At 45.8% G+C, this 72,089-nt stretch overlaps 1 pseudogene; it reads right to left on the bottom strand.

The window, feature by feature from the left end:
• Positions 1-30,448: 30,448 nt before the first annotated feature.
• LOC136456144 (cytochrome P450 87A3-like) lies at positions 30,449-70,272 on the bottom strand (annotated as a pseudogene).
• Positions 70,273-72,089: the final 1,817 nt, after the last annotated feature.

Here is a 72,089-nt window from a genome sequence, read left to right as displayed (position 1 = left end):
ATTCATCGAAAATTCATCATAAATGCACCAAAGTTCAACACCACAAGTTTATTATTACAAGTTCAACATCACAAAGTTCAACATCCATACTGCGGCGACGGAGACTGCAGGTGTGGCCCCCCGGACTGTGGTGAAGGACCGAACTGCGGTGAAGGGTTGACGCGATCAGCCGCCGGTGACACGGTAGCGGGATTGTTTGAACCCGCCGACGGAGGTTGCACAAAAGAGAAGAGATTGCATGTGTTAGACTCAAAATTGAAAATTTCGGCAGCACCTCCCCTGCACGGGGAGGTTTCCAACCTGCAAGAAACAACGGCATGAAGGCCGACAATCACAACGGCACGAAGGCCGAAAATCACAATGGCACGAAGGCCAACAATCCCAACGGCACGAACGCATTAAACTTTCATACTCACAGGAGTGAAGTGTCGAACCGGAGCTGGAGCTGGCAACTGCACTTGGACACCCGATGCTTGCCCGATGGTTTGCATGATCTGATACATGTCCGCCATCTGCTTGTTCGTGGCCTCTAGCTCTGCGGTCAGGTGCGCTTGCGTCTCCCTTGTCTCTGCCAACTCAGCCAGCAGTGTTTCAATCACATGTTTCAGTATTGCAAATCTGATCAATGTGTGTAACGTTCAATATACGACGAGTGAAACCAGAATTACCTGAAGTTCGTCGACCCGCGATAGTGTTGGAGTAGGCCGTGCACGTATGGGAAGGCTTCTGGCCGTGCTCTGTGCCCTCATGTCGGAGAGAGAGGGTGCAGAGCTCAAGGAGTCTGCGCCGTCTGCAATCCACAACCGCCCATGCTTCCTGCCTTGCCCCAGCCTCACGATCACCTCTGTCTCAAGGGGCTCAGTGCTCAGATTGTGATCTGAGCCACGGAGCGCCCTAATCGCCTCCGCGTAGTCTCTGACCTTAGCGTGGACGCTCGGGTCAGAGTAAGCCTGGGAAGTGGCATCCGGGTTGAAGACAACACCGGATTTCACTGGGCCCATGTGGGACACAGCCCATGCCCCAAACTCCGACACCAGCACGTCCGGGTGTGCCACCTCCTGTGAGAAAGACGGCAAGATGATTAGAAATCAGGCAAAATTGAGCGTTAGAATAGATAAATGACATCTCGTACAAGTGCCCGCTTGAATGCGGGGAGGTTGTGGCTCCCTTGGTGGTGAGTTGGACTGGTCCTCAGTGCCCGCTTCCGCTTGCCTTGCTCATGCTTTGCGATGTATGCCGGGTCAAGGTACCTGTCCACGATCCTCGACCATGCCGATCTATGCGACGTGCACCATGAGGCCGGCACCTACACATCAAGTGTTTGACATATAAGAAGATCAATTCTGGACCTACTAAATCTCAAAATGAATCAATATTATTCACCTACCTGAAGGTACTGCTCCTTGGTCAGCGCCACATTTCTTGCGCCGGTTTTGTTGAGGGGTTCTTTCTTGATGGACCTGTAGTAGTCGACGTGGGCCTGGAGTCGCGCCTCGTGAATCATGTCGCCGACATACTTCTTATAAGCTCTGTGTGCCGTCTAATCCGCCAGGGTCTCTTGATCTTCTTCGGCCTTGAAGTACCTCTGCATACAAACACGATGTATCCGTTCATTATTTCAATAAAAGACTTAACCAATGGAGGAGATGTATTGAGCTATGTTGTGAGACACTTACCCAAAAGTCCACCAAAACCCGCTCCTGCTTGTTGTCCTGCTTGTCATCCGAGCCGAGCTTGTACCTGTCCCACGACCAGGCCAGCTCCCACCTCCCCTCTTTCAAGTCCACAAGGCCGAGGAAGTGTTTCCTGCACAGACATCCCAGGACGGTAGTGGGGGTGCGGGGGGGGGGTCAAGAGCACCCGACAGAACTAGCCAGCCCCTGCATAAGTGATTAAGAAAAATTATCAGCTTCTCTTTTGATTTTCAATGTATCATATGAAGTACTAGTGATAACATCTATAGTCACTTACCTTCTTCCCACAGGACGAACCAGTGGGCGTCGGTCAGGAAGTGGAACCGAAGGAAGGCTTGTGGGACCTCGTAGGTAGGGAGCCGACTGAGTAGAACTGTGCTCCGTCTGCTGAGTCCCCTCGTCCCCCGACGGAGTGTCTATGGTCATGCCCGTGGCCGCCACATGGTCCTCCAGGGTAGGAGACGGGTCCTCCGGCTGGTCGAGAGCCGAGGGAGGAGGCGGGTCCCTCCTAGGGCGACCCTGACCCCTCCCCCTCCCCCTCCCCCTCCCCGTGCTGGGGCAAACCGGGCCTGCTCATGCCACTAGGGGCGAAGATGTTCCCTTGCCTCCATCAGGAGGGCGTAGCCTCTGATACACCGAGAGCACCTGCCTCGGTGAACGGTTGCCCACCATCTTTGTTCTGTCACTTGCAATGTACAAAGAATGAACAACAAGCGTTAGTACATACATGTCAAATAGTTCAAAATGAATAAACATAACAAAATTTAATAAAAAAACATAGTATTTCATGGTTTAGGAATAATCTTCATGATTGGGGTCATAGGTCTCATCATCACTGTCAAAATTGTCCAAATGGGCAACACTATCCGAAGGTTCTGTGTCTTCTTCATTGTCTCTGCCTAAATGGAATCGCTCAAGCATTTGAATGTCCTTCGGATTTAGCACTACATCTCCAGGGTCCTCGTCATCAACCATTTCATTGTCTACTTCCATGGCAGTCGTCACACTAGGTAAGACTATCTCAAAGCTCCCTTGTAGCCCATCTGCTTGATAGAACTCTCCATCATATGTGTTTGTGTCGAAGGTGTAATCTTCATCGTTTGGAACAGGTAGTTTACTGTGCGAAGATACCTGATGCACAATAGACCAACCCTTAAGATGGTCTTTGTCTTGGCACGCGTATGGCGTATGATACACCTGCACGGCCTGTTGAGCCACAATATAGATATCTTTTCCTTTATAGACAGAATCATGCCTAATCTCGACTAGCCCAAGATGAGGGGTCCGTCTTGTTCGTCCAGGATCAAACCAATGGCACTTGAATTTGACAGGAGTAAGAGGTACCCGACCCTCATATTCAAGTTCATAGATCTCCTCAATTATTCCATAGTATTCAACACCATTAGTGCCCGGCGTAAAAACTTGGTTATTGGTGGTTTTCCGACCGGGCCGAGTCTGCTCGTGTCTTGACGTGTGGAAGCGATATCCGTTCATGTCATAACCGGTATATGACTTCACCCTTAACTTGAAGCCGTTTGCAACCTGTCTCAACTCGTCACTCATGGATGCATTGGTTTGCGTCTGCAAGCTCAAGCATGATACATCGTTATACTATTGGAATGTACGAGCTACTAAGGAATATCGACGAACGTACGACCTTTTGTTTGAACCAAGAAATGAAATTAGGCCTCCCAGCTCCTGCACCTTGTGAAAGAAGGGTATCATGTTTGTGCGGGGTAGGATCCCTTGATTGATGCCACTCTTGACGAACAAATTCCCTGTACCAAAGAGAATCAATGGGGTTCGATACAGAATAGTGACATCGTATTGAAACAAGTTCGTTGAGAACTTACTTAATGAATGGCGCAACGTCGACAAGGTTGGTGAACACATATAGCATGATTATGCGCCACTCTTCTGTAACAGAACCGTCCAAATCATAAGAACGTAAGTACAAAAACAATCACCGAAGCGATCAAATTCCTGTACTTAAGCTCCCATAATCCCGGTAGTCCGGAAATCACGAAGGATTTTAACCAACTCTCGACATACAATCCAAGATAGTAGCGATTCAACACAACACATCATCTGTTACAACATTTCATAAGTAGCATTCGGATTACATCCATCAGAGTTCAAATAACATATTACAAACCAAGTTTGAGTGTGCGGAAGCAACATAGTTTAGTACAAAACATCATAGTTTTCAAATACATTGCCAAGTCTGAGTCAGGTCCCACAAGAGCATTATCAGGTACAAGAACTAGTAGAGACCGTGCCCAATGGTCTAGTCTTCATCCCCAGCTGGGAGAAGGTAGTACTTGTAGCAACCAAAGTAGAACTGGTCATCTGCAACAGGTGGGAGATAAACCCTGAGTACGAGAAGGTACTCAGCTAGACTTACCCGTCAAAACTAGAAATAAAAGACACCAAGGATCATGCAAGGCTTTTTAGGTGGGCTAGCTTGACACAGTTGCATAAAAGAGCTTATGATCATAGTAACCAATTTAAACTTAGCATCAAGCTTATCATCATTTACCTGTCCACTAGATTAGCACCTGTACTAGAGCACTCACTTATTAGGAGCAAACAATATTAACCATAGCAGGTATAATAAGGTTGTCATCATCATATCATCATTTCTGAACCATTATGTTATTTAGTGTATCTACATTGGAGATAAGCCCGTCAAGTTCTCACTAACCAGGAGAGACGGTGACTCGAATCGAATTACAACTCAGCTGAGGGGGTATTCCTAACTCTCACCCTGGCATACTTAGCAAGGGTAGCCGTGGGTTACCTTTGGTACAACTCAGGAACCAAATTCGCAGGTTCGATCAGCGCCAGCGCTCTCAGGGATTACCCTTCTGCCAGGACGATCAGGACTTTTAAATCACCAGCCCTTGGACTCACGCCTACGGCTCCCTTCTGAGGCGTACTTTATACTTATCGACTCCCGGCCTGAGGTGAGCTACTTGGCTTCGTGGTCGGTCTTCAGACACGACCAACTAAGAGAGAGGCATGCGTTCAACATGAACAGGAAAGGCTCCAAGAATCAGTCCTTAAGCGACACAGACGGAGTCGCTACAAACCGGCAAGCCTCCGTCCGGTCTTCATTTCAAATTAAGACTGGTTCTTTTCCATGATAGCAAATATAGCCAATTGTGCCACATGTATCTTCCTATATCTCGTAGGTGACAGGAAATCACCTGACTTCTACCGTGTTTAAGCAGGGCTAAGCACTACACGAGCCTGAGCTACATAGGATTCAGGGTAATAATATCTGGACAAGGAATGGGGTAACCAATGCAGCAAGTGTTTGCATCCAACACCTAAACTTAATGCAACAATATATGTAATAATAATACTGTAACTGCATCTCGGAAATTAGGAGGCTTAATATGCTCCGGGGCTTGCCTTTCATAAAGTTGCAAGGACGGTGATCCGGGCACTCAACGGCGACCTTGTCTGGCACTTCTCCTGAAGGCTGCTCCTCCTGAATCTCCGGTGTCGGCTGCTGCTGCTTGCTCGGTTCCTCGAATTCCAGTAGTGTTACTCCTTCCGGTACACCTATTGCATGCCGATGCACGAGATAAATATCATGGATGCATAAGGAATGACATGATGCTCATGATGAATGAATCACAGTATGTGTTTACGAAAGCATCACTGGACACTCGTTTACCGAGTAAATAGCTCTATTCAAATCACTTTAAGCATGTATCTAACTTAACTTAAAGAATAAGATCAACTTACCTAACTTGCATAACCTAAGATAAAGATGCTCATCTTCATTTAAAGGTCTAACACCTAGGAACATTACCACAAACTTAGAAATAGTAGAGGCATACATAAATTAATATTTAAAGTTTCATATGCACACAAGTAGTCCCTTAATTCAATCACAACTAAAGTTCTACAATTCCAAATGACTTGCATGAGGACATTCTGGAAAACTTGTGAAATTCTCTACAAATCAATTGTAAACATCAAAGCATGATTCTTACGTTAACCAAATCAAATTTCAGTAAACCTAGAATCTGTCCAGAAATGACAGGGTTACTAACTTAATTATTTAATGATGATGCAAAAGCCTAATTTGACCAAACCAAGTTTACTAACTTGTTGCACATACCAGAGGAACACTAGAAAGTATAATGCTAACTTCTAAATAACTTATTTAATGTCCTTTTCAAATTTATTTAGTTAATTAGGTGATTAAAGCAATATATATAGTAAAACTATTCAGAAAAATCTACAAAAATTACAGTAGCTACCTCATGCCTCACATAGACTACCATAAAAATTTCAAAGCCATTGAGCAAGCAAAACTTGCTGTATCCAAAATAACAGGTGGCATGCCTATTTTTAGCATAATTAGGAAACCCTAATGAAAAGTGTCAAGCAACAGATTTCACATTTTTCCTAGCATCATTCTAACATAAGAACCTTACTAACCAAATTTTACCTATACTGGATCTATAGAAAAATTATGAAAATTCACACAAGATCCATCCATTGATAAAAAGAAATTCTATAACTCAAAAACTATACATGCACTAGCTCTGAAATTTTAACCAGAGCTTCTACTAAGCAATAATATATTACCCACAAAATTTCATCATTTTTGGACCATAGAAACTCAAGATAAAATTGAAACAAGTTTGCATGTATCCAAAAACACATTTCAAAGTCCTATTTCATTCATCCAAAATTTCTAAAACATGTGCTCATATAATATTTTTATTAAATACTAGACATGACCAGGAACTTAACAAAATTGGAACCATAACATTTGGATCTACCAAACTTGAGTTACACATTTTTGAATCTATACACAAAACTGTGAAAAACAATTAAACAAAACAAAATGGAAAACCTACACAGCTACTGGGCCAGCCCAAGGAAATGGCAGCCCGCGAGCAATGCTGGTGCGGCCTAGACAACGGCGCGGCCCACGCTGGGCTCCCGCCTCAGCCGCGGCGACTGACGAGAGGGGCCCGCACGTCAGCGAGACAGACAGGGGAAAGGAGCGGACGGCGGCGTAGTTCGTCGCCGGTGGCTTCTCCGGTGATGGCAACGGCGCCAACTTGTTCGCCTCACCCGAGCGGACCTAGGGGAACCCTTTATTGCAGCTACTGACATAGCTAGAGGGGGTGGCGATGGCCACAGCGGCGCTCGGCGATGGCAGGGCCGGCTCCGGCGAAGCTACGGCGTCGTAGCCCGATAAGACGACCCTACGAGCTACGGCAACACTCCTAGAACCTAGCGCGAGACAGAGGAGGGATGGCAGGGGACTCGAGCAGCACGGCCGCATGCGAGCTCGGCCGGCGGTGATCATGGCGACCCGGTGGAGCCGCCTACGCGGTGAGCTCTACCTGGCGTGAAAAAACGATGACGGTGAGGTCGCGGACATGGAGGAACACACGGAGGTGCTGTGGCTGGGAGGAATCAGACCAAGGCGCTCGGTGGAGGTGGATTTTTGGCTCAGCGGCTTTGGTGTTCCAGCGGAGCTACGGCGAGCGGAGGAGGCGAAGGAATGGAGAAATGGAGCGGCGAGTGCGTCGGGCAGGCGCGGGGTGGCTTCAAGACGCGGCTGGCCGTGCCAGGGCATCCACGGTATGTGGCCTGCACGCTCAGGCGAGCGGCGACGGGTGGCACCACGCAGCATCGTCTCTCTGAACCGGTCGGCCACGTTCACTAAACGTTTTCTGAAAACACGATTCAAAGATCATCGATGGTGACTGACAGAGCAAGTTTGACGGTGATTTGCTCCTAAACCGTGATGATTTAGATCATGCCATAGTTAACAAAATTGATCATCTATATGTGAACTACAACTCTTATCATAGGAGCTCGAGCTGGTTTGGCTTTGTTAGGGAGATACAAGTCTCCAAACATTGGTACTTGAAACTGTACTTCACTTTAGGACTTGGAAAATTTGCTAAGTATGAAATCAGCATGGACATGTGACTTGTGGGCCATGTTTGAGCATGTTCCACACATTTTCATGAGTTGGTCATAAAACAACTTTTGTTCTTTGATAAATTAGCTACAATTTTGGTAAAGAGTGTAAAGCCATGCAAGGTTTCTAAGTTGGTCTTTTGAATCAGTCAAACAGTGACACTCCAAGGGTCAATTCAAGTCAAACCTTCACTTGAGGGCATTTTGGTCATTTAGATCTACATGAACAATGTCCCAACAAGTAACCTAAGTGTAGTTAAGGTGTAATAGACCATGATCAACCATTTTACAAAATTGTTATACCACTTCTAATGATCACATGTGATAAAGCAACTAAAACAAGCAATTCACTCATATGTTGCAATGCAATGTTTCACATGTTGCATGACTTTGTTGTTATTCTATACTTGTCACATTACTACCATGTTGCCATGTTTCAAGGTATAAGAAACTCAGGTTGCATTCACATGTTACACCATTACTATTCACAACACTCAAGTATGAAACATACACAATTGGAAAATGTTGCATATGCATGTTTCAGTAACAAAGGCATGATGATATAGATGATGCACATGTTTATGAAATGAAATGCAATTAGTAGAAGCCAAACACCTAGGGTGTTACAGCCCTCCCCCCTTAGAAAAATCTTGTCCCGAGATTTGGAAAGCGTACCATTTAATATAGAAAGCTGGATAGTTTTCCTTTAAATAATCTTCCCGCTCCCAGGTTGCATCCTGTTCACTATGATTACTCCAAACTATCTTGTATAACTTAACTACTCGTGTACGAGTCACTCTTTCTTGAGTATCTAGAACTTGCATGGGCTTCTCCTCATAAGAAAGATCAGATTTCAAGTTGACTTTCTTTGTTGCTATTCTCTCCTCGGGAATACAAAGACACTTCTTCAGCTGGGACACATGGAATACCGAGAATATAGCTCCCATCTCACGTGGTAGATCGAGCTTATATGCTACTCTTCCACTTTTCTCGATAATGCGGTAAGGTCCAACATATCGAGGCCAAGCTTCCTTTTAATTCCAAAACGCTTGACTCCTTTCATAGGGGATACCTTCAGATAAACATGATCACCTACTTCAAACTCAATAGGTTTTCTTCTCTTGTCAGCATAGCTCTTTTGTCGAGCCTGAGCGGCAGTCATATTCTTCTGTATAGTTCGGACTTGCTCTTCGGCTTCTTTTACAAAATCAATACCATAGAATCTTCTTTCTCCGGGTTCTACCCAGTTCAAAGGAGTTCTACACTTGCGGCCATAAAGAGCTTCAAAAGGAGCCATTTTGATACTCTCTTGATAACTGTTGTTATAAGAGAATTCAGCAAGAGGTAACCAGTCTTCCCAAGAGCCTTTGCAAGAGATAAGACAAGCTCTAAGCATGTCTTCAAGAATTTGATTAACACGCTCAGTCTATCCTGATGTTTGCGGATGATAGGTAGAACTATGGATTAAATGAGTGCCAAGATTCTGATGTAAGCACTCCCAAAAGCGAGCCGTGAATTGTGGTCCTCTATCAGAAACAGTGGATTTGGGTACACCATGGAGATGTACCACTTGTTAAAAATAAATCTCAGCATAATTGTGCGGGTGATAGGTAGACTTCACCGGAATAAAGTGAGCAGATTTAGTTAGACGATCTACGATAACCCAGATGGAATCACAACCCTTTTTGGTAGTGGGTAATCCAATAATGAAATCCATGCTAATTTCTTCCCACTTCTAGCCAGGAATAGAGAGTGGCTGCAATAATCTGAGCCTTATGTGAATAGCCTTGACTCTGCAACAGTTATCACACCTTGCCACGTAAGCTGCGATTTCTTTCTTCATCTTGGTCCACCAATAATACAGCTTGAGATCTTGATAAATTTTACTACTACCAGGATGGATGGACAATTTAGAAGAACGGGCTTCAGCCATAATTTGATTTCTAAGTTCTTTGTCTTTGGGTACCACAAGCCTATCATTAAACCAGAGAATTCCCTTGTCATCAACCCTAAAGTGCTTGGTTTCTTTCTCTTTCATCTTCCGCTTGATGTGAAACACACCCACATCAGTCTTCTGGAGTTTGATAATTCGACTTCTAAGAGAGCAATCCACAGTGATGTTGTGGAGCACTACAGGATGAAGGAGGTGTGCCAGATGAAAGTCTTCACTAACCAAGGAATTGCAATGGGCCTTTCTGCTTAAGGCATCAGCAACCATATTTGCCTTACCAGGATGGTAGTGCACTTGAAGGTTGTAATCTTTGATTAATTCTAACCATCATCATTGACGCATGTTCAACTCGGGTTGAGTAAAGATGTACTTGAGGCTTTTATGGTCAGTATAGATGTTGCACACATTACCCAGCAAGTAATGTCTCCAAATTTTTAGGGCATGAACAACTGCGGCTAGCTCTAAGTCATGGGTAGGATAGTTGACTTCATGCTTTCGAAGCTGGCACGAAGCATAATCAATTACCTGGCCCTCTTGCATAAGAACACACCCCAAACCGGTGCCACATGCGTCACAATAGACATCAAAAGGCTTCTCGATGTTAGGTTGTGCCAATACAGGAGCAGAGGTTAGTAAGGTCCACAAAGTGTGGAAAGCCTCTTCACACTTCGGAGTCCACACAAACTTCTCATCCTTTTGAAGTAGTCGAGTCATGGGCTTGGCGATTTTTGAGAAATCCGGGATAAAGCGATGATAGTAGCCAGCCAAACCCAAGAAACTTTGGACTTTAGTGACTGTAGTAGGTGCCTTCCACTCAAGGACTTCTTGCACCTTAGTAGGGTCAACCGAAATTCCATCACCAGATAACACATGACCTAGAAAAGGTATCTTGTTCAACCAGAATTCGCACTTGCTGAACTTAGCATAAAGCTAGTTGTCACACAACTGAGTTAAAACAATTCTCAAATGTTCAGCATGCTCTTCTTCATTCTGAGAATATACAAGGATATCATCAATGAACACGACGACAAACTTGTCCAATTCTAGCATGAATACAGAATTCATCAGGTACATAAAGTGTGCCGGAGCATTTGTCAACCCAAATGACATGACGAGGTATTTGAACAAGCCATAACGAGTAGAGAAAGCTGTCTTTGGTATATCTTCAGGATGGATTTTGATCTGATGGTAGCCAGACCTCAAATCGATCTTGGAGAATACCTTAGCTTTGGAGAGCTGATCAAACAGAATATCGATGCGAGGAAGAGGGTATTTGTTCTTGATAGTAACAACATTTAGGGGGCGATAATCCACGCACATGCGCAAAGATTCGTCCTTCTTCTTCACAAAGATGGCCGGACAACCCCAAGGAGAAGAACTAGGCCGAATCAAACCTTTCTTCAATAGCTCATTCAACTGACTCTTTAGCTTAGCCAACTCATTAGGCGGCATTCTATAGGGCCTTTGAGAAATAGGAGCTGTACCCGGAATGAGTTCTATCTTGAATTCTACATCATGGTCCGGAGGTAATCCAGGCAAGTCATCAGGGAAGACATCTGGAAACTCATAGACAACTGGTAGATCCTCAATGGCTTTGGCTAAGGTAGCATTGACTGTATTATGGATAGAGATATCACGAGGTAACTGTACTAGAAAACCCTTCTTATCCACAGGATCCCTCAACATTACCACACGGGTTGATGTATCGATCAACACTCCATTCCCTCTCATCCACTTCATTCCTAGAATTACATCGATTCCTACCCCTGGTAGAACTACAAGATCCATAAGGAACTCTCGATCCCCAATCTCAAGCTTTACATCTTTAACTACTTGGTTAGTCAGGATATTATTTCCAGCAGCACTAATACAATAACCACCCTTGACAATTGTAATCACATTCATATTATGCTCAGATGCAAAAGTAGAACTCACAAAGGAATGTGAAGCACCCGAATCAAAGAGCACAACTGTAGGGTAATCATTAACAAGGAACTTACCAGTGGTGACCACTTCACCAGTAGAAATTTCCTCCACTGTAGTGTAGTGAACACGCCCCTGACGGACGTTTCCTTGAGCATTCTTGGAAGGATAGGGACACTTATTAGCCCAGTGACCTGGCTGGTTACAGTTCTAGCATGGCCTATTTGCTGGCGGAACATTGGAGCTGCCCTGCCTAGAGGTATTCTTTGGCAAGGAAATTGTGTACCCCTTGCGGAAACCAGTTTTAGCTTGATTCTTCTTTTGAGGTGGGTGGTACCGGACATTAGCATTGGGTGGACGGTACTGGGTCTTGGATACCATTGGGGCCTTAGACTAAGAAGCACCAGCCTCAAAGTTTCTTTTACGGTTCTTAGAAGCAGCATATATCTTGTCATTGTTCTCCTAGGTTAGGGTGTCGCTGATAAACTCATTGAAGGTGACACACTTGCAGTTGCCCATAGACTTCATCAGTTTAGGGGAAAGTCCCCTCTTGAAGCTAGCTATTCTCTTGGCGTCAGTATCGATGAACTCGGGAGCATACCTCGCCAGGTTGTTGAATGCCTGGAGGTATTCATTAAGACTCTTGTTGCCTTGGGTTAGCTTCATAAACTCGGTATGCTTAATGGCCTTGAGACCAGGAGGGATAAAGTGTCCCTAGAAAGCTGTCTGGAACTAGTCCCAAACTATCTCAACGTTTGCAGGGAAAGTGGTCCTGTGATGGGTCCACCAGATGCCTACAGGGCCTTGGAGCTGGTGTCCTGCATACGAAGCCTTCATGCCTTCTGTCAAACGGAGCAATCTAAACCTTTGCTCTATCGTGCTCAACCATTCATCAGCTTGTAATGGTTCCTCTGCCTCATGAAAGATAGGAGGCTTTGTGTCCATGAAATCCTTAAAGCTGCTGTACTGGTTCAGCTCAGGTCCCTAGCGGACATGACGATCCTCATGGTTAGCCATCTGGCGCATAGCCTCAGCTAGCATGCGCTGACTTTCCACGACCATCTGCATTAGCTCAGCTAGTGTGGGCGGTGGAGGAGGTGGTTGTTCCTCATCTCCCATGCTACGACCACGACGAAGGTTATAAGCCATCTATAAAAGGTATAGCCAATGAGCACTGACGATGTGGAAACTTTTGTAGATGAATTGTATAATTATGCCAAACTGATTCCATTGGAGAGAATGCATTTATATTATCAACAGAGGCACAATCATTCATCACAATCACACAACTCATCAAGCGCATCAATCGACACATAAATGCGATGACTTAACCAACAACGAGATCCATAGACCACAAAGACGAAATTCATCAAAAGATCACATACGTGGAGCATAATATGTTCGATAGGTTACATCCCAGCCATAGTGGTTCCAACTTACATCAAGGGTAACATAGGGTTCGATATTACATCCCAACGATTAACTTGATACAAAGCTACTCGTTCATGCATGAGGATCAACAAAAGACTAGCTCTAGCACATTAGCTAAGTAGTAAGCTAAACTACGCATCATCCTCGGAGTCAGTGTTGAAGATCTCTCCTCCATCTTCATCACTAGTAGGCTCTAACTCCTCATCTTCCTCCTCATCAGGTGGAATGTCCTCAGGTCCATTGACCTCCATGTCATCATCACCTTCAGCCATGATGACACCAGAGCCCATCTCATCCTCATCATCAGGTGGCAGGAGAGGGTGAAGTTGATTGTGTAACAGGTGAATCTCCTCATGGAGATGGTCATTGTACTCTTCAGCAACTACCACTTGCTGCTCTAGTTCCACTTGTCACGCTCTCAACACATTCTCTTCGTGCCAGGCTTCATTCCATTGGTTCATCACGTGAATCAACATACGTTCATAGTTGCTGTGAGCAACTGTCAACCTCTGAACCTCAAGGGTCTCTTGGTCCCGTTCCTGTGTTACTTGCTCCAAACGGTGCTGAGCCGCATTCCTCTCAGCAGTCACCCGAGCCAGCTCTATCCTCAGCCTTTCCGCCTCAGTAGGCTCAGGACAGGGCTCACGAGGAGCTAACTGGTGACGAGGCGCCCTGCCTCCAGCAGACTTATGAGCAGTGAGTTTCGTACGCGCCATCTGTAGCAAAAAGTTACAACGTAAGGGGAGAATCATTTAAGGGATACGAAATTTAATTAGTCGGGACAATCATATTTTAAGGGAGGGAGTAATGCAAGAAATGCCATGTATGCTTGAACATGATGCATGCACGATCCGTACGTCCTCACAAACCTAGAAAAATTTAAAGGCTAGTGAAATATACGGTGGCATACATACGTTCTCTCATATACGGTAGCTAGTCGATCTACAACAATACGTTGTTAGTGTACCTGCAGAAAATTTTATTTCAGCCCAGTAATTTCCCAAAAAGCATAGAAAACAAGCAGTAAACTAAATACTTTCATACATGCATCCCCTGATGCATATACTCTAGTATCACAGCTACCCGTCAGAGATACCCACATTTAAGTACTCTCATAGATACATGATCGAACATGTAAGTATGCGAGCAACCACAACTACTCTCCCCTAGACCGATGATTGGACGGTCATGCTCTCACAACTCCCACTTACCAGAGCGTAGAGGTATTTTGATCCATACATTACCACCCAAGCGGATGGCATCCATACAATAGCACGCCGTATGGACGATGAAACAGAAACAAGCAGGAACCCCAAAGTTAGTACTTTAATAAGCCACCTAAGAGTCCTTATTTGGGCATAAGGGATATGACCACTGGCAATACTTAGTATTTAATTTAGGATTTTCATAAATACTTTTGTTTTAAATACACAAATGACATGTTTAGTGTCAAATCTTGCTCTGATGCTAGCTGTAACAGAACCGTCCAAATCATAAGAACGTAAGTACAAAAACAATCGCCGAAGTGATCAAATTCCTGTACTCCCATAATCCCGGTAGTCCGGAAATCATGAAAGATTTCAACCAACTCTCGACATACAAACCAAGATCGTAGTGATTCAACACAACACATCATCCATTACAACATTTCATAAGTAGCATTCGGATTACATCCATCAGAGTTCAAATAACATATTACAAACCAAGTTTGAGTGTGCGGAAGCAACATAGTTTAGTACAAAACATCATAGTTTTCAAATACATTGCCAAGTCTGAGTCATGTCCCACAAGAGCATTATCAGGTACGAGAACTAGTAGAGACTGTGCCCAACGGTCTAGTCTTCATCCCCAGCTGGGAGAAGGCAGTACTTGCAGCAACCAAAGTAGAACTGGTCATCTGTAACAGGTGGGAGATAAACCCTGAGTACGAGAAGGTACTCAGCTAGACTTACCCGTCAAAACTAGAAATAAAAGACACCAAGGATCATGCAAGGCTTTTCAGGTGGGCTAGCTTGACACAGTTGCATAAAAGAGCTTATGATTATAGTAACCAATTTAAACTTAGCATCAAGCTTATCATCATTTACCTGTCCACTAGATTAGCACCTGTACTAGAGCACTCACTTATTAGGAGCAAACAATATTAACCATAGCAGGTATAATAAGGATATCATCATCATATCATCATTTCTGAACCATTATGTTATTTAGTGTATCTACATTGGAGATAAGCCCATCAAGTTCTCACTAACCAGGAGAGACAGCAACTCGAATCAAATTACAACTCAGCTGAGGGGGTATTCCTAACTCTCACCCTGGCATACTTAGCAAGGGTAGCCGTGGGTTACCTTTGGTACAACTCAGGAACCAAATTCGTGGGTTCGATCAGCGCCAGCGCTCTCAGGGATTACCCTTCTGCCAGGACGATCAGGACTTTTAAATCACCTGCCCTTGGACTCACACCTACGGCTTTCTTCCGAGGCATACTTTATACTTATCGACTCTCGGCCTGAGGTGAGCTACTCGGCTTCGCGGTCGGTCTTCAGACACGGCCAACTAAGAGAGAGGCATGTGTTCAACATGAACAGGAAAGGCTCCAAGAATCAGTCCTTAAGCGACACAGACGGAGTCACTGCAAACCGGCAAGCCTCTGTCCAGTCTTCATTTCAAATTAAGACTGGTTCTTTTCCACGATAGCAAATATAGCCAACCGTGCCACATGTATCTTCCTATATCTCGTAGGTGACAGGAAATCACCTGACTTCTACCGTGTTTAAGCAGGGCTAAGCACTACACGAGCCTGAGCTACATAGGATTCAGGGTAATAATATCTGGACAAGGAATGGGGTAACCAATGCAGCAAGTGTTTGCATCCAACACCTAAACTTAATGCAACAATATATGTAATAATAATACTGTAACTGCATCTCGGAAATTAGGAGGCTTAATATGCTCCGGGGCTTGCCTTTCATAAAGTTGCAAGGATGGTGATCCGGGCACTCAACGGCGACCTCGTCTGGCACTTCTCCTGAAGGCTGCTCCTCCTGAATCTCCGGCGTTGGCTGCTGCTGCTTGCTCGGTTCCTCGAATTTCAGCAGTGTTACTCCCTCTGGTACACCTATTGCATGCCGATGCACGAGATAAATATCATGGATGCATAAGGAATGACATGATGCTCATGATGAATGAATCACAGTATGTGTTTACGAAAGCATCACTGGACACTCGTTTACCGAGTAAATAGCTCTATTCAAATCACTTTAAGCATGTATCTAACTTAACTTAAAGAACAAGATCAACTTACCTAACTTGCATAACCTAAGATAAAGATGCTCATCTTCATTTAAAGGCCTAACACCTAGGAACATTACCACAAACTTAGAAATAGTAGAGGCATACATAAATTAACATTTAAAGTTTCATATGCACACAAGTAGTCCCTTAATTCAATCACAACTAAAGTTCTACAATTCTAAATGACTTGCATGAGGACATTCTGGAAAGCTTGTGAAATTCTCTACAAATCAATTGTAAACATCAAAGCATGATTCTTACGTTAACCAAATCAAATTTCAGTAAACCTAGAATCTGTCCAGAAATGATAGGGTTACTAACTTAATTATTTAATGATGATGCAAAAGCCTAATTTGACCAAACCAAGTTTACTAACTTGTTGCACATACCAGAGGAACACTAGAAAGTATAATGCTAACTTCTAAATAACTTATTTAATGTCCTTTTCAAATTTATTTAGTTAATTAGGTGATTAAAGCAATATATATAGTAAAACTATTCAGAAAAATCTACAAAAATTACAGTAGCTACCTCATGCCTCACATAGACTACCATAAAAATTTCAAAGCCATTGAGCAAGCAAAACTTGCTGTATCCAAAATAACAGGTGGCATGCCTATTTTTAGCATAATTAGGAAACCCTAATGAAAAGTGTCAAGCAACAGATTTCACATTTTTCCTAGCATCATTCTAACATAAGAACCTTACTAACCAAATTTTACCTATACTGGATCTATAGAAAAATTATGAAAATTCACACAAGATCCATCCATTGATAAAAAGAAATTCTATAACTCAAAAACTATACATGCACTAGCTCTGAAATTTTAACCAGAGCTTCTACTAAGCAATAATATATTACCCACAAAATTTCATCATTTTTGGACCATAGAAACTCAAGATAAAATTGAAACAAGTTTGCATGTATCCAAAAACACATTTCAAAGTCCTATTTCATTCATCCAAAATTTCTAAAACATGTGCTCATATAATATTTTTATTAAATACTAGACATGACCAGGAACTTAACAAAATTGGAACCATAACATTTGGATCTACCAAACTTGAGTTACACATTTTTGAATCTATACACAAAACTGTGAAAAACAATTAAACAAAACAAAATGGAAAACCTACACAGCTACTGGGCCAGCCCAAGGAAATGGCAGCCCGCGAGCAATGCTGGTGCGGCCTAGACAACGGCGTGGCCCACGCTGGGCTCCCGCCTCAGCCGCGGCGACTGACGAGAGGGGCCCGCACGTCAGCGAGACAGACAGGGGAAAGGAGCGGACGGCGGCGTAGTTCGTCGCCGGTGGCTTCTCCGGCGATGGCAACGGCGCCAACTTGTTCGCCTCACCCGAGCGGACCTAGGGGAACCCTTTATTGCAGCTACTGACATAGCTAGAGGGGGTGGCGATGGCCACAGCGGCGCTCGGCGATGGCAGGGCCGGCTCCGGCGATGCTACGGCGTCGTAGCCCGATAAGACGACCCTACGAGCTACGGCAACACTCCTAGAACCTAGCGCGAGACAGAGGAGGGATGGCAGGGGACTCGAGCAGCACGGCCGCATGCGAGCTCGGCCGGCGGTGATCATGGCGACCCGGTGGAGCCGCCTACGCGGTGAGCTCTACCTGGCGTGAAAAAACGATGACGGTGAGGTCGCGGACATGGAGGAACACACGGAGGTGCTGTGGCTGGGAGGAATCAGACCAAGGCGCTCGGTGGAGGTGGATTTTTGGCTCAGCGGCTTTGGTGTTCCAGCGGAGCTACGGCGAGCGGAGGAGGCGAAGGAATGGAGAAATGGAGCGGCGAGTGCGTCGGGCAGGCGCGGGGTGGCTTCAAGACGCGGCTGGCCGTGCCAGGGCATCCACGGTATGTGGCCTGCACGCTCAGGCGAGCGGCGACGGGTGGCACCACGCAGCATCGTCTCTCTGAACCGGTCGGCCACGTTCACTGAACGTTTTCTGAAAACACGATTCAAAGATCATCGATGGTGACTGACAGAGCAAGTTTGACGGTGATTTGCTCCTAAACCGTGATGATTTAGATCATGCCATAGTTAACAAAATTGATCATCTATATGTGAACTACAACTCTTATCATAGGAGCTCGAGCTGGTTTGGCTTTGTTAGGGAGATACAAGTCTCCAAACATTGGTACTTGAAACTGTACTTCACTTTAGGACTTGGAAAATTTGCTAAGTATGAAATCAGCATGGACATGTGACTTGTGGGCCATGTTTGAGCATGTTCCACACATTTTCATGAGTTGGTCATAAAACAACTTTTGTTCTTTGATAAATTAGCTACAATTTTGGTAAAGAGTGTAAAGCCATGCAAGGTTTCTAAGTTGGTCTTTTGAATCAGTCAAACAGTGACACTCCAAGGGTCAATTCAAGTCAAACCTTCACTTGAGGGCATTTTGGTCATTTAGATCTACATGAACAATGTCCCAACAAGTAACCTAAGTGTAGTTAAGGTGTAATAGACCATGATCAACCATTTTACAAAATTGTTATACCACTTCTAATGATCACATGTGATAAAGCAACTAAAACAAGCAATTCACTCATATGTTGCAATGCAATGTTTCACATGTTGCATGACTTTGTTGTTATTCTATACTTGTCACATTACTACCATGTTGCCATGTTTCAAGGTATAAGAAACTCAGGTTGCATTCACATGTTACACCATTACTATTCACAACACTCAAGTATGAAACATACACAATTGGAAAATGTTGCATATGCATGTTTCAGTAACAAAGGCATGATGATATAGATGATGCACATGTTTATGAAATGAAATGCAATTAGTAGAAGCCAAACACCTAGGGTGTTACATCTTCTAGATCCAATCTCTTGGGGGTCGATCCACTTGCGCTGCTTAGTTGGTATTTGAAAAGGCTGAGGGTCGATTCAACTTCGCCAGTATTGTAACAAGGGGGTGGATTATGCTTGCTAGGAAGGTTCAGCTTGTAGTAGGATGTCGTGAAGTTTGCTACTTCCTCCCGAATGCTTGCCTCTGCAATGGAAGCCTCAATTCTGGCTTTATTTGTACATTTCTTGCGAAGAGTCTTTAGACATCGCTTGATTGGATAGCACCAATGGGCCTGCATGGCCCCCCCAACCGTGCCTCGGTCGGGAGGTGCACAATTAGATGCTGCATCAGCAAGAAAAAGCCAGGTGGAAAGATCTTCTCAAGCTCATAGACCAACTCAGGTGCCATAGTTTCCAATTCTGTAATGACGGTCGAAGATAGCTCCTTGGCACAAAGCTAGCGAAAGAAGTAGCTCAACTTTGCCAGCACTAGCCAGACATGCTCAGGGACATAGCCTCGAACCATCGATGGAAGTATCCACTCAATCCATATGTGGTAGTCATGACTCTTCATCCTGTTGACTCATAGAGTCTCTAAGTTCACTCCCCTGCTCAGATTCGCTGCATACCCATCAAGGTACATTAAATTCTTGATCCATCGAAGTACTTCCCTCCTTTGATCGATTTTCAAGACATAGGGGGCTCTAGGCCTTCTCCATTGCTTTCCTATTGCAGGAGGCCGCATCTCTAGGTTTGGCCTATCGCATAACGTCGCTAGGTCCACTCTAGCCTTAGGGTTGTCCTTAGACTTGTCAGTGTCCATGAGCGTTGCCCAAAGTGCCTCGACGATATTCTTTTTAGTGTGCATCACATCAATGTTATGGGGCAGTAGGAGGTCATCAAAATAGGGGAGCCTCATCAAGACAGACTTATGAGTCCACATATGTTGCTCACCATATCCCACGAAACCACCATCTTCGTTGGGCACGAGACCATCTATCTGAGCATGAACCTCCGCCCTAGTCCTCAAGCGTGGTCTAGGGTCCGTCACTTTGACACCTTTCATAAATCTCTTGACATCTTCTTTGAATTGATGGTCAAGAGGGAGGAATTGACGATGTTTGTCGAACGACAAATATTTGCCACCCTTCTTCAACCATATGAACCTCACAGCTTCCTTGCATATTGGGCATGGGAACTATCCCTGAACACACCAAGCACACATTAACCCATACGCCAGGAAGTCACGCAGGGAGTAGTGGTACCAGACGTGCATTTTGAAGCTAGTCTTCGTAGCTCGGTCGTATGTCCACACCCCTTTGACCCAAGCATCGATCAACTCATCTATCATAGGCTCCATGAAGACACCCATATTACTCCCTGGGTGTCTAGGGATTATCAATGATAGGAACATAGTATGCCGTTGAAAGGAGACACCGGGGGAGGGGGAGGAGATTCAGGGGGATGATGAACATGGGCCAACATGTGTATGGTGCAGCCATCATGCCATATGGATTGAACCCATCTATTGCTAGCACAACACGTACATTACGAGCCTCCTCTGCTTTGAGAGGATGTCGCGAATTGAAGTACTTCCATGCATCAGCATCGGATGGATGTACCATCTTCTCAGGATTGTACTATGTGCCGTTTTTGTGCCATGTCATCTGTTTCGCAGATTCCTTGGTCATGAATAGTCATTGGAGCCTCGGCAGGAACAGAAGGTGTCGTAGGACTCTCATGGGGATCTTAAGCTGCCTCTTCTGGCCATCGCCTGAGTCTACCTCCACGTACCTAGAGGATTTACACTTCGGGCAGTACTTTGCATCCGTGTGTTCTTTCCTAAATAGGACGCACCCCTTTGGACACACATGTATCTTGTCATACGGCATCTTAAGTGCAAGAAGGAGCTTCTCTGTCTCGTACAAGTTCTTCGGCATAATGTGTGTCTTCGGTAGCATATCGCTCCACACGGCCACCATCTTGTCGAAGCCTTCTCGACTTAGGTTTAACTCGGCCTTCAACCCCATTACGCGACCAATGGCATCCAGCTGAGAAATATTAGTATGATCATGAAGGGGTCTCTGTGTCGAGTCCAACATTAGGTAGAAGGCACCTGTGGCAGCCTCCATCTCCTCCTTGTCATGTCCTTTAGCGAACTGAGCTTGGTGCGTGTCATCTAGCATGTCTGCTACCCCGGCATCATCATCGAAAGCCTCGAGCCGTGGTCTCACCACATCCTCCTTGATACGATTGTCTTCACCATGGTGGATCCACCGGTGGTAGCCCAGAGTAAATCCAAACTTCACAATATGTTTACCCATGGTTAACCTATCTTTCCTTCTTCTGTTGTCACAACCGCTGCACGAACAAACCACTAGAGAATGGCCTCCAGCACTCTTGCCAAATGCATACTGTAAGAATTCTTCGACCTTGACTATAAATAGCAAGTCGTAATCGTGCTCGTCTCTCCGGAGCGTGTACATCCACTCACGGTCCTCCATCCTTTCACAGACGTATCATCACATATGAGTCACCATCAATTGCATCTACGCGGTGTCCCTACTCTCTAATAGGTGAGGAATATAGGTCCTAATCCCACCCGTGGATCCTTAGATGAGGTTAGTTTCCATGCTTCGCTCCTATTTGCGACGGAATTTCGGCAGCACCTCCCCGCTGTTCTCCCGATACACGTCCTGCAAGGGAGAGTGTGTATCCGGAGAACAACAGGGGGTGATGCCGAAACACCATCTTGGACCAGAGCGGACCATGGAAACTAACCCATCTACGCATCCGCGGGCTGTCCAAAAAATGTGGACAATCCGAAACAGAAACGCTCGCAGATATGCAAAGACCTACATAACTCTGACCGCATCTCTTTCAGACGGGAGACTCCTAACTAGGATCAGTGACCTAAGACCATGATACGGATAGAGGGGTTATACCTAGGGTGCCGGTGAGGTAAGGCTAGCGGGGCTATGGTGAGTCAGTGCAGTGGCGCCGCGATGCGGTGCAGGCAGACCCGCAACGCTAACGAAGACAATTGGGGTCACCGAGGTCCCTCCGCGCGGGGCCTCCTCCTGCATAAAAAGGCAATACATTAGTGACAATTGAAAATTTTGGTAGAACCTCCCCTGCATGGGGAGGTTTTAGAAACCTACAAAAAAGATCGGCATGAAGGCCAACATCCACAAACAACGACTCGATGGCCGAAAACCACATACAACAACTATTACTACTAACAAGGGCTCGATGGCCGACATCCATTGCACGATTTGAATAGAAAGGGAAGGGCGAACCTAGTGTGCTCATCGACGGTGGGCGGAGTCGGGAGCGGGGCGCCGAGGGCACGACACCGCTGCTAACAAGGCATGGACAGCGGCCGGGCCTCCTCCTCCCTTCTTCCTCCTCCCTTCTCCTCTCCACCTCCCTTCTTCTTCCTCCTCCCTTCTCCTCTCCTCCCTCCCTTCTTCCTTCTTCCTTCTTCGTCCTCCCTTCTTCCTTCTTCCTCCTCTTCTCTTCCTCCTCTTCTCCCCTTCCCTTCTCTCCCTCCTCCACTGCTCCTCCTACCTCCCCTGCTCCTACGGGCGGCGCAGCAAGGGAAGGGACAGCCGAGACACGGCCGCCGCTACCGAAAATGGCCGGTCGGCACCAGCTAGCCACCTCTGGGCGGCCGAGGCGAGGGGGGCCGGGCCGCGAGGAGCTGCCGGGGCGGGGCACGGTGCGGTCGGCGATGGGGGCGGGCGAGGCCGGCGACGGGCGCGGTCGCGGGCAAGGCCGGTGGAGGGCGCGGGCAAGGCCGGCGGCGGGCGCGAGGAGCTGCCGGGGAGGGACGCGGCCGGTGGCTGGGGGCGGGGCGCGGCGGGTGGGCGTGGGGAGCTGCCGGGGAGGGGCGTGGCCGGAGACGGGGGTGGGCGCGGCGGGCGTGGCCGGCGACGGGCGAGGCCGGCGGATGGCGTGGGTGCGGGCGCGGGGAGCTACCGAGGCGGGGCGCGGCCGGCGGCTGGGGGCGGGGCGCGGCCGGGGGCGGGGTGGGCGCGGGTAGCTACCGGGGTAGGGCGCGGCCGGCGGCTGGGGGCGGGGCGCGGCCAGAGACGGGGGTGGGCGCGGCGCCGGCTGGGGTGGGCGCGGGGGAGCGGGCGGGGGTTGGGCCGGTGGGGTTTTACTGTTTTTTTTATTTCAACTTTGCCGAGTGCCCCCTGGGCCGGCACTCGGCAAAGCCCACTTTGCCGCGCTGGGGTTGGGCCGGTGGGGTTTTACTGTTTTTTTATTTCAACTTTGCCGAGTGCCCCCTGGGCCAGCACTCGGCAAAGCCCGCTTTGCCGAGTGACCCGCATGGCACTCGGCAAAATATTTTTTTTTTATTTTGGGCCCAAATTTTTTTCTGGGCCTTGTGACAGTATTTCAAACTCTATTTTAAAATTTGGGGCAAATTTGACTTTTTTTTATATATTTCATTAGTTTATTTCGTTTCGTCGAAATTTTCGGGATATTTCAAATTTGAACTGAATGTACATGGAATAATGGACTTTGGTCATCCAAAAATTGATACTCATGATATTTAGGGTATGTTTAGGCCGTATCCAGGAACTCACATGAAATGTCGAGCATCTCGTTGACGTAACATGTCGAGGTACTTGCTGGAAATGTGATTTTAAATTATATAAAATGCAAACGAAGTCCGAAAATCACGAAACTTGTCGAGACGTCGTGTTATCGCATGTGGAGGCTGTGGTAAAGAATTGAGAAGGTTTCGGGCAAGTTGTGACGTTGGATGCCAAAAATCCAGACATCTCGATAAAAAGCACTCGGCAAAGTCCAGTTTTCCAGTAGTGTTAGCTTCCTTTTCTGTTTTCTGTTCCCTATGTAAGTCTGCATCTTGATATTGCACATGTGAATGAATGAACAATAAATAAGAGCATGAAGAGAACGCCAGCATTGGGATCAACGATTCACCATGCAAATATGGGTTTTCTTTTTTATTATAGATATAAAATATAATGGAAATAATACAATCTGCTTCGTCCTCCGATCCTAGGAGAGAAATCAGGTCAAGCTTATTTCAAGTTCCTCCAAAACCAAAGTAAAACCGAACTCACAATCCCACACAAAATTAACCTTTAATCCTAAACATAAAAGACCATTCACGGAAGCAAAAAATTCATAAATATGTTTTTGTACCTCGGTTTATTCTTAACCAAATCACAATTACGCCATATTTGTTGAAATCGAAGGATTAATTCTGCGATTTCAGTCAACCATTGCGCATTGATGAGGAAAGCAAGTGGCAACTCATGTTTTTTTCGTGCGTGGTCTGTGTTCTCTACGATAATTGCAAGTACAGTCACATTCTGAAAACGTTGGATGATAAGGACATTAGCAGTCAGTTACACGGATGTCGTCTTGGTCAAAAAAGAAAAAGAAGCAGAAAAAAATACCTTCGTTTCAGTGTAAATATCAGCTGCCTAACTCAAATTCCTCGTGCCCACAGTAGAACCAACACGTTAGATTTTCAACAAGCAAATATGAGCTGATTGCAAAAAGTATGTTTTGTGTTACCTGAGAATAATACAAATCAGGTTTACTCTCTAAACTTATTGCTCATTCATATTACATAAAAAAAGTTTGAAACTAGTACTAAACATTTACTAAAAAATATGATATATTTTTAGTGGTCTGATTGAGTTATTTGGATTTTATTTGTTCCTATTCCTAGTATTTGTAGTCTATGGTCATGTACATTATTTCTATTTCAATTATCGTTTTGACTATTTATACCATCTAGGCGTTGCAACTAGTATGTCATTTGCTAGCCCTCAAAAATGATTTGGTTAATTTGACTCCAACATATCTGGTATTATTTTTGCATTTGGTTGATCTTCGAGTTTTATACAGAACAAAACAATAACTTATCAATAATGGGCACAACTAAGAGTAATAAAACATTAGGAACAATTACAAAAAGATCCAAGTAACTTCAAGCATTGCAGTAACAGATATATTGTATTTTTTATAAAAAATACCATCGGTTCCAAATTTTATTTAAAATAAATAGTAAATGAATTTTAATAAAGTAAACTATCTTATTGTTTCCAGAAGATGTAAAACCAAATTTGAAGCTAGCTAGATGACCAACTTATTTCAAGTTAAATGTCCAAAACCAGACTCGAGGAAAGGTGGGCTACTAGCCGAACCAGAACTTTTCCCTTTATTCAAAACAATAAGTGAACTTGATGTACTCAAACATGAACCCTGCTATAGTATTGGTGCCACTATTATAGCGACGAGTGACAGGGACTAGGGAAAGGCCCAGTAATGTTTGGACTAATGTGCTTAATAGAATGTATTTTCACCACCCGTCTCTCCAAGTCAAGCCTCTTCACCAAGTCATCACCAATATGCCTTATGACCATGTGTAAGAAAAGCAATGTAAGTGATGACTTCTCCGATGAAGAAGAAAACCTACTTCACTTGCTCCGTGAATAAGAGAGGCTTTTAAAAAGACAATCTAAAGAAATTAAGGCCCTCGAAGAAATTAAAGAACTCAGTCCAACTTTGTCACTCATTATAAATCATTGCTTAACAAATTTTATTTGTTAGACAAGGAACATTGTGAGTTTAAATCCAAATTTGAGATCCTTAATACAAAAGAGCCTCCCTTGTGCATGAATCAGTCTAGCTCAAGGTCAATTCCTATTTCTAAGGTAATGCCTCCACCTCTTGTGAACTAACCACTTGCAATGGATTTTGTATTGAGAAAGTTCTTGAAGAAACTTGTGATGACTTCATTGTAGACGAGAACGCCAAGCTAATGTAAGAGGTGGAGAGGCTCAAGAAGGGCAAGCCACTACGAGAAACACATGATTTGCCGAGTACAAAAATCTTTGTCGAGTGCCAAATTTCGGGCACTCGGCAAAGACCTGCTTTGCCGAGCGCCGCACTCGGCAAAATATGACACTCGGCAAAGACCTGCACTTGGCAAAGGCTGTCTTTGCCGAGTGCCTGGCACTCGGCAAAGGCAGACACTCGGCAAAGATTGGTAGGGGCTTAACGGCATCCAGCGGCGTCCTCTTTGCCGAGTGCCCCCCGTTTGGCACTCGACAAAATAATTTTTTTTGGTTTTTTGCCACCAATTTTTTTTTGAAGCGTTAGTACACTACCACAAACAACATGTTTAAATTTGGGACATTTTCATTGCCTTTTGGCATATTTCTATAGTTTATTTTGTTTTGTTGAATTTTTTCAGAAAATGTAAGTTTGAACTGCAGGTGCATCGAATAATGGATTACATTCGTTCAAAAAATGTTATCCTTGTTTCTTAGTGTAAATTTAGGCTAAATCCAAGAACTGTCTCGAAATTTCGATCAACGTGCTCACGGGGCAACGCCGCCAACTTGCGTGGGAGTGGTTTTTTAATTGTATAAAATGTGAACGAATTCCGAAAATCATGAAACTTGTCGAGTTGTCGCCGTATCGTATGCGTATGCCGTGGAAAAAATTTAAAAAGTTTTGAGCACGTTGTCACATACGATGCTCACAAACTAGGACATCTCCACATGTGTATGAGCCCGATTTACTCGACAATATTGATAGTGATGACGACACCTATGATCTAGCCGCTGCCGATCGTGAAGAATATTTCTAATTCATGTAATACTATATTATTATTATTATTATTGTTATTATTATTATTATTATTATTATTATTATTATTATTATTATTGTAATTATGTTTCGTTCATTTTGCATCTCTTTATAAGTACTTGTAATTTAACTGTGCTAATTGGTTCACTCTTTGAAATTGCAGGCACTCGACAAAATGCCGGGCGGAAGGCAGGCCCGTCGGGGGGTCAACTCCCTCTACATGAGGGAGCGCTCACCACCCCATGCTGAGGAGGACCCCTTGCCAGAGCCGCCGACGAGGAGGACGAGGAGCGGCCGCCCCGTGGCCATCCGAGGACGAGGGTGCAGCCGGCTGCCACCCCGTCGGTGGACGAGGACGACCAGGCGGTGGGCCTGCACATAGGAGGGGGTGGCACTTCCTCTGACTTGTCGGACCACGGGGAGGCGGTGATAGCGACAGAAGGGGGTTCCATTTGCACTGCCTCTGGCTCTACCTCGTCGGGAGTCTACTTGCGCGGGCCCTCGCAGCTCCCGGCCCGGCCGATCCCACTTCACCGGCGCTTGGTGATTCGACCCAGCGGCGACAAGTAAGTATTATTTCACTACTATTTCATATGACATGTTGAAAATCGAACCGGAGACTAACAATTCTTCTTAATGACTCTTGCAGCAACTGGGAAGTTGTGTCCGGAACGGGCCGGCACATCAATGGCACCCTAGGCCTTCTGATTCGGCAGCACTACCCTGGCATGGTCACCTACGCCTCGGTGACTTCGTCGCCCTAGACATGGGACCACTTCTACGCCGCCGAGGACAGCGAGTTCGGCACCGTTGCAACACGGATCAAGGCCGAGTTCTGGGTGAGTCTTCATCGCACTAAATTGGTCAATACTACGCATTCATTGGTCGTTCTTGAAATAATGAAACTATACATGATGTCTGTATGCAGGACTTCTTCAGGTGCGACGAAGGGTTTGAGGACCGGGCGGCGTGAGTGCAGGACAAGGTCTGTAGGTCCTGACTCTCAGACCTGTACCACGAGACACGGCTCCAGTGCATCATCAACTACAGCGCTGACGTCCTTGGTCAGGTGGTGAGGAAGGCCGATGCCAGGACTAGGACGCTCACCAAGGAGTAGTACCTCTCGGTAAGTACGAAACATTAATACTGACTCCTTCCATGAAGAATAGGTAAGCTTTATTTCATCTTCTGACATATCAATAACTTGATGGCGTGCAGCAATATCCTGATTGGTGCGCCAGGCACCGCCTCTGCTGCGAGGCCATTGTGGACAGGTGGCTCTCGGAGGAGTGGGCGGAGAAGCACAACATCCGTCGGGACTGCCGCCTGTAGATGGGTGGGGCGCCACACCACCAAGGCAACCGGAGCCTCAGCGCGTATGCCCAGACATGGGTAATCTTCTTTGTGTTTTCATCTTTATTTATTTATTCTAACGCTCAATTCTCATTACTTGTAATCATCTTTGTATTTTCCTCGCAGTCCCAGGCGCACCAAGGCCAGGAATGTAACGAGTTCATGACGTACACCCTGGCACACAAGGGCAAGGCAACGGCCCCAGAAGTCACCTACAACCCGACGGACGGGCCCGAGGCGTACACCAACGCGAGTGTCCACAGCAAGCTTAGCGAGTACACCTCGGTGGCCCACGAGCGCCATGAGGAGGACTTCGATCCGGCCACCCAGCCCTAGGACACAGACCTCCTGGTGAGGATGGGAGGAGGGAAGCAGCACGACCGGTACTAGATGGCGGACAACACAATCGACTCCGCCTCTGTTCCCAACCTCGCCGAGATTCGAGCAAGGAGCACGAGCTCCTCCCTCCCTATATGCTCTCGGTAGCAGAGCTCACAACAGCAGATGGCGGAACTCCAGGTTAGTACTATTTTATTCATCGTTGATTGCTTTTACACATCTACCTTGCCTTTGCATTGTTTAAACATTGCGGGTGGAATGTTGCAGGCCAACTTGCGGAGGTTGGAGGCCCAGCAGGCGGCCCAGGCGGAGGCCCATTGGCTGGAGATGGAGGCTGTACAAGCCCAGAGGGCGGCCGAGGCGCAGAGGCTATAGGACATGTTCAACTTCATGGCGAGCCTTCAGGCCTTGCCAGGTTTGGTCGTGCCCCAATCGTTGCTCGCTCCAGTTGTGGCTCCTCCTCCTCCTATAGGGACTCTGGTCAGTATATATGGTTGTTTATTCCTTTACCTTGTGTGGTCCTCTTGTAGATACTCATGAATTCGCTTCTCCTTTGTGCAGCAACAGTCGGCGGGTTCGAACCGGACTCCTCAAGGTGGCCCTTCTCCACAGGCCGGGTGGACAACTGGCCCTCCTCAAGGTGGCAGTTCACACTCCGGGTGGGGAGGCTGGCAGTAGGTACCATTTATTTGTTTCTTTTTATGTTGCATGGACTCGTGTTAGACTTAGCCTTATGTTGGACTACTACTAGAGACATATATATTGTGATGGATATTGTCATGGATGATGCGAATGTATGTGATGGATTATGGACAATGGATTTGTATGTGATGTATTATGGATGGTGGATGTGTATGTGATGGGTTATGGATGTGTATGTGATGGAATATGGATGTGTATGTGATATATCCTGTGCTGTGTGTTGATATATATGTGATTTCTTTGTTTGTGCTGATGGAAAGCAAGAAAAAAATAGCATTTTTTCCTCTTTGCCGAGTGCCGTGACCATGGCACTCAGCAAAGCTGGGAAGCAGAGGCCTAATTTCCCAGCTTTGCCGAGTACCGGAGCCATGGCACTCGGCAAAGGTTTTTTTTAAAAAAAGAAAAAATTTCTTTGCCAAGTGCAAGAGTATGGCACTCGGCAAAGAATTTTCAAAAAAAAGGAAATTTTTTTTGCCGAGTGCCGCTGAGGTGGCACTCGGCAAAGAGGCCGTTAGAGTTAACGTCGGATTTTTTTTTGCCGAGTGCTGAGGTGACACTCGACAAAGGCTTTACCGAGTGCCCAATAAGTGGCACTCAGCAAAGAAACCTTTGCCGACGGGTTCTTTGCCGACTGCTCTTTGCCGAGTGCGGCACTCGGCAAAGCACCTGAATCCAGTAGTGAGCACACCATGAAGGATGCCTAACTCAATGAGGACCATTCGAGCTAAATAACCTAAACTGAGTGCCATCCAATTGACCAACCACTAGTTGTCGGTTTTGGACTCAGCTTGGATACCCGGAGCCCATGTAATCGACACTACTAATTGCCCTAGGTGGCGTATGTACCATGTTTTTAGATGGATGCCTTAGCTATTGCACTATATAAAGGTAGTTTAGAGGTGGAAACCACAAACAATAATCATATTAGGGTGGAGCAATGTTGAGTTCTCAGCGATGAGGCCCCATCCTCACTGGCTCAAGCAAACACTAGCATGGAGCAGCTGCCCCATGACATCCACAAAACCCTCTTTAATTGCATTGTCCGACCAGGTTAGGATGTTGTTTGCAATAGACCTATGACATGGGTGTTGTTTTAGTTGTACTCGAGCCAATCAAAGGTTGTGAGTGTGATGTTGGTCATGCTATGAGACTAACCCTAGCAATCCTTACCATCCTCAAGAGATTACGAGTAAGTGACTAAAGGGCTGCGTGAGTCGGGCAGACTGTTTTCATGCAATCAAATATAAGCTCTATACCATCTTCAATGTCTAGCTTGGCCAAACACATCATCCATGACATGTTTGGAGGACTCTATATACACCAAACAACCAAGCTTTTGCATTAAATTGGATATATTACATGATGCTTAACAATTTGTACTCACATACATAGTCTTACTCGAAAAAATTACACACATACGCCCTCTGTTTGGTAATACAAGTCATTCCGACCGGCTATCATTGTAGTACAACATTGCCAACTACTCTTGAAACATAGTATGCTCGAATAATCTATCGGATCATTTTTTTAATTTTAAGCCTTTTCTCCTTCCCCTGGTAAATATAAAATATTTGCTAAAATTATTCAAATTTATTAGTCATATGACTACTACTAAAAACATAGTTATTAATATCATGCGTCTAATTTCTTGATAGGGTTTTTTAGAACCATGTTTCAGACTTTTGGAAGAAGCTGGACGTGGAAGCCATCTGGAAATTGCAACCCTGGATAGAATACTATTGTCCCACCGCTGATGGTTTTCCACCTATTTACGAGAACACAATATGGATTTTGTCATACAGTTGATAAGTACTTTTGTATATTGATGAAAATTTAATAGCTCCCCCCCCCCCCCCTCTCTCTAAAAGTGAGAGTTTTTTTTACCTGTAATTTGTGACCAAGTAATGGAGGAACATAGCCATTTGCATCTTGGAAAAATCAGCACCAGCACATAGCCGCAAACCACCCCCAAAGGCCATAAAGTCCTTAGAGGCACCGACTGGTTCAGGAATATCCTATACATAATGCACACTTGTGTGATCTTTGGGCCAGGGATTTATCTGTTGATCTTATTTGAGTTTATTTCACATATATACCTTCCATCTCCATGGATTGAACACTGAGGGGTCCTCGTAAACCTTCATATTCAAGTGCGATGCTAGTGGACAGATCATGATCTTTGATCCTTTTGGAATTGTGTACCCTGAGTGCATAATATGTATAGCATCTTAATGGATGGATTAGAACATCGATTTATATTCTCTTAAATATGTAGTAGGAAATGTAGATAGAATATTTTTTATTGGACATGATGGTGTGTGTGGTGGTGGTGTGTGTGTGTGTGGGGGGGGGGGGGGGGGGGTTGGGGATTATGCATACCATTTATGTGCACATCCTGATCTGCTTTCCTGAACATGACCAGTGCGATGTTTGCCAGCCTTAGAGATTCATGTATAACCTATGTGACATAGAAAGCATATTAGTCCAAGACAACCATTTGAATTCTGCCATGGACAAGATATATTTGTGTGTTTTTCAAATTTATTTTCTTTTTTTTACAATTATGTCGGTACATACATGAGATGTGAATTTCATAGACTTGTACTCCTCCCACGTGATATCAGAGTCTGGATCGACCCTTCTTTCTAGGATTTTTTCATGCTCCTCCTGAAAACATCACACATCCAAATACGAATTCGATGTAAACGTTGGTATGTTCTGATGATACATATTTTCCTTGAGAACTGGACACAATCAAATAATTGTGGGAACAAATTAAATAACTTAATCTACTTACTGTTAGTTCTTGCAAAGCTTTGGGGTTGTCCGTCAAATACTTGAGTATGACGGTCAATACCATCGATGTCGTCTCATGGCTTGCAAAGAGCATCGCGAACAGCAAGTCCAACGCGGTGCTCTCGTCCATTATAGGGTGTGGCTTGTTCAGTTCATCGATCACAAGATCGTAGAAATCCACGGTCTCGCGATCCGCTGCATTCCTACGCTCAACGAGCTGCTGCTTCAGCATCTTCATAACGTTCTTACGCCCTTGCATGCATTGTAGAAGGTTGTGCCAGGAATGGAACTGGAAATGAGAGTAGCCCCGAAGTCCAGTCGTGGAAGCATTCCCACAACCTTCCTCCTGATGCTGCATCATCATGGCTGATCAGCTTCTTTGCAGTGACGCCAAATATCATCTTGCAGAGTGCAGACTCATAAGCATATATATATAAATAAACACGGCACATGCACTTTAATTTGCTCTGTCAGTTATATTGCGAGAGACCTCGATCGGCTCTGTTGTTATTACTATGGCAAAGAGGAAGCTAATAAAGAACTAACCCTGGAGATGGCCGTCCTGACCTCGACGTCCCGCCTGCCGAGCCATGAGCGCAGCTCGTCATGCGCGCTCCGCTGCACGTCACGCAGCAGCACGGAGCGGATGCTCTGGTGACCAAAGAGACGGAGAACAAGGGTCCTCATGTGACGGTGGAGCACGCCGATCTTAGCGGTGATGTTGTCGGCGCCGAAGACGCGCATGAAGGAGGGCGGGTACCAAATCTGGAAGCCGCGCTCCTCCTGCTTCAGGATATGAGCGTTCAGCTCTGCGTCCAGCGACACGATGAGGTCCTCCCCGACTAGGCTCGTCCGGAAGATGGGGCCATACCTGCAAACTCCAAGTCCAAGCATCAACATCGATCCATTACTAGCATGCAATCCCTTTAATTACAACCACGTACGTACGTGATTAGTTATAAATCGCTCAGGATCATGCATCTAACTATGGGTTGCAAGGAGGTAATCGTCGGCCGAAGACAAATCACAAATATGCAGTCCATCTTTTGCAAATGCAAATGCAATATGTTTTAGTACGTTTTATTTATCCTACGTCATACTCATAAATATGACTCTAAGTTTGATCCAAGTTTATGAAAAGATGTACTTGTTCGGAACATGTGACCCCTTTGTACCAAAATAAAGAATTTATTGCGTTAGAAAAAACAATCTCTTCCGGAATATAACAACCTGTTAATTGAGGGGCATCATTTAGATAAATTATTGACAGGTGTTATTTGTGTTGGTGTAATTGATCAAGATGCATCGTAATTACTCCCTTTGTTCTTGAATTAAAGCGATTTTCAGATAAAATAAGGAGCCTACTAAAATATCACATTACTTCTCACTCATTAGGAAAGAGTGAGTAGTTCGATTATTGTTTTCCTAGTTTAAAAGGAATCTTTACATGTTATTATTTCCTTCCATGAATTTGAGAGGAAAGTATGGTGTACATAGAAGGAAAAGGGTATTTGGTTAATAAAGACAGAGGAGAGAGAGAGAGAAGTTGAGGACCTAAAATACTTTATATTTTAGTATAAATTTTGAATCCTCGATTACTTATATTTTAGAACGGAGTGAGTAGTTTCCTTATATTCTTAAATCTGTCCTAAAATCTTTTTACATTTGTGGATGGTGGGACTATAACATTAAATTAGATTCATTTTTATAAAATATAGAGTACTCCGTATGTCTTCAATATCGTAGTGTATTTTATTTGGTATTGTACATATTTGGGGATGGTGGAACTATATAAAAATATAAAACAGAGCATTGAATTAGCCCTGCTGAATAAGATGTGCATGTGCGTCCGAAGAAATCTGTGGCGCCAATGAGCTGTGAGCATGCACGGTCCTTGTTGCCGATGGGTGCAGCGGCGGCGCTCGTCACACTCACACCGTACCGCCGGTGTTCTAGCTCTGTTGAACAGCCTATTCTGTATGGAACCATGAAAGCTACCTAGTATATAGACTAAAAAGGAAGCTATTGTGATATATAGAAGAAGGTATATATATACCTCTCCAACCGTTTCTGGAAGAAGGGTGGCACATAGCCCAAGAGTTGAGGACGCTGCCAAGTAGTGGAGCGTCTCCCCGAGGACGGCAGGCCCCTTGACCCCGGCGGCAGCCTCGTATCATGGCTCGTTCGGCCGCCGTTCCTCCATCTCAAGACCAAAATAGCTCCAACTCCCAGAGCCAAGGTCACGGATACAGCAGCCAAGTAATGATCGACATTATACTCTACTAATGCCTATATATAGATAGATGTAGCGGCTAGCAGGTAGCTTGCAGGAGGAACTAACTAGTGTACATTGTTACGTCACTGCAATCATGATCAGAAGCATATTATTCACGTTCAGGACAGGGATGGACCATCAGAAACCCTGTTTTCAGACCCCGAATATCCATCGAGGTCACACTGCAAATCTGCAGCCGAGAGGACAAATGGAGAATAGGGTGGGCAGCCCGGCCAATTAGCAGCTTGATTGATCAGGTGAGAGATAGGAGCACAGAATGAGCGTGGTACTGGTTTGTTTCCTTCCCCAGGCAGCCAACCAGTATGTACCCCTCTTCAAGTCGATCTCTTCCTCTCGGTGGTCTCTGCTCAAGTTAACAATCAGTCAATCATCCTATTCGATTCCGATTGATTGCTTCCACAACAATCTTCAGTCACCGTGGAAATAAATTTCTCTTGCTCTAATATATAATAATTCCCGTCCAACCAATCAAGCTTTGAGGGCTTCAGTACTTTGGTCTTCAACTGTGCCACCTCTCTTATATGCACTGTATTATCCCCGGTAAGTTCTTTTCACCGTATCATTTCGTGCGCATTGTATTTCGAGAAAAATTCTTATTTGGCCCTGGTTTAAAATTGTCTTTCTCTTTGACCTGAAACAAACTTCTTACCTATTTGGCCTCACTTGATGTATCGTTTTTCAATCTGGCCTTACCGTCATCACCCGTCTCTAACACCGTTAAGTGGCACATGAAATGACCAAACTGCCCCTAAGACATTATGAGAAACCAAGGTCACCCAGGCAGCATAACAACATAATTTTGAGCACTTTGAATCAATTTTCATAACATATGATATGATTCAAAGTGCTTAAAATTATGTTGTTATGCTGCCTAGGTGACCTTTGGTTTCTCATAATGTCTCAGGGGCAGTTTGGTCATTTCATGTGCCACTTAACGGTGTTAGAGGCGGGAGATGACGATAAGGCCAGATTGAAAAATAAACTTCGAGTGAGGCCAAATAGGTAGAAGTTTGTTCAGGGCCAAGGAAGAAAGACAACTTTAAATCAGGGCCAAATAAAAAATTGCCCCAATTTTTATTGATATGGTTTGCAAACATAGGAATGAGTGTAAGGACTTGTTTGCCTAAACGACCGTTTAACCCTTTTACATATTTAAAATGCTACAGGTGGTACGTCATTTTTATTTAATCGGCCTTTTATCTGTTTAAATGGTTGTTCTGCATGTTTAAATGGTTTTTTGTTCGAATAATGGCTAAACATCAAGCGACCGACTATTTATCGTTTAGTGTTTAGGATAACAACTGTAAGGATCATGTGTGATAGTCGTATCTTTTAGTTTTGGTGATTTTGATAACAACACAGTCCCGACTAAAGTGTTGTGTGTGAATGATGTTAGACATGTTATAATATGTTTCAAGGACGCAATGTTAAGTTTAATCAAGATCCAAGTTAAAAACGGAGATTGAAGAAAGATGAAGATTCCTTTAAGATTCACCGTCAGAGCATTCATTGAATAACTTGATCAGACCCGCTGGATCACAGTGCAATCTATTAAGGTGTCCAGGAAGTGTTGGATCATAATGGTGAATCCAATAAGTTGGCTCATAAAAATTTGTTTCTACCTAATATTGGTACCTTCAATGTGCTTAAGAACAAGGCAATGTTGATGTGCACAGAAAGATGCTTGCATGGTCTCTACAACTTACGGGGCAGGATACACCATGCTAGCTTCAGATGACCCAGCTGGACTTGTCGGCAAAAATAATTGGCGATATTAACCTGTGTGGAGGTGGGACAACACCTGTATAGGATACGCCATCAACAAGTCAGCTAGAAGCGCCATCAATTTTAAGCCAGCCGATGAAGCCTGTGGTCTCGACCAGCTAGGCATCGGTAGGGCCATCTTCTTCAGCTTGACCAGTACAAGAGTCTCCGAGACTTGAGCAAGATGTTAGGAGCAGCGAGCAACAGGTGCCACTTGCCCCGACCAGCCAATAGGATAGGCTATAGCTGTAGAAGAAGATGTAGTTGTGTTATTGTAAACTTGTACCTTTTTAGGCAAGCTTGTAATAACGTAACTGTATATCATCATAAGCTTGTTTGTTTTGTATAAAACGTATTTAAGCTTGAAACTCGTGTTGGTGTAACTAAGTGAGAACATGTTAGCATTCTGTTTAGTTGTACCAGTTTAGTCAACACATCATCCTGAAAAGTTTGTATGGCCCTAATTTGCCATGTGGTCGGAGTGTGAGGTGCATGACCTGTGCACACGTAGACGTGGACAAGTCAAACCAGGGGGGACCTGCCAATCACCCATAGCGTAGAGAGCGGATCCCATGCACGCATTGGGAGGAACCAGAGACAAGGCCTGCTCCGAAAACCTAGGAAGGAATGGTGTCGGCTTTGACTGGCTAAGTTAGAATAACCGTAAAATTCAAAATGACACATCAGAGTGGTCGGAGAAATCATAATAGCTTTATTAAATTAAATCAAAAGTACAAGAGGAGTACATATCTTAGTAGTTAAGCATAGAAACGCCTAAGCTTATTGATGTGCCATGAATTAGGTACGTCTGTACCGTCCAGGTGAGCTAACCTGTAAGACGTTGGTCGTGTGACTTCCTTGATCATGAAGGGCCCTTCCCATGGAGTTGTGAGTTTATGGACACCAGCCTGATTCATCTTCCACTTCAGGACTAGGTCCCCGACCATGAAGAACCGCTCTTTAACGTTCTTGTTGTAGTACCTATGCAAAACAGCAAGGTATTTGGCTGTACGTACGCAAGAATCGAGCCGCTTCTCTTCTGCACTATTCACTTCTAGCTCCCACACTTCATTAACCTTGCCTTCGTCGAAGTTCTCTACCCGTGTTGATCTGAAAGCTATATCTACTAGGAGGACTGCCTCAGCGCCATAAACCATAAAGTATGGTGAGACACCGGTGTTATGACTGGGCTGAGTTCTGAGGCCCCAGACCACGGCTGGTAACTCTTTGAGCCATCTTTCGGGAGCTTTGTCATTTTCTCTGTACATCCTCTTCTTCAATGCGTCCAAAATCATACCATTTGCCCGCTTGACCTATCCATTAGCTCTAGGGTGCGTCATCGAGACGTATTTTACTACTATGCTCCTTTCATCGCAGAAGTCCCAAAAAGCGTTCCCAGTGAACTGAGTACCCAGATCAGTGATGATGCTGTTGGGTATGCCAAAGCAGTGGATGACCCGGTCGAGGAACATGATAGCCTTTTCTGAGGATGCCTGTACCAGAGGCATGTACTCTATCCACTTAGAAAATTTGTCGATCAGCACAAAGACACATGTAAATTTCCCAGGAGCCAGTTTGAAGGGCCCGATCATATCTAGTCCCCAGCATGCGAAGGGCCAAGAGGCTGGTATTGTCTAGATCTCATGTGCTGGTACATGGATTCTCTTGGCGAAGAACTGACAACCTTCACAGTGGCGGACTAGCTTCTCTACATCGGCTACCGCTGACGGCCAATAGAACCCTGCTCGGAAAGCCTTGCCGACCAACATTCTTGAGGCCGCATGGTTGCCGCAGGAGCCAGAGTGGATTTGGTCTAGGAGATGTTCGCCATCCTCCTGGGTTATACACTTCATCAAGATTTCCTCCTTTGCGTTCTTGCGCCATAACTTGCCATCGACGAGTAGATACTGCTTACTGCAACGCATCAGGCACTCATTTTCTGTCCAATCAGTGTAACCGCTACCATCTGTCAAGTACTTGATGAAAGGTACTCTCTAGTCGGGCTCATGAGTGGTCGAAGGTGGCTCGGTGGTGCTCGATGCTGGAACCATAGCCACCAATTGCTGGTCTAGAGGCTTGTCGACCGTGGGATCTTCCTCTTCAATGGAAGGCGTGGGCAGGTCTTGGATGAATACACCATGTGGGACTTTGGCTCGGGATGATCCTAACTTTGACAGCGCATCTGCTGCTTGATTTTTGTCCTGGACCATGTGTGTACTCGATGCCATAGAATTTGCCTTCCAGCTTTCTGATCGATTTGTAGTATGCATCCATCTTTTCGCTGGTCGTGTCCCAGTCCTTGTTGAGTTGGTTGATGACCAGAGTTGAGTCTCCATAGACATAGAGATGTTTAACACCAAGCTCGACCATAATGTGCAAACCATGTAGGCATGCTTCATACTCAGCGGCGTTATTAGATGCTGGGAAATAAATCCTGAGGACGTACCGGAGCTGCTCCTTGGATGGTGACACGAAAAGAACTCCTGCTCCTACACCGTCGATGTTGAGAGAGCCATCGAAGTACATCTTCCAATACTCATCGGGCCCCTGAGAGGCAGGCGTGCTTAAGTCTGTCCACTCGATAATGAAATCGACAAGTGCCTGAGACTTGATTATAGTACGGCTTGCAAATTCCAAGAAGAAAGGGCATAGCTCCATTGCCCATTTGATGATGTGCCCGTTTGCGTCCTTATTGCGAATGATGTCTCCCAGAGGGTACTCGGTCATGACGACCACACGATATTCGTCGAAGTAATGTTTCAACTTTCGGAATGTTATCAGTATGGCATAGATCAGTTTCTGAATCTGTGGGTACCTAGTCTTGGATTCATTAAGTACCTCACTGATGAAATAAATTGGTCGATGTACCTTGTAGGCATGGCTAGGCTCGTCACGCTCGACCACCATGGTAGTGGAGACCACCCGATTAGTTGCCGCAATGTAAAGTAGGAGAGTTTCATCTTCTCTAGGAGCAGTGAGGACCAGAGGTGATGTAAGGTATTGTTTCAGCTGGGTGAAGGCAGCGTCTGCTTCCTCCGACCACTCAAACTTCTCGGATGCTTTGAGTAGTTTGAAAAACGGTAGTCCTTTTTCTCCTAATCTTGATATGAAACGACTGAGGGCAGCCATGCATCCGATAAGCTTCTAGACATCCTTCACCTTTTTGGGCGGCTTCATGTCTAAGACAGCTTTGACTTTCTCTGGGTTAGGGCGTATGCCGTCGTAACTGACAACGTTGCCAAGCAATATACCAGAAGGAACACCAAAGATGCACTTTTTGGGTTTAATTTCTACTAGAATGTATTAAGGGCTACAAAGGTGCGTTCCAGGTTGTCAACAAGGGTATGTGCTTCCTTGGTTTTGACAACTACATCATCAACATAAGCCTCGACGAAGTCGTCTTTTATCTCGTCTTTGAGGCAGGCCAGTATGGCGCGTTGGTAGGTAGCCCCAGTGTTCTTGACCCCGAACGACATGGTCGTGTAATAGTAGACGCCGAAAGGCGTGATAAAAGATGTCTTGATCTAGTCGTCCTTTTTGAGAGCGATCTGGTGATAACCAGAGTAGCAATCGAGAAAGGAAAGCAGCTCACAACCGGCGGTTGAATCTACGACCTTGTCTATGTGAGGTAAGCCGAAGGGGTCCTTAGGGCAGTGTTTGTTGAGATTAGTGTAATCAACGCACATTCTCCATTCATTATTCTTTTTGCGTACAAGAACCGGGTTGGCTAACCACTCTGGATGATACACTTCTTTGATGAATCTGGCTACCAAAAGCCATGTAACTTCTACCCTAATCGCCTCCTTCTTGTCACGAGCGAACCGTCATAGCTTCTGCTTGATAGGTTTGGCCGTGCCGTTGACATTCAAGGAGTGCTCGATCAAGTTCCAAGGTACACCGGGCATGTCAGCAGGTTTCTATGCGAACACATCCATGTTGCTCCTCAAGAACCTGACAAGCGCATCTTCCTATTTGGGATCTAGGTTGGCCTCAATAAGGGCCGTTTTGCTGGGATCACCGTCAACCAGCTGGATCACCTTGTGCTCCTTGGACTTGATGTTCTTGCATGGAGCCTCGAGCTTTGGGATCTCCAGGTGGTCGGCCGAGGTCTTCTTGGCGTCGAGCATGGTCTCGGCCATGCGAATAGAGAGGTCGTGAGCCTCTGCTATTTTGAAGCTGTTGTCCTCATAGGTATAAGCTACGTATACGTTGCCCCTAAGGGTTAGAACTCCTTTCTCGGTAGGCATCTTGAGCACCAGATACCTGTAATGAGGTATGGCCATGAACTTGGTGAGCGATGGTCGACCCAAGATAGCATGGTAGGTGCCGTCAAAGTCAGCGACCACGAAGTTGACGTAGTCAGTGCGGAAGTGGTCCGGGGTCCCAAATTGCACAGGTAGCGTGATCTGTCTGAGAGGTGTAGATCTCTGTCTGGGGAGAACACCCCAGAACTATGCCTCGTATGGCTTGAGATCCGCTTGGGTTATCTTCAGGGCTGGCGGACTGTTCTTGAATAGTATATCGATGGAGCTGCCGCCATCAATCAGCACCCTGTCAAACTAAACCTTGTTGATACAAGGATCGAGGACCAGAGGAAAACATCCTGGCTCAGGTATTACGGCCCATTGGTTCTTTCTGCTGAAGGAGATCTCGCGGTGAGACCAAGGAGGGAGCCGCGGATCGATGATGAGGTTGTCGGTGTTGGCCATGTTCAAGCAAGCGCAGGCGAGCAGCTTGCGTTCTCGTTTGGTCTCGATGGACACTTTGCCTCCAATGATGGTGTGCACACGATCGGTTGGCTTGACGTACTTATGACGGGAATCTGCGTCTTCATCGTCATTGTCCTCGTTGCACTGTTCCCCTGCGTTGTTAGGCTTGTCGGACGTATCCGGAGCCTGTTGATGCGTGTAGATAGACTTGAGAATGCGGCAATTCTCCATGGTATGGTTTGACTTGGGATGGAGCTGGCAGGGCCCTTTTAATGCTTTGGCATAGTCTTCTTCATAGTTATGACGTCCGCCACCTTTTTTGACGGTGTTGACCTCACCGTCGTCTTCCCAAGCACGCTTGCCCCTGTAATCGTCACGGCGGTTACACCGCTGATTACGTTGGTCGCGGTGGTCGCGGGAGTCGTTGCGCTGGTTGTGGCGGTCAAAATTGTCATTCCGACCATGGTTGCTGCGGTAGTCGTCGCGGTGTGGGGGGTGGTTGGAGCGTGGAACCCTTGCTGCTTCTTCGATAATTATCTTTTTAGCGTCGTCGGCGTCCGCATATTTTTTAGCGGTGGCTAGGAGCGCTGTGACTGATTTAGGTCTCTTGCAGAGGAGCTTGTCCCTTTGGGCATCGTGGAAGCGGAGGCCAGTGATGAAAGCCTCGATTGCCTCATTATTGGAGATTGACGGGACCTTGATGTGCATCTCCGAGAAATGCCGGACGTACTCGTGCAGTGGCTCATCTTTCCAATCTCAAATCCGCTGCAGATCGTATTGTTGCCGGGTTGCTCGCAAGTAGCAAAGAAGTTGTCGATGAAGGCTTGCTTGAGCTCTTGCCAAGAATCAAAGTAGTTCGCCGGCAAGCTGACCAGCCATTGGTGACCTGCATGGCCAACATCGACTGGGAAGTAGTTAGACATGACATGCTCGTTAGCCATGGCTGATCTGCACGCAGTTTCATAGAGCATGACCCATAATTTGGGGTTCTCCTTGCCGTCGTACTTCTGAAGTTTTTTGAGCTTGAAGTTCTTAGGCCATATGACTTGGCGAAGGTGCGGAGTAAACTACTTCAAACCCGGTGGGCCATGGGTAGTATCATATTCCATACGGTGATAGCTTTCGTGGGATGCACAATCGTTGGCTCTTTGGTTGATGCGATCACGCAGATCACATCCTCCGAGGTAATGGTGGAGATCATTATTGCCATCACGGCGATCTCGGTTGCCATCCTGATTAACCCTATGACCGTGGTTATCACGGCGATTATCATGGTTGTCTTGGCGGTTGTCGTCCCAAACGTCGCGGCGGTTGTCCTCCCGACGGCGGCTGTCATCCCGACCACCATCATGGCCACTGTTTCCGCCTTGACGGTTGTCTGACGGGTTGTTGTTGCGCGATCCATGTTGGTTGGGTGGCTATGAGCGACTTGAGTACTGGCGGCTGTGGCTTGATTCGACTGAGATGGATGGAGCCCGGGCTTGATTTACAATCTCTGCGGTCTAGGCCATAGCAGCCATCAGGTAAGCTTGTATATCATCGCAAACTGCCTGGGTTTCTAGGGTTTTGGGTAGCCGTTGCATTGTCGCCATAGCAATGGCTACGTTGGTGCTTGGAGTCCTAAAGACCTATTTGTCCCCCACCCTGTCGAAGGCATTGTTGAGGTCACGTGGCTGGACCCTTATGCGTCATGCCTCCTCTTCTGCTTCGGCTTCAATTTGTCGGCGATTAAACCGGTCAATATTGCGTGCTTCGCGTGCAATCCGTTCTTGTTCTGTTTTGCCAACTGCTGGTGGTTTGTCATTACTGACAACATTGATTAAATCCCCTCGCCTTGGTGGGAAAGACGGGAATTGTGGGAACCCCGGGGCGTGGTCTGGGATATCCAGATCGTATTCGACGCCTTCATTGTCGTGATGCTAGAGCTCGGTGTGGATGGAGGCATTAGATGCAATGCCAGATGAGGAGCTAGAGTCACCCTCTTGGACTGTGTGGATGGATCCTTCTTGATAATCCTCAATCCGAATCATGTTGACGAAGTTGCGTGGCTTCGGCCGAGGTCGATGTATAAAACATAGATCCGAGCAGCGTTGTATATCGTACGCATAGTTGGAGGCAGTGTTTCATAGGCCGTAGGGCTAGGCCTAGTAGTTCTCCGTCGAGGCTTCACGCTCGGAGAGCCGGAGACCCATCACGGAGGCTGGCCGGCGATGAGCGGAGCGCCCTTCAGGAGTAGATGTGACCATGAGATCTGTACCGAGTCATGCAGGACGACTGGCCCAAGCTGGTCGGGTAGATCTATTGTGGGTTGCGGTTACCTGCTCACTAGGTTGACTTTGAATCAAACTTACCAGAGCTAGGGTTTCAGCAAGTTTGGTGCCGACCTAATCGATGGAGTCGAGCAGGTCGGTGTTGTCGATCTGCTTCCCTTTGTAGTGAGGAAGCGGATGATGGTTGTCAGCATGGCTGAAGAAGATGCGGGCGTGGTCGAAGCCAGATGTACCATGGTCGGAGCCAGATCCACCGTGGTCGGAGCCGTATCCACCGTGGTCGGAGCCGTACCCACCATGGTCGGAGCCGTAGCCGATGCAGGTGAAGCAGCGGTCGACGCAGATTGAATCTGCGCCTCCTCCGTGGTCATGGCGATGAAGTCGTCGGAGCCGATGGTCCAGGTGATCTGACCAATGGTGAACGTGAGGCCGTTCGGTGTAGCCATGGAGCCGGGGATGATGACCATCTTGTTCGCTTGGAGAGCAGTACGCATACCCCCTACTTGGCGTGCCACTGTCGACGAAATATGGTCGGTAGTCTACCTAGGGGTATGCCCAAGGTAGTAGATTGTCGGCAGACAGATGCGCAAGCCACAAACAAGATGATGACACAAGACAGACACGAGGTTTTATCCAGGTTCGACCGCCAAGAAGGCGTAATACCTACGTCCTGCGTCTGATTGTATTGCTATATGTCAATGAGAGATATTTTTTAGAGGGGGTCCCTGCCCGCCTTATATAGTCCGGGGGACAGGGTTACAGATCTAGAAACTAATCCTAGCCAGTTACAATTGCCATAGGTGGCCAGATAAGAATTCCTATTCTAACCAACCAGGATATTGCTTGATCTCCAAATCTGCTTTGACTCCTTGCGCGGGACTCCGAACAGGTTGACTGGGCCGCACGTCATCTTCTAGTGGACCGAACCCCCTGATCTGGGCCGGCCCAAGCCTAGCCGTAAGGGTATAGGGGTTAATACCCCCACAATAATCATAGTACACCATCACTTAAGTAGTGGGCTCCATGCCTTTAGAGTCCATTATTGTCCCTCCCAAGTTAGGGTGTTGGTGAGGGAGGAAGCGATATTGATCTTCCTTCATATCATCAAAGCGACGACCATGAAGACCCATGCAGACTATAGCGGCTGCATCTTCTATGCTATCTTCCATGGTGACACAATGAGCATGATGCGCATAGTTCGAGTCCAGCTAGTATGATTCCTTCTCTCCATCTCGGATGGAGATGCACACCCTGTGCTTCCAATAAGTATCCTCCAGAGGGTGAGTATGCTCGTTGCAGACATACTCCACAGCTACGTCCTAATCAACGTAGTAGGTCTGAAGAATCCCCATATGTCGGTGGTGCGAGACAGAGGATTCACACCCCAGCTTGTACCAGATCTTTGTAGTCCATCCCATGGTAGGGGTAGGCTGATCTTCTTGAACGACGTCCTCCTCCCCATCATCATCAGACAATACAACAACCTCCATTTCTTTGGATTCTTCTTCTTCTTCGGGTTCTTCTTGGAATGGCCCAGACGTAGGTGTAGGTGCTGATGAGTCAACTTCTTCCTCCTGGGGTTCCTCCTCCTCATGTGGCTCGATGGACTCATATAAGCCACGAGGCGGGTAGTAGCCTCCGGTGCTGATACGAGCGGTCTTTTTGGCACAAGGCATCTATAGAATTAAATTTAGTTAGATTAGAAGCAATAATTTTCATAACAGAGTGAGGCAAAAGAAGCATAAAATTTAGCAAATAACAAGGGTGAGATGGGAAGCAGGAAATGAGTGAAGCAAAAGAAGCTAAAACGACCATTGCTAACTAGGCTTGCGTCTACAGTTAACACGGCTCTGATACCAATCTGTCACACCCAATTTTAAGGATAAAATGGGATGCAAAATCTTATGTGCGCCCAGAGATCAGTCACACACATAAGCCGATAAATTATAGATAGTATCATCACAAGTGTTTATTATCTCACGTATAATAAGATAGAGTCTTCACATAAATGTAGCGGTAGTATAAAGAAAAAAATCTCTCGCGGAAGCTCCATATCACAGGGACGTCAACTGGTTGACCACAAGTCTAGTAATCCTCAGGAAAGTCGTCATTATCATAGCCATCTGTTACCCATCTAGGATTTTTATCCAAATAATAAAAATAAACAAGCGTAAGTATGTGTTGTACTCAACAAGTGTAACATGGGGTTCATGAGGCTCAAAAGGCTTGACACAGGTTTAACACCATTCAGCTTTTAGTTGTCACAGTTTTAGCATAAGAGTAGCAACAAGTTGTTTTAATCCCATAGTAAACACATGATCAATGTAAACAAGAATAATGAGTAGCATAAATAGATAAGTCTTAGTGGTCATCTATTCCATAAGGGTTCCAAGACCGCTTGTGACCGTAAGCACGGCTGATATACTAGTTTTACACTCTACAGAGGTTGTAGACTTTCACTCTGAGTCATGATACCCATATGTCCGGGTTAATTACTCCCAAAACACTTCCAATGTGAGCAGACAAGGTTCACTATGAAGCCTTTTAAAGGTTTGTCTAACACGTTAGGGCCATTAGATTCACTTGGCAAACAGATATAGGAACCCCCTATTGAATGGCACAATTCCATCACGGCTATACACATAAGAGTAGAGGTTGTCCTATACCCGATTAGTCAAGCTATTCTTACGCTAATAAAGGTAACCACTAACAAGCTAGAAAAGGTCCTCATACTGAGCTAAAGCCAGAGCCATGTAGCCCTCACAGCTATACTATAAGTCCCGGATGATCACTTACAGATAAGTCCTTAGGAAGAGAAATCTGAAGCGTTTAGGAAGTAGCTAAACACTCCATCCTCTGTTCCCAAGTTGCTAAAAAGTCTTATTTTAATGTTTATTATATATACCATTAGTCAAGTTACAAGATCATGGTTTAATTGAGCACTAGCAAAGCTACCCAATGCAAATCCCATACGAGACAAGGTATAAGTTCAATTCTAGGGAATCCCTATCAAGGTGACACATGCAACATGAATTAAATGTATTAAAATTAATAGGAAACAAGGATAATCCCATGCTATAATTGCCTTGAACAAAGTGCTCTTGCTGACACTACTCGTTAAAATAGTACTCTTGATCACCCACGAATTGCTCACCGTCTATACTCGATAACCAGAGCAACATACAAGCATCCAGAAGCAATCATGCAAAGCAAACAAAAGCTATAGATTAGAACAGTACACCAATCAGCATAAAGTCAAGATGAAAAGTTTGTAAAACGAATCTACATCTTGCTATAAATACACAGACGCGAAGATCACAAAAATCGGAGCTAAAAAGGAGAAGTTGTGAATTAAACAAGATTTCCTTTAATAAAATAATAGATTAAATATAACCTCAAATTTTAAAAGTTAAAAACATGCTTAACAGTAGTATGAACATGTAGATTACTTAATTACGAACCTAACGCAATTTGAACGGATCAAATCGGAGTTAAAACGAAAATTTTATGAGTAAAACAAGATTAGTGGCAAAACTGTAAATAGATGAAAACGTATTTTGGATCTAACAGAGGGAAACTACACTTTCAGAAAGAGAAAATGTATTATGGGAATATGCTATGGAGTGCGGGTTCTATTTCAATAAAACTTAGGGGCTCTTTTAAAAGTTTGCCAACTGAAGAGGTATCGTTGAATCTGGGCCATCGCATCTTAAACAGAGGGTGGAGATCAGATCGGGAGGGGGAGAGAGAGAGAGCGCGGTCGCTGGAACAGGGCCGGGCATGGCGGACCTCCATGGAAGACGGCGAGGAGCTCGCTGACGTTCGCGGTTTAGGGCCTACGGACCACCACTAAGCGAAGCAAGGGCACGGGGAGAGAGAGGAGATCAAAGTGAGCTCACCAAGGGAGTTTTCGTCAGTGAGGGCGGGACTACGGCAGTGGGTCGCTCGGTGAGGCGGACGGCGACGGCGGTGGCTCGAGCTGCTAGGGTTTGGCATCGGCGTGGAGCACAAGCGAGGGCGGCGCTGGCTCTAAGATTAGGTAGGAGAGCGGCATGGCACGGGTGCTATTTATGAGGGCGGAGCAGCGTGGGCAGCACGCTAAGACGCGGGCGTGGCGGAGGCGAAGACGAGCTTAGTGTCCGGCTTGGACACGCGCTGGAGGAAGGGGATAACCCTGACATGCGGGCCCAAGCTCTCAGCGAGAGGAGAGAGGGGAGAGGAGAGGCGGTTGCACTAGGCTGCTGGGTGAAGCTAAGCGGGCCGCGCGGAATGAAGAAGAGAGGCGGGAGGAGGCCAAAAACGAGAAGGGAGGAAGAAAACCTTTTTATTTTCCTTTTCTAATTTCCAAAGCAATTTTGAATTAGACTTTGAATTCCTTTTAAATTTTGAATCAATCCACTCAGCACAAAAATAAATATGCAGCAGCATGTATGCACGTATGTAGACCTTATATTTGATTTTAATTTGATAAAATTTATTATTTTTCTATGGTACATGCACACACTAATGCATAAATAAATCCAATTCACCAATTTTTAAGATGTTGCAAATTTTTTGGCAGTGTTTGGTTGGTATTAATCCAGTACTGTTCATGATAGAATTTACTGTGTATGCTGAAATTTTATGAGAAAAAAATACTGCTCTGGCTAAAAAAAAGAAACTAACCAGCCAGTCGAACACTGCCTTTGGGTGTTACACTCGGTCTCGTTGGTACTACTATCTTGGAGTAAGTCTGACGTAATCCTCTGCTAGATCGGTTCGGAGACATAATAATTGAGTCATTGAAGAAGCTTTCATTTTGGTCTCTTTTCGCGTCTGTCAATTCTTTCTCGTGCATCGTTTTCGCTGGCAGTCCATATCCGTGACCGTGAGTAGATACATTTTCTTTTTCTCGATTCGCCAGGCTAAAGCCGTTCTCCAATGTCCAACCAAGGACGACGTCCCGGTCCCGGTCCCGTCGAGGAGGACGGCGCCGCCCACGACTTAAAGAGTGCATCTATGTACGTATCTGTGTAGGTGCTTGGGCTTAGCTAGCTTGCCGTGTTGCAGTCCCACCGTGGTTCCTGTACATCCTTAGCTTGTTGCACATAATTTATGTATGTACAAATTTCCTGTAAAATAACGGTTCCTTACACTACGGGAGGCCGCGGCTTTGCCGAGTGTTTTTACACTCGGCAAAGAGCTCTTTGCACTCGGCAAAGTCCGCTCGGCAAATGGTCTTTGCCGAGTGTTTTTTATTCGGGCATTCGGCAAAACAATTAAAATTTTGCCGAGTGCTTGGGGCGGCACTCGACAAAATATTTTCGGCCGTTGCGGCGCCGGTCGTTAACGGTTATTTTGCCGAGTGCCCGACTCAGCACTCGGCAAATTTTTTATTATTTTTTTAAAAAAAATTACTTTGCCGAGTGCCCCTTTTTAGGCGCTCGGCAAAGCGTTTTTTTTATTTTTTTAAAATAATTTCTTTGCCGAGTGCACCTGTTTAGGCACTCGACAAAGAATTTCTGAATTTTTTATTAAAAAAATACATTGCCGAGTGCCGCGGCAAGGCACTCGGCAAAGAAATTTTTTTTAAAAAAAAATCTTTGCCGAGTGCCTTGCCCATGGCACTCGGCAAAGACCCCGAGAATTACAATTTTTTTACATTCCATTGTAACAGACAATATATATATATACATCAATCATCACATCTATATCACCAACATGCATTATATATCACAAGCATACGCATATTTAATAAATTCATCGAAAATTCATCATAAATGCACCAAAGTTCAACACCACAAGTTTATTATTACAAGTTCAACATCACAAAGTTCAACATCCATACTGCGGCGACGGAGACTGCAGGTGTGGCCCCCCGGACTGTGGTGAAGGACCGAACTGCGGTGAAGGGTTGACGCGATCAGCCGCCGGTGACACGGTAGCGGGATTGTTTGAACCCGCCGACGGAGGTTGCACAAAAGAGAAGAGATTGCATGTGTTAGACTCAAAATTGAAAATTTCGGCAGCACCTCCCCTGCACGGGGAGGTTTCCAACCTGCAAGAAACAACGGCATGAAGGCCGACAATCACAACGGCACGAAGGCCGAAAATCACAATGGCACGAAGGCCAACAATCCCAACGGCACGAACGCATTAAACTTTCATACTCACAGGAGTGAAGTGTCGAACCGGAGCTGGAGCTGGCAACTGCACTTGGACACCCGATGCTTGCCCGATGGTTTGCATGATCTGATACATGTCCGCCATCTGCTTGTTCGTGGCCTCTAGCTCTGCGGTCAGGTGCGCTTGCGTCTCCCTTGTCTCTGCCAACTCAGCCAGCAGTGTTTCAATCACATGTTTCAGTATTGCAAATCTGATCAATGTGTGTAACGTTCAATATACGACGAGTGAAACCAGAATTACCTGAAGTTCGTCGACCCGCGATAGTGTTGGAGTAGGCCGTGCACGTATGGGAAGGCTTCTGGCCGTGCTCTGTGCCCTCATGTCGGAGAGAGAGGGTGCAGAGCTCAAGGAGTCTGCGCCGTCTGCAATCCACAACCGCCCATGCTTCCTGCCTTGCCCCAGCCTCACGATCACCTCTGTCTCAAGGGGCTCAGTGCTCAGATTGTGATCTGAGCCACGGAGCGCCCTAATCGCCTCCGCGTAGTCTCTGACCTTAGCGTGGACGCTCGGGTCAGAGTAAGCCTGGGAAGTGGCATCCGGGTTGAAGACAACACCGGATTTCACTGGGCCCATGTGGGACACAGCCCATGCCCCAAACTCCGACACCAGCACGTCCGGGTGTGCCACCTCCTGTGAGAAAGACGGCAAGATGATTAGAAATCAGGCAAAATTGAGCGTTAGAATAGATAAATGACATCTCGTACAAGTGCCCGCTTGAATGCGGGGAGGTTGTGGCTCCCTTGGTGGTGAGTTGGACTGGTCCTCAGTGCCCGCTTCCGCTTGCCTTGCTCATGCTTTGCGATGTATGCCGGGTCAAGGTACCTGTCCACGATCCTCGACCATGCCGATCTATGCGACGTGCACCATGAGGCCGGCACCTACACATCAAGTGTTTGACATATAAGAAGATCAATTCTGGACCTACTAAATCTCAAAATGAATCAATATTATTCACCTACCTGAAGGTACTGCTCCTTGGTCAGCGCCACATTTCTTGCGCCGGTTTTGTTGAGGGGTTCTTTCTTGATGGACCTGTAGTAGTCGACGTGGGCCTGGAGTCGCGCCTCGTGAATCATGTCGCCGACATACTTCTTATAAGCTCTGTGTGCCGTCTAATCCGCCAGGGTCTCTTGATCTTCTTCGGCCTTGAAGTACCTCTGCATACAAACACGATGTATCCGTTCATTATTTCAATAAAAGACTTAACCAATGGAGGAGATGTATTGAGCTATGTTGTGAGACACTTACCCAAAAGTCCACCAAAACCCGCTCCTGCTTGTTGTCCTGCTTGTCATCCGAGCCGAGCTTGTACCTGTCCCACGACCAGGCCAGCTCCCACCTCCCCTCTTTCAAGTCCACAAGGCCGAGGAAGTGTTTCCTGCACAGACATCCCAGGACGGTAGTGGGGGTGCGGGGGGGGGGTCAAGAGCACCCGACAGAACTAGCCAGCCCCTGCATAAGTGATTAAGAAAAATTATCAGCTTCTCTTTTGATTTTCAATGTATCATATGAAGTACTAGTGATAACATCTATAGTCACTTACCTTCTTCCCACAGGACGAACCAGTGGGCGTCGGTCAGGAAGTGGAACCGAAGGAAGGCTTGTGGGACCTCGTAGGTAGGGAGCCGACTGAGTAGAACTGTGCTCCGTCTGCTGAGTCCCCTCGTCCCCCGACGGAGTGTCTATGGTCATGCCCGTGGCCGCCACATGGTCCTCCAGGGTAGGAGACGGGTCCTCCGGCTGGTCGAGAGCCGAGGGAGGAGGCGGGTCCCTCCTAGGGCGACCCTGACCCCTCCCCCTCCCCCTCCCCCTCCCCGTGCTGGGGCAAACCGGGCCTGCTCATGCCACTAGGGGCGAAGATGTTCCCTTGCCTCCATCAGGAGGGCGTAGCCTCTGATACACCGAGAGCACCTGCCTCGGTGAACGGTTGCCCACCATCTTTGTTCTGTCACTTGCAATGTACAAAGAATGAACAACAAGCGTTAGTACATACATGTCAAATAGTTCAAAATGAATAAACATAACAAAATTTAATAAAAAAACATAGTATTTCATGGTTTAGGAATAATCTTCATGATTGGGGTCATAGGTCTCATCATCACTGTCAAAATTGTCCAAATGGGCAACACTATCCGAAGGTTCTGTGTCTTCTTCATTGTCTCTGCCTAAATGGAATCGCTCAAGCATTTGAATGTCCTTCGGATTTAGCACTACATCTCCAGGGTCCTCGTCATCAACCATTTCATTGTCTACTTCCATGGCAGTCGTCACACTAGGTAAGACTATCTCAAAGCTCCCTTGTAGCCCATCTGCTTGATAGAACTCTCCATCATATGTGTTTGTGTCGAAGGTGTAATCTTCATCGTTTGGAACAGGTAGTTTACTGTGCGAAGATACCTGATGCACAATAGACCAACCCTTAAGATGGTCTTTGTCTTGGCACGCGTATGGCGTATGATACACCTGCACGGCCTGTTGAGCCACAATATAGATATCTTTTCCTTTATAGACAGAATCATGCCTAATCTCGACTAGCCCAAGATGAGGGGTCCGTCTTGTTCGTCCAGGATCAAACCAATGGCACTTGAATTTGACAGGAGTAAGAGGTACCCGACCCTCATATTCAAGTTCATAGATCTCCTCAATTATTCCATAGTATTCAACACCATTAGTGCCCGGCGTAAAAACTTGGTTATTGGTGGTTTTCCGACCGGGCCGAGTCTGCTCGTGTCTTGACGTGTGGAAGCGATATCCGTTCATGTCATAACCGGTATATGACTTCACCCTTAACTTGAAGCCGTTTGCAACCTGTCTCAACTCGTCACTCATGGATGCATTGGTTTGCGTCTGCAAGCTCAAGCATGATACATCGTTATACTATTGGAATGTACGAGCTACTAAGGAATATCGACGAACGTACGACCTTTTGTTTGAACCAAGAAATGAAATTAGGCCTCCCAGCTCCTGCACCTTGTGAAAGAAGGGTATCATGTTTGTGCGGGGTAGGATCCCTTGATTGATGCCACTCTTGACGAACAAATTCCCTGTACCAAAGAGAATCAATGGGGTTCGATACAGAATAGTGACATCGTATTGAAACAAGTTCGTTGAGAACTTACTTAATGAATGGCGCAACGTCGACAAGGTTGGTGAACACATATAGCATGATTATGCGCCACTCTTCTGTAACAGAACCGTCCAAATCATAAGAACGTAAGTACAAAAACAATCACCGAAGCGATCAAATTCCTGTACTTAAGCTCCCATAATCCCGGTAGTCCGGAAATCACGAAGGATTTTAACCAACTCTCGACATACAATCCAAGATAGTAGCGATTCAACACAACACATCATCTGTTACAACATTTCATAAGTAGCATTCGGATTACATCCATCAGAGTTCAAATAACATATTACAAACCAAGTTTGAGTGTGCGGAAGCAACATAGTTTAGTACAAAACATCATAGTTTTCAAATACATTGCCAAGTCTGAGTCAGGTCCCACAAGAGCATTATCAGGTACAAGAACTAGTAGAGACCGTGCCCAATGGTCTAGTCTTCATCCCCAGCTGGGAGAAGGTAGTACTTGTAGCAACCAAAGTAGAACTGGTCATCTGCAACAGGTGGGAGATAAACCCTGAGTACGAGAAGGTACTCAGCTAGACTTACCCGTCAAAACTAGAAATAAAAGACACCAAGGATCATGCAAGGCTTTTTAGGTGGGCTAGCTTGACACAGTTGCATAAAAGAGCTTATGATCATAGTAACCAATTTAAACTTAGCATCAAGCTTATCATCATTTACCTGTCCACTAGATTAGCACCTGTACTAGAGCACTCACTTATTAGGAGCAAACAATATTAACCATAGCAGGTATAATAAGGTTGTCATCATCATATCATCATTTCTGAACCATTATGTTATTTAGTGTATCTACATTGGAGATAAGCCCGTCAAGTTCTCACTAACCAGGAGAGACGGTGACTCGAATCGAATTACAACTCAGCTGAGGGGGTATTCCTAACTCTCACCCTGGCATACTTAGCAAGGGTAGCCGTGGGTTACCTTTGGTACAACTCAGGAACCAAATTCGCAGGTTCGATCAGCGCCAGCGCTCTCAGGGATTACCCTTCTGCCAGGACGATCAGGACTTTTAAATCACCAGCCCTTGGACTCACGCCTACGGCTCCCTTCTGAGGCGTACTTTATACTTATCGACTCCCGGCCTGAGGTGAGCTACTTGGCTTCGTGGTCGGTCTTCAGACACGACCAACTAAGAGAGAGGCATGCGTTCAACATGAACAGGAAAGGCTCCAAGAATCAGTCCTTAAGCGACACAGACGGAGTCGCTACAAACCGGCAAGCCTCCGTCCGGTCTTCATTTCAAATTAAGACTGGTTCTTTTCCATGATAGCAAATATAGCCAATTGTGCCACATGTATCTTCCTATATCTCGTAGGTGACAGGAAATCACCTGACTTCTACCGTGTTTAAGCAGGGCTAAGCACTACACGAGCCTGAGCTACATAGGATTCAGGGTAATAATATCTGGACAAGGAATGGGGTAACCAATGCAGCAAGTGTTTGCATCCAACACCTAAACTTAATGCAACAATATATGTAATAATAATACTGTAACTGCATCTCGGAAATTAGGAGGCTTAATATGCTCCGGGGCTTGCCTTTCATAAAGTTGCAAGGACGGTGATCCGGGCACTCAACGGCGACCTTGTCTGGCACTTCTCCTGAAGGCTGCTCCTCCTGAATCTCCGGTGTCGGCTGCTGCTGCTTGCTCGGTTCCTCGAATTCCAGTAGTGTTACTCCTTCCGGTACACCTATTGCATGCCGATGCACGAGATAAATATCATGGATGCATAAGGAATGACATGATGCTCATGATGAATGAATCACAGTATGTGTTTACGAAAGCATCACTGGACACTCGTTTACCGAGTAAATAGCTCTATTCAAATCACTTTAAGCATGTATCTAACTTAACTTAAAGAATAAGATCAACTTACCTAACTTGCATAACCTAAGATAAAGATGCTCATCTTCATTTAAAGGTCTAACACCTAGGAACATTACCACAAACTTAGAAATAGTAGAGGCATACATAAATTAATATTTAAAGTTTCATATGCACACAAGTAGTCCCTTAATTCAATCACAACTAAAGTTCTACAATTCCAAATGACTTGCATGAGGACATTCTGGAAAACTTGTGAAATTCTCTACAAATCAATTGTAAACATCAAAGCATGATTCTTACGTTAACCAAATCAAATTTCAGTAAACCTAGAATCTGTCCAGAAATGACAGGGTTACTAACTTAATTATTTAATGATGATGCAAAAGCCTAATTTGACCAAACCAAGTTTACTAACTTGTTGCACATACCAGAGGAACACTAGAAAGTATAATGCTAACTTCTAAATAACTTATTTAATGTCCTTTTCAAATTTATTTAGTTAATTAGGTGATTAAAGCAATATATATAGTAAAACTATTCAGAAAAATCTACAAAAATTACAGTAGCTACCTCATGCCTCACATAGACTACCATAAAAATTTCAAAGCCATTGAGCAAGCAAAACTTGCTGTATCCAAAATAACAGGTGGCATGCCTATTTTTAGCATAATTAGGAAACCCTAATGAAAAGTGTCAAGCAACAGATTTCACATTTTTCCTAGCATCATTCTAACATAAGAACCTTACTAACCAAATTTTACCTATACTGGATCTATAGAAAAATTATGAAAATTCACACAAGATCCATCCATTGATAAAAAGAAATTCTATAACTCAAAAACTATACATGCACTAGCTCTGAAATTTTAACCAGAGCTTCTACTAAGCAATAATATATTACCCACAAAATTTCATCATTTTTGGACCATAGAAACTCAAGATAAAATTGAAACAAGTTTGCATGTATCCAAAAACACATTTCAAAGTCCTATTTCATTCATCCAAAATTTCTAAAACATGTGCTCATATAATATTTTTATTAAATACTAGACATGACCAGGAACTTAACAAAATTGGAACCATAACATTTGGATCTACCAAACTTGAGTTACACATTTTTGAATCTATACACAAAACTGTGAAAAACAATTAAACAAAACAAAATGGAAAACCTACACAGCTACTGGGCCAGCCCAAGGAAATGGCAGCCCGCGAGCAATGCTGGTGCGGCCTAGACAACGGCGCGGCCCACGCTGGGCTCCCGCCTCAGCCGCGGCGACTGACGAGAGGGGCCCGCACGTCAGCGAGACAGACAGGGGAAAGGAGCGGACGGCGGCGTAGTTCGTCGCCGGTGGCTTCTCCGGTGATGGCAACGGCGCCAACTTGTTCGCCTCACCCGAGCGGACCTAGGGGAACCCTTTATTGCAGCTACTGACATAGCTAGAGGGGGTGGCGATGGCCACAGCGGCGCTCGGCGATGGCAGGGCCGGCTCCGGCGAAGCTACGGCGTCGTAGCCCGATAAGACGACCCTACGAGCTACGGCAACACTCCTAGAACCTAGCGCGAGACAGAGGAGGGATGGCAGGGGACTCGAGCAGCACGGCCGCATGCGAGCTCGGCCGGCGGTGATCATGGCGACCCGGTGGAGCCGCCTACGCGGTGAGCTCTACCTGGCGTGAAAAAACGATGACGGTGAGGTCGCGGACATGGAGGAACACACGGAGGTGCTGTGGCTGGGAGGAATCAGACCAAGGCGCTCGGTGGAGGTGGATTTTTGGCTCAGCGGCTTTGGTGTTCCAGCGGAGCTACGGCGAGCGGAGGAGGCGAAGGAATGGAGAAATGGAGCGGCGAGTGCGTCGGGCAGGCGCGGGGTGGCTTCAAGACGCGGCTGGCCGTGCCAGGGCATCCACGGTATGTGGCCTGCACGCTCAGGCGAGCGGCGACGGGTGGCACCACGCAGCATCGTCTCTCTGAACCGGTCGGCCACGTTCACTAAACGTTTTCTGAAAACACGATTCAAAGATCATCGATGGTGACTGACAGAGCAAGTTTGACGGTGATTTGCTCCTAAACCGTGATGATTTAGATCATGCCATAGTTAACAAAATTGATCATCTATATGTGAACTACAACTCTTATCATAGGAGCTCGAGCTGGTTTGGCTTTGTTAGGGAGATACAAGTCTCCAAACATTGGTACTTGAAACTGTACTTCACTTTAGGACTTGGAAAATTTGCTAAGTATGAAATCAGCATGGACATGTGACTTGTGGGCCATGTTTGAGCATGTTCCACACATTTTCATGAGTTGGTCATAAAACAACTTTTGTTCTTTGATAAATTAGCTACAATTTTGGTAAAGAGTGTAAAGCCATGCAAGGTTTCTAAGTTGGTCTTTTGAATCAGTCAAACAGTGACACTCCAAGGGTCAATTCAAGTCAAACCTTCACTTGAGGGCATTTTGGTCATTTAGATCTACATGAACAATGTCCCAACAAGTAACCTAAGTGTAGTTAAGGTGTAATAGACCATGATCAACCATTTTACAAAATTGTTATACCACTTCTAATGATCACATGTGATAAAGCAACTAAAACAAGCAATTCACTCATATGTTGCAATGCAATGTTTCACATGTTGCATGACTTTGTTGTTATTCTATACTTGTCACATTACTACCATGTTGCCATGTTTCAAGGTATAAGAAACTCAGGTTGCATTCACATGTTACACCATTACTATTCACAACACTCAAGTATGAAACATACACAATTGGAAAATGTTGCATATGCATGTTTCAGTAACAAAGGCATGATGATATAGATGATGCACATGTTTATGAAATGAAATGCAATTAGTAGAAGCCAAACACCTAGGGTGTTACAGCCCTCCCCCCTTAGAAAAATCTTGTCCCGAGATTTGGAAAGCGTACCATTTAATATAGAAAGCTGGATAGTTTTCCTTTAAATAATCTTCCCGCTCCCAGGTTGCATCCTGTTCACTATGATTACTCCAAACTATCTTGTATAACTTAACTACTCGTGTACGAGTCACTCTTTCTTGAGTATCTAGAACTTGCATGGGCTTCTCCTCATAAGAAAGATCAGATTTCAAGTTGACTTTCTTTGTTGCTATTCTCTCCTCGGGAATACAAAGACACTTCTTCAGCTGGGACACATGGAATACCGAGAATATAGCTCCCATCTCACGTGGTAGATCGAGCTTATATGCTACTCTTCCACTTTTCTCGATAATGCGGTAAGGTCCAACATATCGAGGCCAAGCTTCCTTTTAATTCCAAAACGCTTGACTCCTTTCATAGGGGATACCTTCAGATAAACATGATCACCTACTTCAAACTCAATAGGTTTTCTTCTCTTGTCAGCATAGCTCTTTTGTCGAGCCTGAGCGGCAGTCATATTCTTCTGTATAGTTCGGACTTGCTCTTCGGCTTCTTTTACAAAATCAATACCATAGAATCTTCTTTCTCCGGGTTCTACCCAGTTCAAAGGAGTTCTACACTTGCGGCCATAAAGAGCTTCAAAAGGAGCCATTTTGATACTCTCTTGATAACTGTTGTTATAAGAGAATTCAGCAAGAGGTAACCAGTCTTCCCAAGAGCCTTTGCAAGAGATAAGACAAGCTCTAAGCATGTCTTCAAGAATTTGATTAACACGCTCAGTCTATCCTGATGTTTGCGGATGATAGGTAGAACTATGGATTAAATGAGTGCCAAGATTCTGATGTAAGCACTCCCAAAAGCGAGCCGTGAATTGTGGTCCTCTATCAGAAACAGTGGATTTGGGTACACCATGGAGATGTACCACTTGTTAAAAATAAATCTCAGCATAATTGTGCGGGTGATAGGTAGACTTCACCGGAATAAAGTGAGCAGATTTAGTTAGACGATCTACGATAACCCAGATGGAATCACAACCCTTTTTGGTAGTGGGTAATCCAATAATGAAATCCATGCTAATTTCTTCCCACTTCTAGCCAGGAATAGAGAGTGGCTGCAATAATCTGAGCCTTATGTGAATAGCCTTGACTCTGCAACAGTTATCACACCTTGCCACGTAAGCTGCGATTTCTTTCTTCATCTTGGTCCACCAATAATACAGCTTGAGATCTTGATAAATTTTACTACTACCAGGATGGATGGACAATTTAGAAGAACGGGCTTCAGCCATAATTTGATTTCTAAGTTCTTTGTCTTTGGGTACCACAAGCCTATCATTAAACCAGAGAATTCCCTTGTCATCAACCCTAAAGTGCTTGGTTTCTTTCTCTTTCATCTTCCGCTTGATGTGAAACACACCCACATCAGTCTTCTGGAGTTTGATAATTCGACTTCTAAGAGAGCAATCCACAGTGATGTTGTGGAGCACTACAGGATGAAGGAGGTGTGCCAGATGAAAGTCTTCACTAACCAAGGAATTGCAATGGGCCTTTCTGCTTAAGGCATCAGCAACCATATTTGCCTTACCAGGATGGTAGTGCACTTGAAGGTTGTAATCTTTGATTAATTCTAACCATCATCATTGACGCATGTTCAACTCGGGTTGAGTAAAGATGTACTTGAGGCTTTTATGGTCAGTATAGATGTTGCACACATTACCCAGCAAGTAATGTCTCCAAATTTTTAGGGCATGAACAACTGCGGCTAGCTCTAAGTCATGGGTAGGATAGTTGACTTCATGCTTTCGAAGCTGGCACGAAGCATAATCAATTACCTGGCCCTCTTGCATAAGAACACACCCCAAACCGGTGCCACATGCGTCACAATAGACATCAAAAGGCTTCTCGATGTTAGGTTGTGCCAATACAGGAGCAGAGGTTAGTAAGGTCCACAAAGTGTGGAAAGCCTCTTCACACTTCGGAGTCCACACAAACTTCTCATCCTTTTGAAGTAGTCGAGTCATGGGCTTGGCGATTTTTGAGAAATCCGGGATAAAGCGATGATAGTAGCCAGCCAAACCCAAGAAACTTTGGACTTTAGTGACTGTAGTAGGTGCCTTCCACTCAAGGACTTCTTGCACCTTAGTAGGGTCAACCGAAATTCCATCACCAGATAACACATGACCTAGAAAAGGTATCTTGTTCAACCAGAATTCGCACTTGCTGAACTTAGCATAAAGCTAGTTGTCACACAACTGAGTTAAAACAATTCTCAAATGTTCAGCATGCTCTTCTTCATTCTGAGAATATACAAGGATATCATCAATGAACACGACGACAAACTTGTCCAATTCTAGCATGAATACAGAATTCATCAGGTACATAAAGTGTGCCGGAGCATTTGTCAACCCAAATGACATGACGAGGTATTTGAACAAGCCATAACGAGTAGAGAAAGCTGTCTTTGGTATATCTTCAGGATGGATTTTGATCTGATGGTAGCCAGACCTCAAATCGATCTTGGAGAATACCTTAGCTTTGGAGAGCTGATCAAACAGAATATCGATGCGAGGAAGAGGGTATTTGTTCTTGATAGTAACAACATTTAGGGGGCGATAATCCACGCACATGCGCAAAGATTCGTCCTTCTTCTTCACAAAGATGGCCGGACAACCCCAAGGAGAAGAACTAGGCCGAATCAAACCTTTCTTCAATAGCTCATTCAACTGACTCTTTAGCTTAGCCAACTCATTAGGCGGCATTCTATAGGGCCTTTGAGAAATAGGAGCTGTACCCGGAATGAGTTCTATCTTGAATTCTACATCATGGTCCGGAGGTAATCCAGGCAAGTCATCAGGGAAGACATCTGGAAACTCATAGACAACTGGTAGATCCTCAATGGCTTTGGCTAAGGTAGCATTGACTGTATTATGGATAGAGATATCACGAGGTAACTGTACTAGAAAACCCTTCTTATCCACAGGATCCCTCAACATTACCACACGGGTTGATGTATCGATCAACACTCCATTCCCTCTCATCCACTTCATTCCTAGAATTACATCGATTCCTACCCCTGGTAGAACTACAAGATCCATAAGGAACTCTCGATCCCCAATCTCAAGCTTTACATCTTTAACTACTTGGTTAGTCAGGATATTATTTCCAGCAGCACTAATACAATAACCACCCTTGACAATTGTAATCACATTCATATTATGCTCAGATGCAAAAGTAGAACTCACAAAGGAATGTGAAGCACCCGAATCAAAGAGCACAACTGTAGGGTAATCATTAACAAGGAACTTACCAGTGGTGACCACTTCACCAGTAGAAATTTCCTCCACTGTAGTGTAGTGAACACGCCCCTGACGGACGTTTCCTTGAGCATTCTTGGAAGGATAGGGACACTTATTAGCCCAGTGACCTGGCTGGTTACAGTTCTAGCATGGCCTATTTGCTGGCGGAACATTGGAGCTGCCCTGCCTAGAGGTATTCTTTGGCAAGGAAATTGTGTACCCCTTGCGGAAACCAGTTTTAGCTTGATTCTTCTTTTGAGGTGGGTGGTACCGGACATTAGCATTGGGTGGACGGTACTGGGTCTTGGATACCATTGGGGCCTTAGACTAAGAAGCACCAGCCTCAAAGTTTCTTTTACGGTTCTTAGAAGCAGCATATATCTTGTCATTGTTCTCCTAGGTTAGGGTGTCGCTGATAAACTCATTGAAGGTGACACACTTGCAGTTGCCCATAGACTTCATCAGTTTAGGGGAAAGTCCCCTCTTGAAGCTAGCTATTCTCTTGGCGTCAGTATCGATGAACTCGGGAGCATACCTCGCCAGGTTGTTGAATGCCTGGAGGTATTCATTAAGACTCTTGTTGCCTTGGGTTAGCTTCATAAACTCGGTATGCTTAATGGCCTTGAGACCAGGAGGGATAAAGTGTCCCTAGAAAGCTGTCTGGAACTAGTCCCAAACTATCTCAACGTTTGCAGGGAAAGTGGTCCTGTGATGGGTCCACCAGATGCCTACAGGGCCTTGGAGCTGGTGTCCTGCATACGAAGCCTTCATGCCTTCTGTCAAACGGAGCAATCTAAACCTTTGCTCTATCGTGCTCAACCATTCATCAGCTTGTAATGGTTCCTCTGCCTCATGAAAGATAGGAGGCTTTGTGTCCATGAAATCCTTAAAGCTGCTGTACTGGTTCAGCTCAGGTCCCTAGCGGACATGACGATCCTCATGGTTAGCCATCTGGCGCATAGCCTCAGCTAGCATGCGCTGACTTTCCACGACCATCTGCATTAGCTCAGCTAGTGTGGGCGGTGGAGGAGGTGGTTGTTCCTCATCTCCCATGCTACGACCACGACGAAGGTTATAAGCCATCTATAAAAGGTATAGCCAATGAGCACTGACGATGTGGAAACTTTTGTAGATGAATTGTATAATTATGCCAAACTGATTCCATTGGAGAGAATGCATTTATATTATCAACAGAGGCACAATCATTCATCACAATCACACAACTCATCAAGCGCATCAATCGACACATAAATGCGATGACTTAACCAACAACGAGATCCATAGACCACAAAGACGAAATTCATCAAAAGATCACATACGTGGAGCATAATATGTTCGATAGGTTACATCCCAGCCATAGTGGTTCCAACTTACATCAAGGGTAACATAGGGTTCGATATTACATCCCAACGATTAACTTGATACAAAGCTACTCGTTCATGCATGAGGATCAACAAAAGACTAGCTCTAGCACATTAGCTAAGTAGTAAGCTAAACTACGCATCATCCTCGGAGTCAGTGTTGAAGATCTCTCCTCCATCTTCATCACTAGTAGGCTCTAACTCCTCATCTTCCTCCTCATCAGGTGGAATGTCCTCAGGTCCATTGACCTCCATGTCATCATCACCTTCAGCCATGATGACACCAGAGCCCATCTCATCCTCATCATCAGGTGGCAGGAGAGGGTGAAGTTGATTGTGTAACAGGTGAATCTCCTCATGGAGATGGTCATTGTACTCTTCAGCAACTACCACTTGCTGCTCTAGTTCCACTTGTCACGCTCTCAACACATTCTCTTCGTGCCAGGCTTCATTCCATTGGTTCATCACGTGAATCAACATACGTTCATAGTTGCTGTGAGCAACTGTCAACCTCTGAACCTCAAGGGTCTCTTGGTCCCGTTCCTGTGTTACTTGCTCCAAACGGTGCTGAGCCGCATTCCTCTCAGCAGTCACCCGAGCCAGCTCTATCCTCAGCCTTTCCGCCTCAGTAGGCTCAGGACAGGGCTCACGAGGAGCTAACTGGTGACGAGGCGCCCTGCCTCCAGCAGACTTATGAGCAGTGAGTTTCGTACGCGCCATCTGTAGCAAAAAGTTACAACGTAAGGGGAGAATCATTTAAGGGATACGAAATTTAATTAGTCGGGACAATCATATTTTAAGGGAGGGAGTAATGCAAGAAATGCCATGTATGCTTGAACATGATGCATGCACGATCCGTACGTCCTCACAAACCTAGAAAAATTTAAAGGCTAGTGAAATATACGGTGGCATACATACGTTCTCTCATATACGGTAGCTAGTCGATCTACAACAATACGTTGTTAGTGTACCTGCAGAAAATTTTATTTCAGCCCAGTAATTTCCCAAAAAGCATAGAAAACAAGCAGTAAACTAAATACTTTCATACATGCATCCCCTGATGCATATACTCTAGTATCACAGCTACCCGTCAGAGATACCCACATTTAAGTACTCTCATAGATACATGATCGAACATGTAAGTATGCGAGCAACCACAACTACTCTCCCCTAGACCGATGATTGGACGGTCATGCTCTCACAACTCCCACTTACCAGAGCGTAGAGGTATTTTGATCCATACATTACCACCCAAGCGGATGGCATCCATACAATAGCACGCCGTATGGACGATGAAACAGAAACAAGCAGGAACCCCAAAGTTAGTACTTTAATAAGCCACCTAAGAGTCCTTATTTGGGCATAAGGGATATGACCACTGGCAATACTTAGTATTTAATTTAGGATTTTCATAAATACTTTTGTTTTAAATACACAAATGACATGTTTAGTGTCAAATCTTGCTCTGATGCTAGCTGTAACAGAACCGTCCAAATCATAAGAACGTAAGTACAAAAACAATCGCCGAAGTGATCAAATTCCTGTACTCCCATAATCCCGGTAGTCCGGAAATCATGAAAGATTTCAACCAACTCTCGACATACAAACCAAGATCGTAGTGATTCAACACAACACATCATCCATTACAACATTTCATAAGTAGCATTCGGATTACATCCATCAGAGTTCAAATAACATATTACAAACCAAGTTTGAGTGTGCGGAAGCAACATAGTTTAGTACAAAACATCATAGTTTTCAAATACATTGCCAAGTCTGAGTCATGTCCCACAAGAGCATTATCAGGTACGAGAACTAGTAGAGACTGTGCCCAACGGTCTAGTCTTCATCCCCAGCTGGGAGAAGGCAGTACTTGCAGCAACCAAAGTAGAACTGGTCATCTGTAACAGGTGGGAGATAAACCCTGAGTACGAGAAGGTACTCAGCTAGACTTACCCGTCAAAACTAGAAATAAAAGACACCAAGGATCATGCAAGGCTTTTCAGGTGGGCTAGCTTGACACAGTTGCATAAAAGAGCTTATGATTATAGTAACCAATTTAAACTTAGCATCAAGCTTATCATCATTTACCTGTCCACTAGATTAGCACCTGTACTAGAGCACTCACTTATTAGGAGCAAACAATATTAACCATAGCAGGTATAATAAGGATATCATCATCATATCATCATTTCTGAACCATTATGTTATTTAGTGTATCTACATTGGAGATAAGCCCATCAAGTTCTCACTAACCAGGAGAGACAGCAACTCGAATCAAATTACAACTCAGCTGAGGGGGTATTCCTAACTCTCACCCTGGCATACTTAGCAAGGGTAGCCGTGGGTTACCTTTGGTACAACTCAGGAACCAAATTCGTGGGTTCGATCAGCGCCAGCGCTCTCAGGGATTACCCTTCTGCCAGGACGATCAGGACTTTTAAATCACCTGCCCTTGGACTCACACCTACGGCTTTCTTCCGAGGCATACTTTATACTTATCGACTCTCGGCCTGAGGTGAGCTACTCGGCTTCGCGGTCGGTCTTCAGACACGGCCAACTAAGAGAGAGGCATGTGTTCAACATGAACAGGAAAGGCTCCAAGAATCAGTCCTTAAGCGACACAGACGGAGTCACTGCAAACCGGCAAGCCTCTGTCCAGTCTTCATTTCAAATTAAGACTGGTTCTTTTCCACGATAGCAAATATAGCCAACCGTGCCACATGTATCTTCCTATATCTCGTAGGTGACAGGAAATCACCTGACTTCTACCGTGTTTAAGCAGGGCTAAGCACTACACGAGCCTGAGCTACATAGGATTCAGGGTAATAATATCTGGACAAGGAATGGGGTAACCAATGCAGCAAGTGTTTGCATCCAACACCTAAACTTAATGCAACAATATATGTAATAATAATACTGTAACTGCATCTCGGAAATTAGGAGGCTTAATATGCTCCGGGGCTTGCCTTTCATAAAGTTGCAAGGATGGTGATCCGGGCACTCAACGGCGACCTCGTCTGGCACTTCTCCTGAAGGCTGCTCCTCCTGAATCTCCGGCGTTGGCTGCTGCTGCTTGCTCGGTTCCTCGAATTTCAGCAGTGTTACTCCCTCTGGTACACCTATTGCATGCCGATGCACGAGATAAATATCATGGATGCATAAGGAATGACATGATGCTCATGATGAATGAATCACAGTATGTGTTTACGAAAGCATCACTGGACACTCGTTTACCGAGTAAATAGCTCTATTCAAATCACTTTAAGCATGTATCTAACTTAACTTAAAGAACAAGATCAACTTACCTAACTTGCATAACCTAAGATAAAGATGCTCATCTTCATTTAAAGGCCTAACACCTAGGAACATTACCACAAACTTAGAAATAGTAGAGGCATACATAAATTAACATTTAAAGTTTCATATGCACACAAGTAGTCCCTTAATTCAATCACAACTAAAGTTCTACAATTCTAAATGACTTGCATGAGGACATTCTGGAAAGCTTGTGAAATTCTCTACAAATCAATTGTAAACATCAAAGCATGATTCTTACGTTAACCAAATCAAATTTCAGTAAACCTAGAATCTGTCCAGAAATGATAGGGTTACTAACTTAATTATTTAATGATGATGCAAAAGCCTAATTTGACCAAACCAAGTTTACTAACTTGTTGCACATACCAGAGGAACACTAGAAAGTATAATGCTAACTTCTAAATAACTTATTTAATGTCCTTTTCAAATTTATTTAGTTAATTAGGTGATTAAAGCAATATATATAGTAAAACTATTCAGAAAAATCTACAAAAATTACAGTAGCTACCTCATGCCTCACATAGACTACCATAAAAATTTCAAAGCCATTGAGCAAGCAAAACTTGCTGTATCCAAAATAACAGGTGGCATGCCTATTTTTAGCATAATTAGGAAACCCTAATGAAAAGTGTCAAGCAACAGATTTCACATTTTTCCTAGCATCATTCTAACATAAGAACCTTACTAACCAAATTTTACCTATACTGGATCTATAGAAAAATTATGAAAATTCACACAAGATCCATCCATTGATAAAAAGAAATTCTATAACTCAAAAACTATACATGCACTAGCTCTGAAATTTTAACCAGAGCTTCTACTAAGCAATAATATATTACCCACAAAATTTCATCATTTTTGGACCATAGAAACTCAAGATAAAATTGAAACAAGTTTGCATGTATCCAAAAACACATTTCAAAGTCCTATTTCATTCATCCAAAATTTCTAAAACATGTGCTCATATAATATTTTTATTAAATACTAGACATGACCAGGAACTTAACAAAATTGGAACCATAACATTTGGATCTACCAAACTTGAGTTACACATTTTTGAATCTATACACAAAACTGTGAAAAACAATTAAACAAAACAAAATGGAAAACCTACACAGCTACTGGGCCAGCCCAAGGAAATGGCAGCCCGCGAGCAATGCTGGTGCGGCCTAGACAACGGCGTGGCCCACGCTGGGCTCCCGCCTCAGCCGCGGCGACTGACGAGAGGGGCCCGCACGTCAGCGAGACAGACAGGGGAAAGGAGCGGACGGCGGCGTAGTTCGTCGCCGGTGGCTTCTCCGGCGATGGCAACGGCGCCAACTTGTTCGCCTCACCCGAGCGGACCTAGGGGAACCCTTTATTGCAGCTACTGACATAGCTAGAGGGGGTGGCGATGGCCACAGCGGCGCTCGGCGATGGCAGGGCCGGCTCCGGCGATGCTACGGCGTCGTAGCCCGATAAGACGACCCTACGAGCTACGGCAACACTCCTAGAACCTAGCGCGAGACAGAGGAGGGATGGCAGGGGACTCGAGCAGCACGGCCGCATGCGAGCTCGGCCGGCGGTGATCATGGCGACCCGGTGGAGCCGCCTACGCGGTGAGCTCTACCTGGCGTGAAAAAACGATGACGGTGAGGTCGCGGACATGGAGGAACACACGGAGGTGCTGTGGCTGGGAGGAATCAGACCAAGGCGCTCGGTGGAGGTGGATTTTTGGCTCAGCGGCTTTGGTGTTCCAGCGGAGCTACGGCGAGCGGAGGAGGCGAAGGAATGGAGAAATGGAGCGGCGAGTGCGTCGGGCAGGCGCGGGGTGGCTTCAAGACGCGGCTGGCCGTGCCAGGGCATCCACGGTATGTGGCCTGCACGCTCAGGCGAGCGGCGACGGGTGGCACCACGCAGCATCGTCTCTCTGAACCGGTCGGCCACGTTCACTGAACGTTTTCTGAAAACACGATTCAAAGATCATCGATGGTGACTGACAGAGCAAGTTTGACGGTGATTTGCTCCTAAACCGTGATGATTTAGATCATGCCATAGTTAACAAAATTGATCATCTATATGTGAACTACAACTCTTATCATAGGAGCTCGAGCTGGTTTGGCTTTGTTAGGGAGATACAAGTCTCCAAACATTGGTACTTGAAACTGTACTTCACTTTAGGACTTGGAAAATTTGCTAAGTATGAAATCAGCATGGACATGTGACTTGTGGGCCATGTTTGAGCATGTTCCACACATTTTCATGAGTTGGTCATAAAACAACTTTTGTTCTTTGATAAATTAGCTACAATTTTGGTAAAGAGTGTAAAGCCATGCAAGGTTTCTAAGTTGGTCTTTTGAATCAGTCAAACAGTGACACTCCAAGGGTCAATTCAAGTCAAACCTTCACTTGAGGGCATTTTGGTCATTTAGATCTACATGAACAATGTCCCAACAAGTAACCTAAGTGTAGTTAAGGTGTAATAGACCATGATCAACCATTTTACAAAATTGTTATACCACTTCTAATGATCACATGTGATAAAGCAACTAAAACAAGCAATTCACTCATATGTTGCAATGCAATGTTTCACATGTTGCATGACTTTGTTGTTATTCTATACTTGTCACATTACTACCATGTTGCCATGTTTCAAGGTATAAGAAACTCAGGTTGCATTCACATGTTACACCATTACTATTCACAACACTCAAGTATGAAACATACACAATTGGAAAATGTTGCATATGCATGTTTCAGTAACAAAGGCATGATGATATAGATGATGCACATGTTTATGAAATGAAATGCAATTAGTAGAAGCCAAACACCTAGGGTGTTACATCTTCTAGATCCAATCTCTTGGGGGTCGATCCACTTGCGCTGCTTAGTTGGTATTTGAAAAGGCTGAGGGTCGATTCAACTTCGCCAGTATTGTAACAAGGGGGTGGATTATGCTTGCTAGGAAGGTTCAGCTTGTAGTAGGATGTCGTGAAGTTTGCTACTTCCTCCCGAATGCTTGCCTCTGCAATGGAAGCCTCAATTCTGGCTTTATTTGTACATTTCTTGCGAAGAGTCTTTAGACATCGCTTGATTGGATAGCACCAATGGGCCTGCATGGCCCCCCCAACCGTGCCTCGGTCGGGAGGTGCACAATTAGATGCTGCATCAGCAAGAAAAAGCCAGGTGGAAAGATCTTCTCAAGCTCATAGACCAACTCAGGTGCCATAGTTTCCAATTCTGTAATGACGGTCGAAGATAGCTCCTTGGCACAAAGCTAGCGAAAGAAGTAGCTCAACTTTGCCAGCACTAGCCAGACATGCTCAGGGACATAGCCTCGAACCATCGATGGAAGTATCCACTCAATCCATATGTGGTAGTCATGACTCTTCATCCTGTTGACTCATAGAGTCTCTAAGTTCACTCCCCTGCTCAGATTCGCTGCATACCCATCAAGGTACATTAAATTCTTGATCCATCGAAGTACTTCCCTCCTTTGATCGATTTTCAAGACATAGGGGGCTCTAGGCCTTCTCCATTGCTTTCCTATTGCAGGAGGCCGCATCTCTAGGTTTGGCCTATCGCATAACGTCGCTAGGTCCACTCTAGCCTTAGGGTTGTCCTTAGACTTGTCAGTGTCCATGAGCGTTGCCCAAAGTGCCTCGACGATATTCTTTTTAGTGTGCATCACATCAATGTTATGGGGCAGTAGGAGGTCATCAAAATAGGGGAGCCTCATCAAGACAGACTTATGAGTCCACATATGTTGCTCACCATATCCCACGAAACCACCATCTTCGTTGGGCACGAGACCATCTATCTGAGCATGAACCTCCGCCCTAGTCCTCAAGCGTGGTCTAGGGTCCGTCACTTTGACACCTTTCATAAATCTCTTGACATCTTCTTTGAATTGATGGTCAAGAGGGAGGAATTGACGATGTTTGTCGAACGACAAATATTTGCCACCCTTCTTCAACCATATGAACCTCACAGCTTCCTTGCATATTGGGCATGGGAACTATCCCTGAACACACCAAGCACACATTAACCCATACGCCAGGAAGTCACGCAGGGAGTAGTGGTACCAGACGTGCATTTTGAAGCTAGTCTTCGTAGCTCGGTCGTATGTCCACACCCCTTTGACCCAAGCATCGATCAACTCATCTATCATAGGCTCCATGAAGACACCCATATTACTCCCTGGGTGTCTAGGGATTATCAATGATAGGAACATAGTATGCCGTTGAAAGGAGACACCGGGGGAGGGGGAGGAGATTCAGGGGGATGATGAACATGGGCCAACATGTGTATGGTGCAGCCATCATGCCATATGGATTGAACCCATCTATTGCTAGCACAACACGTACATTACGAGCCTCCTCTGCTTTGAGAGGATGTCGCGAATTGAAGTACTTCCATGCATCAGCATCGGATGGATGTACCATCTTCTCAGGATTGTACTATGTGCCGTTTTTGTGCCATGTCATCTGTTTCGCAGATTCCTTGGTCATGAATAGTCATTGGAGCCTCGGCAGGAACAGAAGGTGTCGTAGGACTCTCATGGGGATCTTAAGCTGCCTCTTCTGGCCATCGCCTGAGTCTACCTCCACGTACCTAGAGGATTTACACTTCGGGCAGTACTTTGCATCCGTGTGTTCTTTCCTAAATAGGACGCACCCCTTTGGACACACATGTATCTTGTCATACGGCATCTTAAGTGCAAGAAGGAGCTTCTCTGTCTCGTACAAGTTCTTCGGCATAATGTGTGTCTTCGGTAGCATATCGCTCCACACGGCCACCATCTTGTCGAAGCCTTCTCGACTTAGGTTTAACTCGGCCTTCAACCCCATTACGCGACCAATGGCATCCAGCTGAGAAATATTAGTATGATCATGAAGGGGTCTCTGTGTCGAGTCCAACATTAGGTAGAAGGCACCTGTGGCAGCCTCCATCTCCTCCTTGTCATGTCCTTTAGCGAACTGAGCTTGGTGCGTGTCATCTAGCATGTCTGCTACCCCGGCATCATCATCGAAAGCCTCGAGCCGTGGTCTCACCACATCCTCCTTGATACGATTGTCTTCACCATGGTGGATCCACCGGTGGTAGCCCAGAGTAAATCCAAACTTCACAATATGTTTACCCATGGTTAACCTATCTTTCCTTCTTCTGTTGTCACAACCGCTGCACGAACAAACCACTAGAGAATGGCCTCCAGCACTCTTGCCAAATGCATACTGTAAGAATTCTTCGACCTTGACTATAAATAGCAAGTCGTAATCGTGCTCGTCTCTCCGGAGCGTGTACATCCACTCACGGTCCTCCATCCTTTCACAGACGTATCATCACATATGAGTCACCATCAATTGCATCTACGCGGTGTCCCTACTCTCTAATAGGTGAGGAATATAGGTCCTAATCCCACCCGTGGATCCTTAGATGAGGTTAGTTTCCATGCTTCGCTCCTATTTGCGACGGAATTTCGGCAGCACCTCCCCGCTGTTCTCCCGATACACGTCCTGCAAGGGAGAGTGTGTATCCGGAGAACAACAGGGGGTGATGCCGAAACACCATCTTGGACCAGAGCGGACCATGGAAACTAACCCATCTACGCATCCGCGGGCTGTCCAAAAAATGTGGACAATCCGAAACAGAAACGCTCGCAGATATGCAAAGACCTACATAACTCTGACCGCATCTCTTTCAGACGGGAGACTCCTAACTAGGATCAGTGACCTAAGACCATGATACGGATAGAGGGGTTATACCTAGGGTGCCGGTGAGGTAAGGCTAGCGGGGCTATGGTGAGTCAGTGCAGTGGCGCCGCGATGCGGTGCAGGCAGACCCGCAACGCTAACGAAGACAATTGGGGTCACCGAGGTCCCTCCGCGCGGGGCCTCCTCCTGCATAAAAAGGCAATACATTAGTGACAATTGAAAATTTTGGTAGAACCTCCCCTGCATGGGGAGGTTTTAGAAACCTACAAAAAAGATCGGCATGAAGGCCAACATCCACAAACAACGACTCGATGGCCGAAAACCACATACAACAACTATTACTACTAACAAGGGCTCGATGGCCGACATCCATTGCACGATTTGAATAGAAAGGGAAGGGCGAACCTAGTGTGCTCATCGACGGTGGGCGGAGTCGGGAGCGGGGCGCCGAGGGCACGACACCGCTGCTAACAAGGCATGGACAGCGGCCGGGCCTCCTCCTCCCTTCTTCCTCCTCCCTTCTCCTCTCCACCTCCCTTCTTCTTCCTCCTCCCTTCTCCTCTCCTCCCTCCCTTCTTCCTTCTTCCTTCTTCGTCCTCCCTTCTTCCTTCTTCCTCCTCTTCTCTTCCTCCTCTTCTCCCCTTCCCTTCTCTCCCTCCTCCACTGCTCCTCCTACCTCCCCTGCTCCTACGGGCGGCGCAGCAAGGGAAGGGACAGCCGAGACACGGCCGCCGCTACCGAAAATGGCCGGTCGGCACCAGCTAGCCACCTCTGGGCGGCCGAGGCGAGGGGGGCCGGGCCGCGAGGAGCTGCCGGGGCGGGGCACGGTGCGGTCGGCGATGGGGGCGGGCGAGGCCGGCGACGGGCGCGGTCGCGGGCAAGGCCGGTGGAGGGCGCGGGCAAGGCCGGCGGCGGGCGCGAGGAGCTGCCGGGGAGGGACGCGGCCGGTGGCTGGGGGCGGGGCGCGGCGGGTGGGCGTGGGGAGCTGCCGGGGAGGGGCGTGGCCGGAGACGGGGGTGGGCGCGGCGGGCGTGGCCGGCGACGGGCGAGGCCGGCGGATGGCGTGGGTGCGGGCGCGGGGAGCTACCGAGGCGGGGCGCGGCCGGCGGCTGGGGGCGGGGCGCGGCCGGGGGCGGGGTGGGCGCGGGGAGCTACCGGGGTAGGGCGCGGCCGGCGGCTGGGGGCGGGGCGCGGCCAGAGACGGGGGTGGGCGCGGCGCCGGCTGGGGTGGGCGCGGGGGAGCGGGCGGGGGTTGGGCCGGTGGGGTTTTACTGTTTTTTTTATTTCAACTTTGCCGAGTGCCCCCTGGGCCGGCACTCGGCAAAGCCCACTTTGCCGCGCTGGGGTTGGGCCGGTGGGGTTTTACTGTTTTTTTATTTCAACTTTGCCGAGTGCCCCCTGGGCCAGCACTCGGCAAAGCCCGCTTT

This window comes from Miscanthus floridulus, chromosome 1 (genome assembly GCF_019320115.1).
Source record: "Miscanthus floridulus cultivar M001 chromosome 1, ASM1932011v1, whole genome shotgun sequence".
In the NCBI taxonomy this organism is placed as follows: Eukaryota; Viridiplantae; Streptophyta; class Magnoliopsida; order Poales; family Poaceae; genus Miscanthus; species Miscanthus floridulus.
Note: the sequence above shows the minus strand (reverse complement) of the source record. Positions and strands in the feature narration are given on the sequence as shown.